The following is a 72,089-nucleotide window of genomic DNA, read 5'->3' on the forward strand; positions in this document are numbered from 1 at the left end:
AAAAATAAAATAATAAAATAAAGTAAAATAAAACAAAATAAAATTTAGTAATAGCTATAAGACTGAAAAGAAAAGAAAAGAAAAAAGTCAGTTAAAATCTTTTGCAAGAGTTCAAACAGAAGATAATGGAGCAGAATTCGTGGGGTTGAAGAGGGATTGATCAGAGACATCAAAAAGAATCTAAGAAGCTATTGACTTTCTGTATGTGCAATAGACATCAGGATTGAATTCTAGGGGCACTGGGGTGGCTCAGTCAGTTAAGCATCCGGCTCTTCATTTTGACTCAGGTCATCATCTCAGGGTTGTGAGATCGAGCCCTACACTGGGCTCTGTGCTGGGCGTGGAGACTGCTTAAGATTCTCTCACTCCTTCTCCCTCTGCCCCTCACCGCCTCTCTCTCTCTCTCTCTCTCTCTAAGAAAAAAGAACGGAGTCTAAAGATAATGCTCTTATTTTTTTCTGCACAAACAACTTAATGGTACAATTTTATTTATTTTAGCAACAAACATTTAAATTGAAAAGGAAATTTAGTAACATTGTGATACAGTTCTGTGTCCACTTAGCTAAGCTATAGTCCCCCAATTATTCACACTAATCTAGATATAGCTGTGAATGTATTTTGTAGATATAATAAACATATATAATCAGTTGACTTGAAGTAAAGAAGAGTATCCTAAATATGAGTGGGCATGACTGAGTCCACTGAAAGGTCATAAGAGCAGAACTGAGGTTTTTCTGAAGAAAATATTCCGCCTCGGAGCGCCTGGGTGGCTCAGTCGGTGAAGCGGCTGCCTTCGGCTCAGGTCATGATCCCAGGGTCCTGGGATCGAGCCCCGCATCGGGCTCCCTGCTCAACGGGGAGCCTGCTTCTCCCTCTCCCACTCCCCCTGCTTGTGTTCCCTCTCTCGCTGTCTCTCTCTGTCAAATAAATAAATAAAAATCTTAAAAAAAAAAAAAAAAGAAGATATTCCACCTCTGGTCTGCAACTTCAGCTGGTGCTGAAGAATTCCAGTCAGGCTGTCAGTCTGCCCTGTAGATTGCAGACTTCTTAGCCCTCACATTCATATATATATGGTTCCATTTCTCTAGTGGAACCCTGACTGATAAAAAATATTTCTAGAAATAGATCTGATGATAGATGCAAAAGACCTTTATACTGAAACTTGAATCGTATTTTGAGAAAAATTCTAAAGACATAAATGGCGAGATAGATGGTATGGATCAGAAATTATTGTTGGGATTAAATATTGTTAGGATGTAAAATCTCCCTAATTAATACACAGATTCAACACAATCTTAATGAAAATCCATTATGTTTTTAGAGAATTTACTAGGTGATCCTAAAATTCATAAGGAAAAACAAAAGACAGGAATAATGGAGATTTTGTAGAAGAGGAGCAAAGAAGATAAATTCACTACCAGATAAGAATACCTATTATAAAGGGATAGTAATTAAGAAGGTGTAAGTTTGGCAAAAGGATAAGCAAACTAATTAATGGAACAAAACCTAGAGTCCAGAATCAGACACACACATATATGATGATCTGATTTATGAAAAGAAGACTGATTCTGTAGTACGTCGGAGAAAGATTGGTCTGTTCAATAAATACTTCTAGGTCGGGTGACTATCCATATGAAAAAAATTAACTTTGAATAGACTTCCAGAATGATCATTTGATAAGCACAGAGGACACTATCCCAGCAAAGCAACCTTTTAACTAGTGGAAATTACTTTTGGAAAACAAAGCATTTAAAGTCTCTGCAAATTTCATAAGTGCCTAAAGCAAATGGTGAAACATCTAATCAAAAAAATCATCTAACTCTCAATAAGAACAATAAGAGTTTGTGGCATTTGAGCCTTGATATATTTATATCCCCAACACTACCAGCTCAGTGGGGTGGAAACTCTGCTCCAGGCATCTGCAGTCAAGAATATGGGCTCCCTCTCCACCTAACCCCCAGTGTAGGACCACAGTTTTATCTTGAGAGGCTCTGACAACCAGCATCACTTATCACCCCAAGCTCCATAGTGCAGAAATTCTATTCTAGGCAGTTACAGTAAACCAGTCTTCCTTCCCTCCACCAGTCTCTACTCATAGAAAGAAACTCTTTCCAAGCATGGCAGGCAGAGTATGTTTGACCCTGAACAAATGTGAACCAACTCTCTAGAAGGGCAGGGGTTACACACTAAAAGGGTCAAGAAGAAAGGATCAGGGCCCTCTCTACTTCATGCCCAGAGCTCTGTTCCTTGAGCTGGGGCGAAATCTAGGAGAAGCTCTTGTCTCTACCCCTTGCTCCTTTGCATTGGCACATAAGTTCTTCCCAGGGGGAAAAGGCAAACAGAAGAACAAAAAGCTACACAGATCAGACTAAGGGGACTAATTATTTTGAAAAGAGTGTAGGGAAGTTCAAGCACAATGACATTGTTGAAAACAATTCAAACTTTACTGGTGACCAATTAAAAGAAAACTGGTAGCTCCATGATACTTACAACAACAAGCTAAAATGTAGACCAACTAGAAGTTTATCAAAGAGAACCAGGAAAAGGTACAAGAAGAGTCCCCCTTTGGTCCTATATCAAATGAGGTTAGTTGTGGATTTTAATAGATGCCCTTTATCAGATTGAAGAATTCGCCTTCTATTCACTGTTTGTCGAGTGTTTTCTCATGAATGTTGGATTTTGTCAAATGTTTTTTCAGCAACTATGGACATGGTCAAGTGGTTTTATCCTTTATTCAATTCATATGCTGTATTATATTGATTGATTTTTGCATGTTAAACAAAGCTAGAATTCCTGGAATAGTTTCCACTTGGTCATAATGTATAATCTTTTTTATATGTTACTAGATTCACTTTGCTAACATTTTGTTGAGGATTGTTGGTCTATATTCACAAGGAATATTGGTCCATAGTTTTATTTTCTTATACTTTCTTTCTCTGGTTTTGGTATCAAGGTAATATTGGTTTCAAATAATTAGTTGGGAGTGTCCTCTTTCTATTTTTTGAAAGAGTTCATAAAGGATAATTTTTAAAATGTCCAGGTTTCAATAAAAAAATTGCAAAGTAGAAAAAGAAACAAGAAATTATGGCTTACTAAAAAGAATTAAGAGAAACTGTCCTTGAGGAAGCACAGACATAGAACTTCCTAGACAAATATTTTAAATCAAATGTCTTAAATATGTCACTTTTAACAATGACATATTTCATTCATTCAACAACAAATATCTAGAAAGATCAGTAAGGAAGTAGAGGATTTGAACAACATTATAAACTAATTAGATATCTATAGAACACTGCACCCATCAAAAACAGAATATGCAATCTTTTCAAGTGCACATGGAACATTTTATATGATAGAGCATATGTTAGGCCATAAAACCAGGCTCAAAAATTTTTAAAGCTTGAAATCTTACAGAGTATCTTCTCTGGAAACAATGGAATAAAGCTAGAAATCAGTAACAGAAGGAAGACTAGAAAATTCTCAAATACATGGAAGTGAAATAACACACTCTTAGTCAATTGGTCAAAGAAGAAATCAAAACAGGAATTAGAAAATACTTTGGGATAAATGAATATAACATACCATATACCATACACGACATACCAAAACTTATGCTAAGCAGTCTTAGAAGAAAGTGTTTAACTACAAACGCCTACATTTAAAAGAAGGAGCTCAAAAAACCTAACTTTCACTTTAAGGGACTAGAAAAGCTAATGCAAATTTTAAAAAAAGTTGGCAGAAGGAAATAATAAGTATTAAAGCAGAGATAAATTAAATAGAGAATATTAAAAAACAATAGGTAACACAACCAACAGCTAGTATTTTGAAAAGATCAACAAAATTGACAAAACTTTAGCTGGACTGAGGGAAAAAAGACACAAATAACTATAATCAGAAATGAAAGTGGGGCATTACTAATCATATTATAGAAATAAAAGATTATAAGAAAATAGTATGATCAACTGTAAACTAACAAATTTCCCCAAGAAGAAATCGAAAATCTGAACAAAGGAAACAATCAACAAAACTAAAAGGCAGCCTATGGAATGGGAGAAGATATTTGCAAATGACATATCTGATAAAGGGTTAGTATCAAAAATCTATAAAGAACTTATCAAACTCAACACCCAAAAAACCCCCAAATAATCCAGTTAAGAAATGAGCAGAAGACATAGACACTTTTCCAAAGAAGATATCCAGATGGCTAATAGACCATGGAAGGATGCTCAGCATTACTCATAATCAGGAAAATACACATCAAAACCACAATGAGATACTACCTCACACCTGTCAGGATGGCTAAATTTAACAACACAAGAAACAAGAAGTGTTGGTGAGGATGCAGAGAAAGGGGAACTGTCTTACACTGTTGGTGGGAATGCAAACTGGTGCAGCCACTGTGGAGAACAGTATGGAGGTTCCTCAAAAAGTTAAAAATAAAACTATCCTATGATCCAGCAATTGAAATACCCTATGATCCAGCAATTGCACTAAATTGTATTTATCCAAAGGATAAAAAAATACAGATTTGAAGGGGTACATGCACCCTGATGTTTATAGCAGCTTTATCAACAATAGCCATTGACTGATGAATGGATAAAGAAGATGTGGCATATATACAATGGAATATTACTCAGCCATCAAAAAGAATGAAATCTTGCCATTTGCAATGACATGGGTGGAGCTAGAGTGTATTATGTTGAGCAAAATAAGTCAGATAGAAAAAGACAATTACCATATGATTTCGCTCACATGTGGAATTTAAGAAACAAAACAGATGAATATAGGGGAAGGGGGAAAAAGAGAGAGGGAAACAAACCATAAGAGACTCATAAAGAGAGAGAACAAACTGAGGGTTGGTGGAGGGAGGTGGGCGGGGGGCTAGATGGGTGTTGAGTATTAAGGAGGGCGCTTGTTGTGATGAGCACTGGTTATTGTATGTAAGTGAAGAATCACTGAATTCTACTCCAGAAACCAATATTGCACTGTATGTTAATTAACTAAAATGTAAATAAAAATTTAAAAAGAAAAAAGAAAATCTGAACAGACCTGCAACAAGTAAGGAGATTGAGTCTTTTCCCTAAGAAAAGAAAACCCAGGACCAGGTGGCTTTACTGATGAATAGTATGGGTGTTCTGCCAATAAAAATAAAAATAGCATATGATCCAGTAATTCCACTACTGGGTATTTACCCAAAGTAAACAAAAACACTAACTCAAAAAGACATACGAACCCATAAGTTTATTGCGGCATTATTTATAATAGCCAAGATATGGAAACAACGGAAATGTCCACTGACAGATGAATGGATAAAGAAAATGTGATATATACATACAATGGAATATTACTCAGTTATATTATTTTTTATTTATATTATAAAAATGAAATCTTGCCATTTGCAACAACATAGATGGATTTAGAGGGCATTATGCTATGAAAATAAATCAGGCAAAGACATGTACCATATGATTTCACTTATATGTGGAATCTAAAAACCAAACAAAAGAACAAACAAATAAACCAATAGAGACAGAATCATAAATACAGGGAACAAACTGGTGGTTGCCAGAGGGGAAGGGGCTAGGGGATTATCAAAATAGGTGAAGAGGATTAAGAGGTACAAACTTCCAATTACAAAATAAATAAGTCACAGGGATGAAAAGAACAGTGTAGGGAATATGGTCAATAATATTGTAATAACATTGTATAGTGACAGATGGTAATTACACTTATCATGGTGAGCATAGCATAATGTATAAAACTGTCAAATCGCTATGTTACATACCTGAAACTAATATAACATTGTATATCAAGTATAATTCAATAAAAATTATTTATTTGAAAAAGTAATGTAGAATCAGTACCAATTTTTCTCAAACTATTCCAAAATATAGAATAGCAGGGCTCACTTCCTAACTTATTTTATAAGACCAGCATTATCCTGATACCAAATCCAGACAAAGACATCACAATATAATAAAACTACACACCAATACTCCTAATGAATATAGATGCGAAACTCAACAAAATACTAGTAAATTGAATCAGCCACATATTAAAAAGATTATACACCATGACAAAGTGGGATTTATCTGTAATGCAAGGGTGGTTCACATATGAAAAACAGCCAATGTAATACAGCACATTAATAGAATAAAGGGAGAAAAACATATTATTTCAATTGATGCAGAAAAGCATTTGACAAAATCCAACATAAAGGTTAGTAGACCCTACACTTTAGATTATAATGTAAAAAAAAATCACAAAAGACCATTACTCCCACCCTATGAATGAAACCAAGTTACATAACAAAAAAGTATGGTGTTTTTCCAATACTGTCAGAAAGTTGCGGCTGCAAAGTAACAAAAATGAACTATTTTCCAGAAAAAGAGAAGCCATTCCTGAGAGACCCATGGCCATTTCATCCCTAGAAAAATGTTGTGGATAAGGGTAAGAAGATATCTGCTAAACTTCTTAAAGAAACATTATTGATTGTGTCACATTTTAGATTCCCAAGGAATCTCATTCAATGAGTTAATTTGTACCTACGCATCAACTACTTCTCAAAGTCTTCCTAAGTGCATGGAGGTAATAGAGTAAAATCTGGTAACAGGGTTAAAGATGAAAGAGATATCCCACCCCAGTTGTGTTGTGCAGGAGAACTGAGAGAAACTGTTATGAGTCACTGCAGGTCTTGTAGGAGTAAAAGTCAGAGGCTGATGAAAGCTAATAATAGTTGAAAGACATATCTCCACAACACTCCAAATCTTGAACTAGTACAAGATAACAGCTAAAGTAGTCCTCTGAAGACTGGGGGCAGGGTATCAATGTGATGTAACATCTCCCAAAGCACAAAAAAATCAGAGGCAGGACTGGAGAACTAAGAAAACTAATCAAAGAACTAAAAAGTTGCCCAGGCTCTGAAACAGAAAGAAATCTTCCATAGTTCTTGAAACGGGCAGCAAGTTTTAGAGCACAAAAAAATATCTTCACAGTCCCATCTGTGCTGAGATCCTCAGCTCTGATATAGGGAAAACCTGCACACAAATGTTTATAGCAGCTTTGTCCATAATTGTCAAAACTTGGAAGCAACCAAGATGCCCTTCAAGAGGTGAATGAATAAACAAACTGTATTATATCCATACTATGGAATGTTAAACAGTGTTAAAAAGAAATGAGCTATCAAGCCACAAAAAGACATGGAGGAAACTTAAATGCACATAACTAAGTGAAAGAAACCAATCTGAAAAAGCTATATACTGTATGATTCCAAATATGTGACATTCTGAAAGGCAAATATATGGAGACAGTAAAAAGATCAGTAGTTGACAGGAGTTCTGTAGGAGGGAGGAAGGGATGAATAAGTGAAGCAGTACAACGGGATTTTTAGGGCAATAAAACTATTATTATGTATGATACTATAATGATGAATACATGTCTTTATATATGTTTGTCAAAATGCATATAATTTGTAACACAAAGAGTGAACTCTCATGTAAATTATGGACTTCATATAATAATAATGTATCAGTATTGGATCATCAATTGTAACAAATATATCACAGTAATGCAAAATATTAAATATAGGGGAGGGGCACTTGGGTGGCGCACTCAGTTGGGCCTCCCACTCTTGGTTTCAGCTAGGCTCCTGATCTCGGGGTTGTTGGGTCAAGCCCCAAGTTGGACTCCAAACTCAGCACAGAATCTGTTGGGGTTTCTCTCTCCCTCTGCCCCCCACCACATCCTGTACATTCTCTCTCTCTCTCTCTCACCTTCTCTCTCTTGTTCTCTCTGTCTCGCCCATGCTCACGCAAATAAATAAATAAATCTTAAAAATAAATATAGGGGAAATGGGTGGCTGGCTTGAGGAGTAAATGGAACCTCTGTACCTTTTACTCATTTTTTTTCCTGTAAACTTAAACTGCTAAAAAGAAAACATAAAGACTATCAATTAAAAATATTTAAAATGCAGTGAAAGTAGTTCTTAGAGGGAAATTGAGAGATGTAAAATGCACAATAAAAAAGAAGTAAAATCTCAAATGAACAATCTAAAGTTCCACCTTCAGACACTGAAAAAAGAAATAGAAGGACAAGATAAATAAGGATTAGAGCAGAAAGTAATAATTAATAGAAAAACAAAACCAAAATTTTATTCCCTGTAAAGATCAACAAAATTGACATTTAGCTAGAATGACCAAGAAAAAAAGAGAAGATTCAAATTACTAAAGAATAAGAGAGGGGATATTACTACCTACCTTACAGAAATTAAAAGGATTACTATGAGAAGAGAATACTATGAACAGTTGTATGCCAACAAACCAGATAAATAAGATAAAATAAACAAATACCTAGAAAAGCACAAACTATTGAAAATGACTCAATTAGAAAAATATGTATAGACCCATAAGAGTAAAGAGATTAAATTAGTAATCAATAACTCGTTATAAATCAAAGCCCAAGACCGAATGGTTTCACTGATGAATACCATCAAATTTCTTTAAAGTTAAAAAAGGTATTTTTTTTTAAGAGTCAACATCAATCCTTTCTAACTCTTCCAAAAAATGGAGGAGAATCGCTTCTTTCTAACTAAGACTGAGACCCGTATTACTCTCATGCCAAAACCGTAAAAACACAACATAAGAAAAGAAACTACAGACCAATATCTTTTATGAATGTAGGCAAAAATTCCTCAACAAAATCCTAGCAAACTGAATCCAGAAACATAAAAAAGAATATGCAACATTGTATATAAATTGGATTATCCTAGAATACAAGCTTAGTTCACATTCCAAAATTGAATCAATGCAATATACCATATTTACAGCATAAAAGACAAAAACCACATGGTCATCTCAATAGATGAACAAAAAGCATTTGACAAAATCCCACACTCATTCATGCTAACAGCACTCAAAAAAACTAGGAACAGAAAGGAACTTCCTCAACCAGATAAAGGGCATCTATGAAAAACCCCAACTAATACCTTACTTAATGGTGAAAGATTCATTTTAGTTTCATCCTAAGATCAGGAACAACACAGGATGTCCATTCCTACACACCTAAACAACATTGTACTAAGGTACAATCTAGGACAATTAGACAAGAAAATGAAATCAAATTCATCTAGATTGAGAAGTAAAGCTATATAGGGGGCGGAGCAAGATGGCGGAGGAGTAGGAGACCTGGATTTCGTCTCCTCTCAGGAATTCAGCTGGATAGGGATCAAACCAATCTGAACACCTACGAACTCAACAGGAGATCGAAGAAAAGAAGAGCAACAACTCTCTGAACAGAAAAGCGACCACTTTCTGGAAGGTAGGACGTGCGGAGAAGTGAATCCGAGGCGTTATTCGGGAGGATAGACGGCGGGGGAGGGGCCTCCGTCGGCCGCTTCTGGCAAGTGATAGAGCCGGGGAGCACAAAATCGGAACTTTTAGAAGTCGGCTCCGCTGAGGGACGTCGCTCCGGTGGCTAAGCGGGGGCTGGAACCCTCGTGGGACCGTGTGGTCTCAGGACCCTCGGGGTCACAGAAAGACCGGGGGTGCCTGAGTGCGGCAGAGCTCCCAGGTATCGGAGCGGGGAAGCCAGCTGCAGAGATGGAGCCCAGGCGCGGGCTCTCAGCTCGGGGTTGCCATAAACCGTGATCCGCGGCACAGTCGGGCCACTGCTCCTCCAGCAGGGACCCAACAAGCGGCAGATCCAGGGAGACTCACCTTCCTTCCCCCGGGAGGAGCGGCGCGGGAGCGCACCGCGGGGATCTGCTGGGTTTGGAGACTCCACACGGGGTCGGGTGCCAGAGATAGAAACGCGCGGTCACAGGCCGGGTGAGCACGGAGTGCGGCCGGAGACCGGGGACACGGGAGTGACTGACTGCTTTTCTCTGGGGGCTCACTGAGGAGCGGGACCCCGAGTTCTCAGCTCCTCCGGGGCGGAGATTGGGAGGCCGCCATTTTCACTCTCGTCCTCCAAGGCTGTACGGAAAGCTTGCAGGGAACAAAAGCTCCCGAGAGCAAACCCGAGCAGATTACTTAGCCCGGACGGGCAAGGGCGGGGCAATTCTGCCTCCGGCAAAGACATTTGGGAACCACGGCAACAGGCCCCTCCCCCAGAAGATCAGCGAGAACAGCCAGCCAAGACCAAGTTTACCGATCAATGAGAACGGCAGAACTCCAGCGCTAGGGGAATAATGCACATAGAATTCATGGCTTTTTTACCATGATTCTTTAGTCTTTCAAAGTTAATTTTTTTAACTGTCTTTTTTTTTTTTGAATTTTTCTTTTTCCCTTTTTCAACCAACATCTTATCAATCCCTTTTTTAAAAAAAAATTTTATTTTTCATTTTTAGAATAATATTCTATCCCTTCATAGTAGTTACCCATATTTTTGCCATATATATATAAGTTGTTCTCTCTTTAAAATTTTGAGATAGTTTCTTCTAACAGATCAAAATATACCCTAAATCTCTACTGTATGGTTTTTTTCTACTCCCCTGCCTGATCACATTCTCTCCCTTTTATTTTTTCTCTTTTTTTTTTAAATCCTCTTCTTTCTTTTTTCAAACAACTTCTTATCAATTCCTTTTATAAAATTTTTTATAATTTCCATCTTTACAGTCATATTCCATCCCTTCATCATATCAACCCTTATTTTTGTACATATATAAGTTTTTCTTTCTTTAAAATTTTGGGAGGCACTTTCTTCTAACAGACCAAATACACCCAAAATCTAGTGTGTGGCACTGATCTATATACCAGCCTGATCATATTTATTCACATTCTGGTTTTTTTGGTTTTGTTCTGTTTTTGTTTGTTTTTATCTTTATCTTTTTCTTTTCCTTTTTTTTTTCTTTTTTTTTTTTTTCTCTCTTTCCCTTGCTTTTCCCACTGCTTCAGGTCTTTTCTGATTTGTTTAGAATATATTTTCTGGGAACATTGTTATCCTTTTAGCATTTTGTTCTCTCATTAATCTATTCTCCTCTGGACAAAATGACAAGATGGAAAAATCACCTAAACAAAAAGAACAAGAGGTAGTACCGAATGCCAGGGCCCTACTCAATACGGACATTAGTACGATGTCAGATCTAGAGTTCAGAATCATCACTTTAAAGATACTAGCTGGGCTTGAAAAAAGCATGGAAGTTATTAGAGAAACCCTTTCTGGAGAAGTAAAAGAACTAAAATCTAACCAAGTAGAATTCAAAAAGGCTATTAATGAGGTGCAATCAAATATAGGGGCACTAACTGCTAGGATAAATGAGGTAGAAGAGAGAAGTAGTGATATAGAAGACCAAATGATGGAAAATAAAGAAGCTGAGAAAAAGAGAGATAAACAACTACTGGATCACGAGGGCAGAATTCGAGAGATAAGCGATACCATAAGACGAAACAACATTAGAATAATTGGGATCCCAGAAGAAGAAGAAAGAGAGAGAGGGGCAGAAGGTATAATGGAGCAAATTATAGCAGAGAACTTCCCCAATTTGGGGAAGGAAACAGGCGTCAAAATCCAGGAAGCAGAGAGAACCCCTCTCAAAATCAATAAAAATAGGTCAACACCCCGACATCTAATAGTAAAACTTACGAGTCTCAGAGACAAAGAGAAAATCCTGAAAGCAGCTCGGGAGAAGAGATCTGTAACCTACAATGGTAGAAACATTAGATTGGCAACAGACCTATCCACAGAGACCTGGCAGGCCAGAAAGGACTGGCAGGATATATTCAGAGCACTAAATGAGAAAAATATGCAGCCAAGAATACTATATCCAGCTAGGCTGTCATTGAAAATAGAAGGAGAGATAAAAAGCTTCCAGGACAAACAAAAACTAAAGGAATTTGCAAAGACGAAACCAGCCCTACAAGAAATCTTGAAAGAGGTCCTCTAAGCAAAGAGAGAGCCTGAAAGCAACATAGACCAGAAAGGAACAGAGACAATATACAGTAACAGTCACCTTACAGGCAATACAATGGCACTAAATTCCTATCTTTCAATAGTTACCCTGAATGTAAATGGGCTAAATGCCCCAATCAAAAGACACAGGCTATCAGATTGGATTAAAAAACAAGACCCATCGATATGCTGTCTGCAAGAGTCTCATTTTAGACCCAAAGACACCTCCAGATTGAAAGTGAGGGGGTGGAAAACGATTTACCATGCTAATGGACACCAAAAGAAAGCTAGGGTGGCAATCCTTATATCAGACAAATTAGATTTTAAACGAAAGACTGTAATAAGAGATGAGGAAGGACACTATATCCTACTTAAAGGATCTATCCAATAAGAAGATCTAACAATTGTAAATATCTATGCCCCTAACATGGGAGCAGCGAATTATATAAGCCAATTAATAACAAAAGCAAAGAAACACATCGACAACAATACAATAATAGTGGGGGACTTTAACACCCCCCTCACTGAAAAGGACAGATCATCTAAGCAAAAGATCAACAAGGAAAAAAAGACTTTAAATGACACACTGGACCAAATGGACTTCACAGACATATTCAGAACATTCCATCCCAAAGCAACAGAATACACATTCTTCTCTAGTGCCCATGGAACATTCTCCAGAATAGATCACATCCTAGGTCACAAATCAGGTCTCAACTGGTACCAAAAGATTGGGATCATTCCCTGCCTATTTTCGGACCACAATGCTTTGAAACTAGAACTCAATCACAAGAGGAAAGTCGGAAAGAACTCAAATACATGGAGGCTAGAGAGCATCCTACTAAAGAATGAATGGGTCAACCAGGAAATTAAAGAAGAATTAAAAGAATTCATGGAAACCAATGAAAATGAAAACACAACTATTCAAAATCTTTGGGATGCAGCAAAGGCAGTCCTAAGAGGAAAGTATATAGCAATACAAGCCTTTCTCAAGAAACAAGAAAGGTCTCAAGTACACAACCTAACCCTATACCTAAAGGAGCTGGAGAAAGAACAGCAAATAAAGCCTAAACCCAGCAGGAGAAGAGAAATAATAAAGATCAGAGCAGAAATCAATGAAATAGAAACTAAAAGAACAGTAGAACAGATCAACGAAACTAGGAGCTGGCTCTTTGAAAGAATTAACAAGATTGATAAACCCCTGGCCAGACTTATCAAAAAGAAAAGAGAAATGACCCAAATCAACAAAATCATGAATGAAAGAGGAGAGATCACAACCAACACCAAAGAAATACAAACAATTATAAGAACATATTATGAGCAACTCTATGCCAGCAAATTAGATAACCTGGAAGAAATGGATGCATTCCTAGAGATGTATCAACTACCAAAACTGAACCAGGAAGAAATAGAAAACCTGAACAGACCTATAACTACTAAGGAAATTGAAGCAGTCATCAAAAATCTCCCAAAAAACAAAAGCCCAGGGCCAGATGGCTTCCCAGGGGAATTCTACCAAACATTTAAAGAAGAATTAATACCTATTCTTCTGAAACTGTTCCAAAAAATAGAAATGGAAGGAAAACTTCCAAACTCATTTTATGAGGCCACCATTACCTTGATCCCAAAACCAGACAAAGACCCCATCAAAAAGGAGAATTACAGACCAATATCCCTGATGAACATGGATGCAAAAATTCTCACCAAAATACTAGCCAATAGGATCCAACAGTACATTAAAAGGATTATTCACCACGACCAAGTGGGATTTATCCCTGGGCTGCAAGGTTGGTTCAACATCCGCAAATCAATCAACGTGATACAATACATTAACAAAAGAAATAACAAGAATCATATGATCCTCTCAATAGATGCAGAAAAAGCATTTGACAAAGTACAGCATCCTTTCTTGATCAAAACTCTTCAGAGTATAGGCATAGAGGGTACATATCTCAATATCATAAAAGCCATCTATGAAAAACCTACAGCGAATATCATTCTCAATGGGGAAAAACTGAGAGCTTTCCCCCTAAGGTCAGGAACGCGGCAGGGATGTCCACTATCACCACTGCTATTCAACATAGTATTAGAAGTCCTAGCCATAGCAATCAGACAACAAAAAGAAATAAAAGGCATCCAAATCAGCAAAGAAGAAGTCAAACTCTCACTCTTTGCAGATGATATGATACTTTATGTGGAAAACCCCAAAGACCCCACCCCAAAACTGCTAGAACTCATACAGGAATTCAGTAAAGTGGCAGGATATAAAATCAATGCACAGAAGTCAGTGGCATTCCTATACACCAACAACAAGACAGAAGAAAGAGAAATTAAGGAGTCGATCCCATTTACAATTGCACCCAAAACCATAAGATACCTAGGCATAAATCTAACCAAAGAGGCAAAGGATCTGTAACTCAGAAAACTATAAAATACTCATGAAAGAAATTGAGGAAGACACAAAGAAATGGAAAAACGTTCCATACTCATGGATTGGAAGAACAAATATTGTGAAGATGTCAATGCTACCTAGAGCAATCTACACATTCAATGCAATCCCCATCAAAATACCATACACTTTTTTCAAAGAAATGGAACAAATAATCCTAAAATTTGTATGGAACCAGAAAAGACCCCGAATAGCCAGAGGAATGTTGAAAAAGAAAAGCAAAGCTGGCGGCATCACAATTCCGGACTTTCAGCTCTATTACAAAGCTGTCATCATCAAGACAGTATGGTACTGGCACAAAAACAGACACATAGATCAATGGAACAGAATAGAGAGCCCAGAAATGGACCCTCAACTCTATCGTCAACTAATCTTTGACAAAGCAGGAAAGAATGTCCAATGGAAAAAAGCCAGTCTCTTCAACAAATAGTGTTGGGAAAATTGGATAGCCACATGCAGAAGAATGAAACTGGACCATTTCCTTACACCACACACAAAAATAGACTCCAAATGGTTGAAAGACCTAAATGTGAGACAGGAGTCCATCAAAATCCTAAAGGAGAACACAGGCAGCAACCTCTTTGACCTTAGCCGCAGCAACTTCTTCCTAGAAGCATCGCCAAAGGCAAGGGAAGCAAGGGCAAAAAGGAACTATTGGGACTTCATCAAGATAAAAAGCTTTTGCAAAGCAAAGGAAACAGTCAACAAAACCAAAAGACAACCGACAGAATGGGAGAAGATATTTGCAAATGACATATCAGATAAAGGGCTAGTATCCAAAATCTATAAAGAACTTATCAAACTCAACACCCAAAGAACAAAGAATCCAATCAAGAAATGGGCAGAAGACATGAACAGACATTTTTCCAAAGAAGATATCCAAATGGCCAACAGACACATGAAAAAGAGCTCAATATCGCTTGGCATCAGGGAAATCCAAATCAAAACCTCAATGAGATACCACCTCACACCAGTCAGAATGGCTAAAATTAACAAGTCAGGAACTGACAGATGTTGGCGGGGATGCGGAGAAAGGGGAACCCTCCTACACTGTTGGTGGGAATGCAAGCTGGTGCAGCCACTCTGGAAAACAGTATGGAGGTTCCTCAAAAAGTTCAAAATAGAGCTACCATATGATCCAGCAATTGCACTACTGGGTATTTACCCCAAAGATACAAAAGTAGGGATCCGAAAGGGTGCATACACGTGCACCCCGATGTTTATAGCAGCAATGTCCACAATAGCCAAACTGTGGAAAGAGCCAAGATGTCCATCGACAGATGAATGGATAAAGAAGAAGTGGTATATATATACAATGGAATATTATGCAGCCATCAAAAGGAATGAGATCTTGCCATTTGCAACGATGTGGATGGAACTGGAGGGTATTATGCTGAGTGAAATAAGTCAAACAGAGAAAGACATGTATCATATGACCTCACTGATATGAGGAATTCTTAATCTCAGGAAACAAACTGAGGGTTGCTGGAGTGGGGGGTGGGGTGGGAGGGATGGGGTGACTGGGTGATAGACACTGGGGAGGGTATGTGCTCTGGTAAGCACTGTGAATTGTGCAAGACTGTTGAATCTCAGATCTGTACCTCTGAAACAAATAATGCAATATATGTTAAGGAAAAAAAAAAGAAGAAGAAGATAGCAGGAGGGGAAGAATGAAGGGGGGGAAATCGGAGGGGTAGATGAACCATGAGAGATGATGGACTCTGAAAAACAACCTGAGGGTTCTAGAGGGGAGGGGGGGTGGGAGGATGGGTTAGCCTGGTGATGGGTATTGAGGAGGGCACGTTCTGCATGGAGCACTGGGTGTTATGCACAAACAATGAATCATGGAACACTACATCTAAAACTAATGATGTAATGTATGGGGATTAACAGAACAATAAAAAAATAAAAAAGACAAAGGAATATACAATGAAAGGTGATATTCCTTCCAGCTGCAAACCTCAAGTTCTACTCCCGAGAAATAACTAGGCAATGGTTTCTTGCATGCTTTTGTGAAAGTTTCCATGAGAAACAAAAACTTGTACATAAGTCATAAAAAAAAAGAAGTAAAGCTATATATACTTGTAGATGACATAATATTATATATATAAAGTCCTACAAAATACACCAAAAACTCTTGAAACGAATAAATTAGTTGTCAGATCACAAGAAAAAAGATGATGATACAAATTTCAAAATTGTATTTGTACACACAAATAATGAAAAATCTGAAAATGAAATTAAGAAATCAGTTCCATCTACAATAGTGCGAAAAATAAGAAAATACATAGGAATAAATTTTAACCAAAGTTGTGCAAGATATATGCTTTGTAAACTAGAAAACATAGCTGAAAGAAATTAAAAGAGACTTAAATAAGTGGGAAGATGTTCCATGTTCATGGGTAGGAATACGTAACATTATTATCAATATACAAATTCAACACAATCCCCATCAAAATTCAACTGGCTGCTTTTTAGAATTTTACAATCTCATCATAAAATTTAAATGGAAATGCAAGGAATTCAATACAGCCAAAACAATTTTGACAAAGTAGAACTAAGTGGACAACTCAGAATTCCCATTTTCAAAACATACTACAGAGTTACACTTAATCAAAAGAGCATGATTCTTATATAAACACAGACATATAGATCAATGGAAAAAAATGAAAGTCAAGAAATAACTCTACATATATGGCCCAATGATTTTGTTGAGTATTCCAAGACAAAATAACAGGCCTAGAATAGTCTCTTCAACTAATGATACTGAGGGGCGCCTGAGTGGCTCAGTCGTTAAGTGTCTGCCTTCCGTTCAGGTCATGGTCCCAGTGTCCTGGGGTGGAGCCCCGCATGGAGCCCCGCATAGAGCCCCACATGGAGCCCCACATGGAGCCCCTCATCGGGCTCCCTGCTCCACAGGAAGCCTGCTTCTCCCTCTCCCACTCCCCCGCTTGTGTTCCCTCTCTCGCTGTCTCTCTCTCTCTCTCTCTCTCTTTCTGTCAAAAAATAAATAAATAAATCTAAAAAAAAAACAAATGCTATTGAGACAACCTAATATCCATGTACAAAAGAATGAAATTAGACCACTACCTCTCACCATACACAAAAATTAACTAAAATAGAACACATACATAAACATAAGTTAAAACTATGAAACTATTAGAAGAAAATTAAGGATTTAATTCTTATGATTTTGGTGTTAACAGGTGGTTTCTTTTTTCTGCTTTTTTAAAATTATTTTTTAATTTTCATTCCACTGTAGTTAACATACCATGTCATATTAGTTTCAGGTGTACAATATAGTGATTCAACAATTCTATACATTACTCAGTGCTCATTATGATAAATGTACTCTTAATCCCCATCAACAAGTGTTTTCTTTTTTTTTTTAAAGATTTTATTTATTTGACAGCGAGAGAGGGAACACAAGCAGGGGGAGTGGGAGAGGGAGAAGCAGGCTCCCCGCAGAGCAGGGAGCCGGATGCAGGGCTCGATACCAGGACTCTGGGATCATGACCTGAGCCGAAGGCAGACGCTTAACGACTGAGCCACCCAGGTGCCCCAACAAGTGTTTTCTTTAGAATAAGAGGTCTTCTAAAATACTTAGATGGGTTCAGCAGAAATTAAACTGAATATCTACTAATTTTTAATTCCAGTTTAATCACTTGCTAACCTTATGATTTTGAGCAAATTAGTTATCCTCCTGAATCTTGGTCCTTCATTTGTAGAAGGTATTTTTTTTATTAATGAGTTTTTAAAAAATTAAATTAGACCATATATGTAAAGTACATAGCAGAGCTCTTGGAAAGGGAATGAATACTTAATAAATGTAGTTTTCTATATTGTAAAAAAAATAATATGAAAATAAAGTGCAAGTGACAAAAGATAAAACAAATAAAATAGACTTCATCAAAACTAAAAACTTTTGTAGTGTGAAGTATATTATCATAGAAGTGAAAAGATAACCCACAGGTTGGGAAAAACACATGAAACTTATATTTTTTATAAGATATCTACATCTGGTATTTATAATGAATACTTATATCTCAATAATAAAGAGGGAAATAAAATAATATAAAAATATTCCACTGCACATATATACAACAGTATATACATTTGGGCTATTGTAGATAATGCTACTATAAACATGGGGATGCATGTGCCCCTTTGAACCAGTACTTTTTGTTTCCTTTGGGTAAATACCTAGTAGTGCAATTGCTGGGTCCTAGGGTAGTTCTATTTTTAATTTTTGAGGAACCTCCATACTGTTCTCCAGTGACTGCATCGGCTTGCATTCCCACTAACAGTGCAAGAGGACTCCCTTTTCTCCGCATCTTTGCCAACATCTGTTGTTTCCTATGTTGTTAAATTTAGCCATTCTTACAGGTGTGAAGTATCTCACTGTAGTTTTGGTTTGTATTTCCCTGATGATGAATGATGTTGAGCATCTTTTCATGGTCTGTTAGCCATCTGAATGTCTTCCTTGGAAAAATGTCTGTTCATGTCTTCTGCCCATTTCTTAACTGGATTATTTATTTTTGGGTGTTGAGTTTGATAATTTCTTTATAGATTTTGGATACTAACCCTTTATCAGATATGTCATTTGCAAATATCTTCTCCTATTCCAAAGGTTGCCTTTTAGTTTTGTGGATTGTTTCCCTCTCTGGGCAGAAGCTTTTTGCCTTAATGAGGTCCCAATAGTTCATTTTTGCTTTTGTCTCCCTTGCCTCTGGCAACATGTTTAGTAAAAAGTTGCTACAGTCGAGGTCAAAGAGGTTGCTGCCTGTGTGCTCTAGAATTTGGTAGTTTCCTGTCTTATATTTAGTTTTTTTAATCCATTTTGAATTTATTTTTGTGTATGGTGTAAGAAAGTGGTCCAGTTTCATTCTTCTGTATGTGTTGTCCGGTTTTACCAACACCATTTGAATGAGATCTTGCCATTTACAACAATGTGGATGGAAGTAGAGTGTGTATTATGTTAAATGAAATAAGTCAATGAGAGAAAGACAAATACCATATGATTTCACTGATATGTGGAATTTAAGAAACAAAACAGTTGAACATAGGAAAAAGGAAAAAAAAGAGAGAGAGAGAGGCAAACAATAAAATAGACTCTTAGCTATAGAGAACAAACTGAAGGTTGTGGCTGTGGTGGGCTAAATGGGTGATGGGTATTAAGGAGGGCATTTGTTGTGATGAGCACTGGATGTTGTATGTAAGTGATGAATCCCTAAATTCTACCCCTGAAACTAATATTGCACTGTATGTTGACTAGCTAGAATTTATTTATTTATTTATTTTTATTTATTTATTTGAGAGAGAGGACACAAGAAGGGGGAGGGTCAGAGGGAGAAGCAGACTCCCCACTGAGCAGGGAGACGGACATGGGACTCCATCCTGGGACTCCAGGATCATGACCTGAGCCGAAGGCAGTTGCTTAAACAACTGAGCCACCCAGGTGCCCCTGACTAGCTAGAATTTAAATAAAAACTTGAAACAAAAAAATATATTTATATATAAATAGGCAGACTTTAAAAAGACATTTCTTTAAAGAATATACATAAATGGCAAATAAACACATGAAAAGATGCTCAGTATCACGAGTCATTAAGGAAATGTAAGTCAAAAGCACAATGAAATGTCATTTCATACCTACCAGGATGGTTGTAATTTAAAAAGACAATATTGGCAAAAATATGAAGGAACTGGAAACCTCATACATTGCTGGTGGGATGGGAAAATGATGCAGCTACTTTGGAAAACAGTGTGACATTTCCTCAAAGTATTAAACATAGAGTTTCTATTTGACCCCCAAATTCCTCTATGTATGTATCTACCCCAGAGAAATAAAAACATATGTCCACACAAAAATTTTTACTAAAATGTTCATAATAGCATTACTCACAGCAGTCAAAAGTGGAAACAACCCAAACGCCCATAAGCTAATGAAGGTATAAAGAAAGAGTAGTATGTCCATGATATAGAATACTTATTGCCAATAAAAAATGAATCTAGTACTTATATATAATCCAATATGGGTCAACCTTGAAAACATTACGTGAAGTAAAAGAATGCAACCACAAAGGACACATACTGTGAAGTTCCTTATATAGAAAATGTTTGCAATAGGTAAATTTATAGAGACAGAGCTTATATTAGTAATTGCCTAGGGCTGAGGGCTAAAGAGAAATGGGGAGTGACTATAAATGTGTATAATTTTTCTTTTAGCGGGGAGATAAATGTTCTAAATGTAAAATGCTTACAGATAAATCTGACAGAAAGGCAAGACTACTGAAAACTAAAAATATATCTATAATACATATATAATACATAAAAAACTAAAAATATATATTATATATATTATATATTACATATATATAATTCAGCCATAAGAAAAGAAGGTAATCCTGTCCATTTGCTACAACACGGATGCACCTTGAAGGCATTATGCTAAGTGAAATAAGGAAACAGAGAAAGACAAATATGGTATGATCTCACTTATATGTAGAATCCAGAAACATCAACTCATAGAAACAGAGAATAGAATCATGGTTGCAGGAGCTAAGGGGTTGGAAATAGGGAGGTATTGGTCAAAGGGTAGAAACTTCCAATTATAAAATGACTAAGTTCCAGGGATCTAATGTACAGCATGATGGCAACAGTTTATAATACTGTATTGTATACTTGAAAGTTGCTATGAGAGTAGAGTTTTAATGTTTCACCACCACAACCACCACCACACAACAACGAAATGGTAATTATGTGATGTTAAGGATAACCTTATTGCACTAAATACTTTGCACTATATATGTATCAAATTATCACATTGTACTCCTTAAACTTACACAATATTATAAGTCAGTTATATCTCAATAAAGCTGGGGGAAAATTCTATAGCAGTCAAGAGAGATGATACTGACATAAAAGAAAACAAATAGAACCATCAGACACAGAAAAAATGCAGAAATATACACAAAATGAATGGAGAAATTATTATTATTATTATAGTCTTTTCAATAAATGGTGCTAGAAAATGTGGATACATGTGGAAGAGAAAAAATTGAACTTCAATCCATACCTCTCACTATATACAAAATCAACTCAAAATAAATTGTAGACAGATAAAGAAAAACTAAAAATAAAATTTTTATTTTTATTTTCCTAATATGATGCATTACATTGATTAGCATCACTAGACTTTGGCGAAATGCAAATCAAAACCACAATGAGAAATGATTCACACCAATAGGAGGGCTGTGATCAAAAAGACATAATAAAGATAAAAAATAAAATAAAAATGGCTGGCAAGGATGTAAAGAAATTGGAAATCTTATGCATCACTGGTAGGAATGTAAAATGGTGTAGTCACTTTAAAAAAAACTGTTTGATCCACATATGAGTGAAACCATATGATAATTGTCTTTCTCTGCTTATTTCACCTAGCATAATAAATTCTACTTAGAATACTAGCTGTATGTTCACAGCTGAGAAATTACACATTAAAATAAATGTTTGCTATGTCTGAAAAAAAAAAAAAACCGTTTGACAGTTTCTCAAAAATGTTAAAAATAGAGTTGCCATATGACCCAGAAACTCCATTCCTAGGTACAATACCTAAGAGAAATAAAACCATATCTTCGCACAAAAACTTGTACATTTCATAGCAGCATTATTTATGATAAGAAAAAGGGGAAACAACCCATGTGGCTTTCAACTGATGATTGGATGAATAAAACTATAAAACTTCTTGGAATAAACGTAACAGAAAACAGTGGGGGGCCTAGGGTGCAAAATTTAAGGACCTCCTCACTCTCTGGGACTTGCACAACTTTTCAAGTGAGAACCTCCTTAAATTTTGTGCCCTAGGGTCCTCATCTCCTCACTGTAGTGTAGACTTTGGGAGAAATGCTTAATGATTTGGGGATAAGCAAACATTCTTACAAATGACATCAATAGTATGATCCTAAAATTTTTTAACATGATGATCAGAACTTCATTAAAATAAAAAACTTTTGCTCTTTGAAAGATTCTGTTAAGAGAATGAAAGACAAGTCACAGACTGGAAAAAAAAATAATCCAGAATGTATAAAGAATTTTCAAATCTCTATTAAAATCTCAGTTAAAAATAGGCGGGAGATTTGGACAGATACATAACCAAAGGATGGGGCAAAATATGAAAAATGCTCATCATCATTATTTAGTAGATACATGCAAATGAAATGTGATACATCCATATAATAAAATGTTATTTGCTATTAAAAAGGAATGAAGTACTGATGCATGCTCTCATTTGGATGAAACTTGAAAATGATATGCTACATGAAAGAAGCCAATCACAATATATCACACATTCTATGATTCCATTTACATGGAATATCCAGAATAGGAAAAGTCTGCAGAGATAGAAAGTAGTTTAATAGTTGCCTAGGAGAAGGGGAGGATAGAGAGTGACTGTCAATTGGTATGTGGTTGCTTTTTGGAGTGTTGAAAATAGGATTAAATAAATTATGGCAATGGTTGCAAACTCTGTGAATACACTTAAAACATTGAATTGTAAACTCTAAATTATAGATTGTATAACATGGCAATTATATCTAAATACATTTTTAAAAAAATATCCAAGAGACTTCTGCTCAGGACAAGATCACATGGACCTTTTTGCCCAAGCTCCTTCCTACTAAGTACAACTATAAACTCTGGAAATAACTTCAGAGCAAACTGAAGGAGAATTCTGAAAGATGAAAGAGGAAGGTGTACTGTACTGGTTTGGGATCCCAGGACTGGAGAAACAGGACAGTATCAAGACATCCTATGTCCTCTCACCCAACAGAAAAAGGTGACCCAGGCCTGACAATTCCTGAATGCCAGCTTCATTTTAGCAACAGAAGGTAACCCAGGAAAGCTCATCCTTCCTCTAGATCAAATGGAAGTCCCACCTACAACAGGTGAGCCAGGCAGCACTACATATCAATAGCAGAAAGATAACAGAAAACTTTTAAAACACTTGGAAACGAAACTAACCTTCTAAATAATCCATGGGTCAAGGAGAAAGTCTCAAGGGGAATTAAAAAAATATATTGAACAGAATGAAAATACAACATATCAAAACTTGTGGTACACTGTGAAAGTACCGAGTGCTTACATTACTAAGTTCCTACCTCAAGAAACCAGAAATGAAGAGGAAAGAAAACCAGAAAAAAGCAGAAGAGAGGATGTATTTGAGGTGAGTTAGAGTGGAAAGGGCTGTTATTTAGTGGGAATAATGTAGAAATGGAATATGAATGAGCGGAGAATTAGAGAAGGAGATGACCTGGGGCATGTGAAAGGATTGCTGAGTGGCCTGGGGAACAAGCTCAGGTTGGAAATCTTAACTATTAGATGCACCAATATGTGGAGTGCTACTCCCTTCTCTCACAGTGGTCATTATGAGATTGGGGAGATCAGATTTTTGGAGGACCTCAAACCTGAGACTAGCACAGATGTGGTATTGGAGGGCAGGGGGTTGAAGCTGCGGTCAGTTCTAAATCAATATACCGTGACATCTGGCTGGATAAGAAAAGAAATAAAGAGGAAAGGAAGGGCTCGAGGTATTAGGCACCTCAGTGAGGCCAAATAGCAGATGACGTGGCACCCAGCCACTGTTAGGAGATTCGAGTCACAGTGGTATATTGAACTTGAGTCTTCAGAAGTCCAGTCATGCCCAGCGATGCCAAGTGGCTGGGGGTGGTTGAAGTGCTAAGAAGCGAAAGGGCAGGGTGGTGAAGCCAGAGTGTATGGAATGGGTCTTCCATGTGGTTATTGTTGAGGTCCACCTAGGATGAGGACAGGACTTGGAGTGTTGAGGAAGCCTATTGAAATCGCCCTTAGAGTACGGGAAAGAGTGAGGGTAATACCCACATCTACTCACTACTCTCAGCTCAAACCCTCTGGTTAGCAGTCAGCACTGGGGAGGAAAGTAAGAAAAACAATAAGATCAGGAAAAAACCTGGTTTCAGGGGAAGCCAGGAAGTAAAAGGAATGTTTTGAAACTACCTTTCAGCTTATCTGGCTTGTGTGTTGGTTTTTAAGCTGAGCGGGGAAAGCACAGGCAAACTCTTCTGGGGACACATTTTACTATTTTAATCCCGTAAAGTTCTGAGAATGGCAGTCAGAAGGTTTGTCTGAATATTAATCCAGATCTCTGACTTCAAGCAAGTTGTTTCCCAATAGAAGCCCTTGTGTGACCATTTATATAACAAAAGAGTTGGAACGGATGAGCTCTGTATTTCCCAATGGCTTTAATATCTATGGGCCCTAGATACAAATGCTAGGGTCCACCTGATATAGCAGTTACTGTCTAACACCTTGTCCTATCTAGAGAGAAAGGACCTAGGAGGAAGGAACATGAGACTTGCTTGTTGAAGTGCAAATCCCATCCAAAAAACTGCCCAAAGATATCACCATGCATCTTCTTGTCAGAGGAAGAATTCTAAAATGGATGGCCCAGCACAATCTAGTGGTTTAATACTCCAGCTTTGGAGACTGGCTGTTTTCCACTAACCAGATGTGTCATTTGGGCAGATTATTTGACCTCTCTGTATCTCATTTTCTTCAAGACAAAAATGAGGATTACAGTAGCCTGTATCTCATAGAGTGGCGAATATTAAATAAAATGTTGTATGTAAAGCTTCAAACCCAGTGGCAGATACTTTGGAAGAACTCAGTATGTGTCAACTGTCATCATAATAATGATTATAATTATTATGGGAGGGAGCCAATATTACATTTCTGCTCTCTGTAAAACTCTATGCAAGGATATATCCTAAAGCAAAATGTGCAAAAATAAATAATACACATTTCACTTTCTGGGGCCCTGTCCCTAATATGGGAAATTTCCAAGCATGTCATGAAGTCTTAAGTTTTCAAGAAAGGTTGGAGGTCCCATCAATCAAACCGCTACATGTTCTTCTCTTACCCCTAAAAATCATAGATTTCTAGATGTTTTCAGGTTTTCATTTTTCACTCATCTAAGGGGAATTTCTCAGTTGAGAACATCTAGCTATCTCTCCCTTTATTCCCCTCCTTTCCCCCTTTAGAGGCCTTCCTTTTAAGCTTCATTCTTTCCCCTACTTCTCCTTCATCCCTCCTTAACCATTTATTCTACTTTAACTCTTCAACTACAGTTCTTCCCCTGTCTTCCATTTTACTCCCCCTTCCTCTTTATCCCATATCCCTCCTCCCCTTTATTCCATGTCACCCCTCCATCCCCTTTATTCCCCATCACCCCTCCATTTTACCTTAAGTCCCTCCCCTTTATTCCAGGTCACCTGCCCATTACCTCTGCCTCTTTATTCCCCATCACCCCTGCTTTTTATTCCCCATAAATCCCCTTTTGTCCCCATCACTTCCATCCCTTTATCTCACAACACCCTTCCCCTTCATACCGCATCACCTCCTCCTCTTTGTTTCCCATCACCCCTCCCTTTTATCCCATATCCCCCCTCCTTTTTATCCCATATCCTCTCTCCCCTTTATTCCATGTCACCCACCCCTCCCCTTTTTTCCTCATCACTGCCTCTTTATTCCCCACCACCCCTGCTTTTTATTCCCCATAACCCCCCTTTTGTCCTCATCACAACCACCCCTTTATCCCACAACACCCTTCCCCTTTATACCCCATCACCTCTGCTCCTTTATTCCCCATCACCCCTCCCTTTTATCTCATGTATTCTACTTTAACTCTTCCATTCTCTTTATTCAACCACAGCTCTTCCCATCTTCCATTTTACTCCTTTTTACTCCCCATTACCCTCTTCTTCTTTATCTCATACCCCTCTCCCCTTTGTTCCATGTCACCCACCCCCCTTTATTCTCCATCACCATCTCTTTATTCTGCATCACCCCTGCTTTTTATCCCCCATAACTTCCCTTTGTCCCCATCACCTCCATCCCTTTATCCCACATCACCCTTCTCCTTCATACCCCATCACCTCCTCTTTATTCCCCACCACCCTTCCCCTTTTGTCCCTATCACCTCCACTCTTTTATTCCACATCATCCTTCCCCTTTATTCATTACCCCCTCCCCTTTATTCCATGTCATCTCACCCAGTTATTCCCATCACCCCTCCCCTTTATTCCACATCTCCCCCTCTGCTTTATTCCATTCCTCTCCATCCCATTATTCCATGTGACCCCCTCTCCTTTATTCCTCTTCCCTACCTCTCTTTCCCCTTCAGCTCCAATCAGAGCTTCCCAACTCACCAACACAATTTTCAAACTAAACACACACACACACACACACACACACACACACACACACACACACACACACACAGAGTAAGCCATGAATACGCTGCTGTCACAATACAGATGTTTATTAATGATTAAATGCCAGAGAAGTTTTAACAATCACAAATCTTCGAGCTCTGCGGTTGTTATCCATTGTGTGATCAATTTCTATCCCTCAATACAATACATTCTTCATTCTATGGACCTTAGCAGTTGTTACCCATCAATATCAGCTATAATTTTGGATGTCATACATAACCCATATCTGTGTGTTACCAGAGCATGTCCCGCAAATTTGTACCGTCCTGCATAGAGGAACTACAGAGACGATAGTTAAGAACATTTGTAATCAGGTGACTTTAGCTACTTGGAACTATGTGTTTCTACCTAACTAGCTGTTTTGCTGACAACAGGATGTGAACTCCAGCTGTCTGTAAAACAGATCTAGGTAATAAAATCAAATTTTTCCTCTAACTTTTGATCCCAGAAGGCTAGTTAGGCTTACATTTGAGGTTTCCCTGTTAGTGTGACCTGAGCCAAACTGCACAGAATTTTGAGAGTGGCTGTCGGATGAGCCATTGGTCTAAATAATTTGGGGGGGGGGGAATCCTGAGGTGGTGGAGTTGCTGCGGGGACATGGCTATGAGTTGGTGTGACATGGTTTAGCATTAATTATTTGTCAGCTGTCAGTAGGCTGACCTAACGTCCTAACATGCCTCTTGAGGGCCTTTCCAATTGAGCTCTCGGGAGGAGGGAAGGAAAGTCAGGAAAAACATGCAATTCCCTTTTGGGGGGAGGGAAAGCACCTCGAGATTTGTGAGCTTCTCTGGGACAAGTTATTTACCACAAATGTCACATCAATTAAAGGAAGGGCTGCAGTGTGGGAAGGCCAAGATCAGGGGTAAAAGAGAAAGGCAAGGTAGCACCAGGGAGCCTGGGCATGACACAGAAACATCTCTGCTTTTACTAGCTAAAGGGACCAAACATCCCCAGTGAAGGGGCTGGCAGTGTGTTTGGAATTCTCAGCCTGATCCGAGCATCAGGTGGAAATCCTTCTTACCCTCAGATCTTTACCTTCAAAATTCTCCTCAATGTTTCCTGTGACATCCCAGGTCTACCCCCACCCTTTTCCCCTGTCCGGCACCTTATAGAAGGAAAAAACATCTAAGGAAAGAAGTAGCCGATGCCAGTTTTGGCCTCCTTCTCCCGAGGCACACGGAGCAATGGGCGGTCTTGCTCTGGAATGGGGGGGTTACCCGCTCCTTCCTCATCGTCATGGGAACGGGCAATGCCGGAAGGCACAGCTGGCTCCTCAGAGGAACCTGGAAAATAGTAACAATGTTAACTCCTTATGGTTCTAGACTTCATACTTTGCACAGCACCCAAGGGAGTAAGACCTAATTGTGCCCTTCAAATACAATACGAGGTAAGAAGTTAGGAATGAGTATCCCCATTTGACATGTTAAGAAAACCACAACCTAACAGTAGAATGTAGATCGCTAAATCTAGGCCCACTGTGGAAGGTTTTGGGGGTAGGGCTGAGTTAGAGAACAGAAAGAGTGAGACAGATACCCCGTGCTCAGAGCAAATGGACAATACCACCAGGAAAGTGAGGAAGAGGGCGGCCTCCTAACAACCACCACCACCCTACAAGCAGCCTAATTTCACTAAGCAAATGAGTAACAAAGCTGGAGCCGGAAGCTTACAGCACTTCATGGAGGGAAGAAAGCAGGTGTTGGTCATCAGTGACTCTGGGGAGGACTTGTGGTTCATGACTTGGCCAGGCCGAGACTTGTTTTTAAGGAGTGTGGTATCTACAGGAAACATAACATATGCATCTTCTTTATGGATTGCCTTTGGACTCCAAACTTCTTTGGAGTCAAGATCGTTAGGTATTGGGACAGCTTCCACATTCATGAGTTCTTCAAGACTGGCAGCCAAGTCTGGCTGAAGGTCTGGAATTGTGTTGAGAATGGAGATTTCTTCAGGCTCTGGATCCAAATTGCTACCTTCGTCCTCTTCAAAACTGTTGGCTTGGTCTTTCTGAGAACTGGGAATTTCATTGTGAACTTGAGCATCCTCAGGCTCTGGAACCACATTAAGAACTGAGTCTTTTTCAAGATTGAGGTTTTCTTTAGAGTCTTGGATTCCACTGACATCAGAGGCTTCTTCATGTCCTGGGATTTCTTCAGCATCTGGGGCTTCTTCACTGTTTGGGATTCCACTCACATCTGAGGATTCTTCCTGGTCTTGCATTTCATCAAAATCAGACACATCTTCAGGGCTTGTTACCACATGGAGAGCTGGGACCTATTCAGGGTTGGAGTCTTCTTCAGAGCCTGCAATTCCATTGACTTCTGGAGTTTCTTCCTGATCTGGAATTTCTTCAGTATCTGAGGTTTCTTCATCATTTGGGACTCCATCAAGAGTTGGCACCTCTTCAAGGTGGGGATCTTCTTCAGAGTCTGAGAGTCCATTAACCTCTGGGGATTCTTCATGATTTAGGATTTCATGACTCCCAGGGGCTTCTTCAGGGCTTGGCACCACATGAAGAGCTGGGACTTCTTCAAAATCAAGGTCTTCATCAGAATCTGAAATCCCATTGACCTCTGGGGTTTCTTCATGGTCTGGACTTTCTTCAGCATTTGAGGATTCATCATTTGGGATTTCACCAAGAGCTGGGACCTCTTCAAGGCTGGGATCTTCTTCAGAATCTGGGTTTTCATCATTACCTGAAGCATCTGCATGGTCTGGGATTTTGTCTGCTTCTGGGGCTTCTTCATTGTTCGGGATTACATGGAGATAGGGAATTTCTGTGAGGTCAAGATTTTGGTTGTCTTCAAAATCTGGTCCTTCTTCAAGGTCAGGGCTTGGGTTTTCTCCAAGATTTGGGATTTCTTGCACACCTGGGTCTCCTTCAGGGTCTGGGACCATATCAAAATATGGTATTTCTTCAAAGTCTGGGATTTCAGTGAGTTCAGGAACTTCATCATCAGGGTCTAGAATATCTTCAAGGGGAGGAAGATCATCAAAATTCAGGGTATCATCATCATCGTCATCATTGTCGTCATCATCATTGTCATCATCATCTTCATCAAGCTCTGGGATGCCTTCAAGATGTGGTCCTTGAATCTCAAGATCATTTGGGATCTCGACACCTTGAACTTCCCCAAGGACTACTCCTTGATTGAGATACTCAAATACTGGCTCTTCATGGACTGACACATCTTCCTCAGAGGATTCATCTTCCTCAAGGGGCTCATCTTCAGCAAGGACCTGGCCTTCAGGAAGGGCCTGACCTTCACCAAGGGACTGAACTTCAGCAAGGGCCTGACCTTCACCAAGGGCCTGATCTCCAGCAGGGAACTGACCTTCATCAAAGGGCTTGCTCTGAGCAAGGACAGCAGCCCGGGCTTCAGCAGAATTTTCCACTGGATCAGAAAGTAAAGCATCCTCTTCCATCTTTATGCGTGCACTCCTGGATTGGAATGAATTTGAAAAAGCAAGTCAGTTTTTATACTTAGGTTGTCTAACATGATGGTGGTCTGGGATTAGAAGCCCCCACAGGCAATGCTGCTTCAGACTAAGCTTAAACAAACCAAGAAAACACTCACTGGATCTTCCTCAAATTCCTGCGTCTGATAAAATCCAGGGCTTCAGGACTGGATTTCCACACACGCTTAGCAACCTGCTTCTGAATATGGGGAGGCACCTGAGGGTAAAATGAGCAATGTTAGCCTTTATTGCATGACATTTTTAAATTTAGACTCATCTCTAGCAGGTACCCAGAACTGAAGGCACCATCACCAGCTAATGCAGGAGGAATTTCTGGGAGATTTTGTGGCTGCCTGCTTTGGCTACTCTCAGGGTTGCATGTACCTCTCCCTTGCCTTGTTAATAGGAGAGAAAAAGCTGTGAAGTAAGTTTGTCCAGAGGTTCCATTTACCTGGAAGAGGATATCCCAGTTATCAATCATGGCACGGACCACATTGACAGAAGCAACATAGTGGTCAATCCCCAGTCTTGTCTTCCTGGACTCCCTCTTGGCAAATCTCCCCTTCTTCAGGAGAGCAGATCCAAACACCAGAGCCAAATTGGTGGAAGTCATACGGTTGCCTGAAACCTATGAAAAGGAAAACAGAAAGTGATTGACTCTGAGGTGGTGATGGAAATGACACAAATAAATGTGTCTCTTTTTGTTCTTGTTTCCCTCTCCTACTGTGTGTCTCTCTCTCATATACTCCCACACATGTCCCCTACTACTCTCATTACCCTTTTCCAGAGTTTTGTTTTGTTCTGTTTGTTTGTTTGTTTGTTTTACCAATTGTCCATCAATGCCAATGGAGTCCTCGCAGTTCTCAGTGATTTTATGCAGGGCCTTCAGCAGACGCTCCAGGGTGTCACTATGGCAGGGTGGCATCAGGTAAACCAGCAGCTGCAGGGCAGAAAGCTGATCCTGCGGCTTCAGAGCTAGAAGAAGGAAAACAGGGGCTGGCTCAGGGGGCTAGCCTTGGCAGCAGCCTGATACCAAGAGATGTGATGATGCTTGAAAACTGAGGAAGGCTATGGAGAAAGTACCCAGGCATTTTGTCTTTGCTCATTCCCAAAGCATTTGAGCTCAGGAACCCTAAAAGCAAGAAAGTGCTCCCATCAAAATCAGACCCCTTCTATAGAACCTAGGTTCTTCTTTGCCCTGAGAGGGCACACACAGCTTCAAGAAGCTCTAGAGAAATTTCCAAACAATAGACTTATAATGTAATATGAAGAGATGCAAGGAAAGTAATCTGGATTCTGGTGCTTATTCTGTTTTAGTTCCTTGGGGTCCTGCAGCCAGAGCTCTGTCCTGAGACCCCCACACCCCATATTCCTTTCTTTGCCTGAGAAGGGAGAGCATAAGACTCACTTGCTGTCAGAAGGAAGGACATATACAGATCATCTGGCAGCAGAGAGTCCTTCATGTCCCGGAAAAACTCCTTGAGGAGCGCAGCCACATCATGCACATTCTGAGTGTCATCCAGCACGACGTCCAGACCCTGATCAAATTCTTCACGGAGCTAGGAAAAAGGGAGAGAATACATGGACCCTCTGCCCTGCCCACCACAGGCCACCTCCTGTCTTATGCTTCAGTGGAGGTAGCTGGCAATACGGTGTGCCTGAGGGGTTAGAAAGAATACCTTGATTCCCCACACACACACCAGGCATGAAACTCCCCTCAGGTCTGTGGGGAAGACCCCCCCCCACACACACACACCTGCTTTTCCTCACTCAAGGAACATAAGTATAAACATAACCAATTTACCTCACGCACTCTCTCCTCCGAGTATTCCAGGGTGAAAATCCCCACAGTGCTTAAGCCTGGAAGAAAAGACCAAGGGATGCTAAGCATCTCTGGTCCCCTTCCCCACCGCATTTCCCCTCTCCCCAGCTGAATCCCAACCCCAGCTGGTGGCAGGGGAATGTTCCCATCCTCAAACCTGTGACCTCTTTTCTCTCCCCATTTCTAGAACACCATTCTTTCCCTTTAATTGCCTCCTACCTTGATTTAACAATCATTTTCAGGTCCCCTTACCATGTTTTTCAATGAAGCTGCAGCAAGCCTCAACAACCTGGGGGATTTGTTTAGCAATCGGATTGAGGCTCATCTTCCTTTTGGATCCCAGAAGTCGCTGGCCAATTGGAAAGGAAATCTTGGAAAGTTGCAGGGTCTGCAGCAGCAGGGCCCCGTCCTCCAGTTCGGCCAGGCTGTCCACAGATACTGCACCCTGTGGAGAAACCCAGACTATCTTAAAAATGGGGGCGGGGGGCGCAGGAAGGTCTCTTCAGACCTTCCTGAGGATTGCGTCACATTCATAACAGGAGACAGTCTCTTCGTGGCAAGCCAATTACAGGCCTCCAACGTGTTCTGTTCACCTCCCCCTTCCTCTGAGGACACAGGTCTTGACCCTCCCCCCGTCCCCCGCATCCCTGGATGCCTCAGTTAGGGCCACTGCCTGAAACCTGGAGGGTTGTTTAACTCACTCGACGCCCACGGCGAGTAAACTCCCGGGGCAAGGAGGGCTCATCCCGCCTGCGACTGAAAAAGCGCCTGATGCGGCCAAACATCCTTTGCACCACGTTTCCCCGACGACGGCCCACAGCCTGACCCGTGGATTCTTCAATCTGCATCGCGGCTGTTAGTTCAAGATGCTTGCGGCGGGTAAGCTCATTCACGAGCACCTCTTCCAGACGAATGCCAAATGTCTTGAGTGATACGACTTGGGAGCCAGGGAGAGAAAGAATGAGAAACGTCCACGCTCCGCAGCGCTGAAATCAGGAGGAACTGCAGGGGCTGTGGCACTCCTCTCAGCAACCGCCCGCAGCCAACCCCACCCCTCCAGACCCGCAGCCTCCCTCCTGGAGGAGTGAGCCAAAAAGACCCTGCAGTGGTTTGGCGGAAGGACTCAGCTCCACTCAAACTACCGCGACGGAGCTAAAGGTCCCTGCCTTAAGTCCTGCCAGGGGGGGTGACAGCCTCGAAGCAATGAGGGCAATTTCTTCTGGGCGATCCGTGTGGGGTGCGTGCACCGGGAAGGCTTAGGCAGATCAGCTAGGACCGCCCCGTGCCTGCAGCTAGTGCGCCATTTCCTGAAATCATCCCCTACAGGGTTTGGGGGGGGGAGTAGTGCCCCCAGAAGCAGTGGGCCCCGCCCAGCCTCCAGTAGCCAGGGACACAATATGGGAGGTTGGGGGGTGGGCAGCATCCCATTTAGTTCCTAAGAAAAGTAAGAGAGCCCCTCACCCCTCTGCTGTCCTCTCAGAATCAGAAACCACTTCTCAAAGGTGTTTGGACGGTCAATAGGTAGAGCTATGGGAAGAGAAAAAGAAAAGACACGCACGCTCACACAAAAAGGATTTAATAAATGTCGAAAACATTGCAATGCATTGACCCGCAGGGAGCGGGGTGGCAAACAGCTGGGTCCAGCACCCTGAAAGTGTTGTGCTTTCTCCCAGCCTCAGTTTCCCCGTTTGACAACGGGACCAAGCCTATCCACCACACCTGAGTCTCAAAGAATTTAACCAGATCAGACGATTGGAGGCGCCGCGTGCGCACCGCACACCGTGTCACGCACGGCAGTAGCTCCACACAAGGCTTCCAGCCTCAGTGGCGGGCTCGGAGGCGCCGGCACAGTGCAACAGGCTAGGGGAGGGGCTCCGCCTGCGGCGCCGCGGCAAGTAGGGGGCTCCAAGTTCCTGCCGGCGCGCTCGCGCCCCGGCTGCCGTCGGCTCCCCTCGCCACAGCCCGGGAAGCGGCGATTGGCGCCGTCCCGACGCTCAGACCCCCGCAGCGGGGTCTCCTCGACCCTCGCATGAAGCCCTCAAGCCGCTGCCGCTGCGCGCGCCTGGCGAGCCCGCCGCCCCCCGCACTTTTCACTGTCGCAGGCGCGCCCCTCGGCCCGCCTCCCCTGGGCCGCCGAGTCCTCTAGCACCCCCGGCCCCCCACACGCTCGGACCCCATCCAGGGCTTTGTCCCGCTCGCTCACCCGCAGCGGGCTGAGGTGGGCAGCTCTCGCAGCGCACCTCCAGCCGACGCTCCCGCTCCCGCGCCCGCACAGCCCTCCCGCCCGGAGCCCGGATTGGCGCGTGTCTCTCCCACTGCCTCGCTATCTCCCTGGACTCGCCGTCTCTCGAGCGCGCCGTCTCTGTGCGTTCCAATCCCTTCTCAGAGTGTCCCTCTGAGCCTCCGCCTCGCTCTGACTCGTACGCGCACCGCACCTGGTGCGTCAGTCTCTTCACCTGCCCTCTGTCCACCTGTCTGTCCCTGCCATCCGCCCGCCTGTCTGACCGCCCCTCAAGCCCCCCAGTCTTCGACCCAACTCAACTAATCTTGACCTCTCCCACAATTCAAACACCCTTCAACTCCCGCTTCCTCAGTTGTCGGGGCGCCCGGGGACCGGAGCGGGAGCCCCTCCCACCCTCCTGGACCCCAGACTCGGCCCTTCCCGCCCGGGGGTCCGCTCGCCGGAAGGCGGGGACGCCACGCTCCGGGCGGCTCACCTCTGTCAGGTTTGAATTCAGAGAGGAAATGTCTGGCCACGAGTTCGTGGTAAGCAGTCTCTTGCAGCTTCAGACGCTCCAGCTCCGACAGACTGTGTATTGATATCATCTTCGTCCTGCGGTCCGGATTGTGTCCTGGGGCTCCTCCCAGGACGTTCACTAAAAAAATGAAGGCGGACAACAACAGCAAAGGGGGCATGATTCTGGGGCACAGTGTCCTTGCTGCCTTCAGAAAAGGAATGCAGCCACCCATTCTGGAATCGGATGATTATCAAGGCTGCATCATCCAATTGTCACTGGACCTGGTGGAAGGAGCTATGGGGGGTGGGGAGGGTGACAAAGGGGGAGGGAAAACTGGGAGGCGGCTTCACCCTCAAGGAGAGCTGCCTCTGGTTGCTTATTTAAAAAAAAAAAAAAAAAAAAAAAACTTAAAAAAAAAAAAATCAGCCCTGAACCGACAATCCAGAAAAGAGAAAACCCAATTAGGAAAAAAAAAAAAAAAAAAGACAGAAAACAAAACAAAAAAGAAAGAAGGGAAAAAAGATTAAAAAGAAAATCAACCAACCTTATTCACAATTTAAAAATGTACACTGAGACAAGAATAAGGTAATATTGTCCATCAATTAATTAGAACAGTGATGGAGTTCATTTTTATTTTTTAATCATACTACTCTATGCTGTCCAGGTTGGATGAAATTTAGGCACATCCATCTAGGTTAGGAGCACTGAAAATTTGTACAACTCTTCCAGAAAGCAAACTGAACACCTAAGTATGGAGCCAAATATCATCCCCAGGCCCTTTGACCCAGTAATTCCCTTCTAGGAATCTATCCTAATGAAATCTTCCTTTGGACAGGAAAAACCATATTTACATGAGCCATAACAGGAAAACATGTAAGGGGGAAAAGGTAGCCCAGCAACAAGACTAGTTATATAAATTATGGAATGACCACAGTCTGGAAAATTATGTAATCATTAAAGTGATGTTTACAAAGAGCTTTTAAACAGCAAATAGAAGATATAGAATTGTATTAATTATGATTACAACCATGTGAAGAAAACATGCATAAAAATAAAAGACTGAAAAAATGCACCCCAATACGAACAGCATCTGTATTAAGTGGTAGGATTTGGTTTGCCTTTTGCCTTTCTCTATTTACCAAAAATTGTGCAACTTGATTATACGATTCTTTTTTCATGAACAGAATATCAGTTTGTACCAAAACAAACAAACATCATTTCGAGGCCATTTCTAGTGAGACTCCCTACTACAGGATTGGATGATCAGAGTGAAGTTTGTCTTAGTGTATTGGCAAACCTGTTTTATATGTCCCTTCTCCATGGTACCCACTATCTCAGACTGCTCCTGGGCTACATAGGAGCCCTCAGTGGGGATCTCCCTGAACCCCATACAGCATTCTTTCCTGCACATCCTGGCCTCTGTTACTCATTTATTCTTTCATTCATTCATTTTTTAAAAATCTATATGAACTACCCACTTTGTGCCAGGCACTAAAGATTCAAATATGAACAAGATAATACTACTCTTTTCATAAAGGATCTAACAGTGCAGTGAAGGAGACATACAGGGCGGCAACAATTTACAAAACCTTGTGATAAGTCAATGGCCAAGATATAATCAAAGTACTGTGAGAGCAGAAAGGAGGAAACATCTAAGTCTGCCTGGAGACAGCGGTTGGGGGGGGGGGGAGTCCAGAAAGAGAACAGCTTGTGCAAAGGCAGAGAGATGGGAGAGAGGTTGTTATATTCTTAAAGCTGTCTAAAGGGGATGGAAGGAGACAAATCTGCATAGGCAAAGATGAGCTCAGGAATGGCCCTGAAAGCCATGTTATGGAGCTGGACCCTTCTCCTGAAGGCAGTAGGGAACTACTGCAGGGTTTTCAGTGGGAAGTGACAGTCAGAGCTACAGCTGGAAAAAGCACAGGGAGCAGTGAAAAGCCTGGTTTGGGTAGAGAGTCTGAAGTAGGTAGATCAGCCAAGAGGCAAAGAGATGTTGATACAAGCCAGTGTCACTGGGGCTAGGGCAGGGGATAGATTTTATGGGTAGAATTGATGGAACTTAGGGGAATCATAATAAAAAGGAAAGAATTTAGGACAGCTCCAAAGGTTATGGTTTGGGTGAGTGAATGGATGCTGGTTCTTGACAGAGAAGATAATTTGGGGGAACTAAACCTTTGACAAGAAGGGAAGTGGTCATATGCCATTTTTTTTTCTGAGCCCCCGTTTGCCATGGAGTTTTATGGTAATATTCTATATATTATAATTGAGTTGGGGGGGCTTAAATTCCAAAGATCAGGTAATGTGGCTTTAACAGAGGAAAAGTAGGAAGGAGTTTATCATTCAATAATCTAATAAACGAGCTCTGTCCAAAAGAAACACACAAACAAACGCACAGACCCACAAAAATCCCACCCCTCTTCTGTTTCCAAAATTCACTTTTGCCCACTTTCCTTAATGGCCAAAAGTCATGCATGTCAATAATAAATTCCTGCCAGATAACTGAAGTGCAGTATGAGAAAAGACGAGGAATCTTTCTATGGCTTCGGAACTGAGCTAGGAGGAAAATCTTTAGCATGGATTTTTTTAAAGCTATTTCAACTGCAAAGCACCATCCCCTGGACCCAAGGTGAATGCCCAAGCCCAACCACCAAACTGCATCCACAAAAATATCATTTTAACCAAAGATATATGCACAGCACCCACCTCAGTCCCAGACTAAGTCTCTAGCAAGACCCCATTCACAATAGCAGGTCCAGAACCTATTAGCCCAGGGTCTCATCCTGACATATGCAGCCTAGCTCTGGCTGAATTTTTCTGACATTACTCCCTCTTTCCTCCCTTTCTCCCTTTTTTTCCCCTTTCCCCCCTTCACCCCCCTTTCCCCCTTTCCCCCTTGCCCCGATTCAGACATTTTTGTACCTGTTTTGCAGCTGCAGCTACTTCTTCCAAGGCTTCCCAGACCTGGTCATCCAGAGTAGGCTGGTTCTTTAACCCAAAAATCAAGATGAAAATCAATCCCTCTCTCCCCCCAAAATAAGGTAAGAACAAACAAGAAAACCTCAAAACAACACCAGCCAAAAGAGAGAGAGAGAGAGAAAAGCCTTTGAGAGATGAGTCAGCCTCGATGCTTACAATTACGAAGGAAATCAAAGGCCTTAGAATAAACCGTTTGTCATTGCCTCCTGCTCAAAGATAGAGGGCTAAACTTAAGAGCAATCATATGCTGCAGTTGTGCCAGTAAAACTGACACTGTCTTGCTTGCCTTCAAGTCTCTCAAGGCACCAGGAGAATACAAGACAGAAGCAGAGTTAGGGAGGCCAGTGTGCCCAGACAGGAAGCAGATGGAAAGCGTGGGGAGGGGGGACAAGTAAGCAGGCTTCAACACCACCAAGAGAGAGAGGCACAGTAGCAGGTTCTTGAGATCTGAATACTTGTCCTTAGGCCTGGTTTTCCAAGCTCCTCACAGGGAACAAGGTGCCAAGAGATCTCTCTGGCTCCAAAGTGTCTTCCCCTTCCCCCTTCAGCATGCCATGGGGTTGGCCTGAAGTGACCATGACATCAAAAAATACAGGAGAAGGAAGGGGAAAGGGGGCCTCTCAGTTTTCAGCCTTGAATTCAAGACATTCGCAAAAACAATATCCTCTGACAAATACCTTTGGTGGCCCTGGAGTTAAAGCTAAGTAGAACTAAGTGCAAAGCAGAGCTTTATAATCTCTTAGCTGTGTGGCCTTAAGAAAATCAGTTGAATTCTCTGAGCCTCAGTGACTTCCTCTATAAAATGGGGAAATGATACAATACCCATTTCAGCAGTTGTGTGAGAATTAAATGAATAAAGTATGTGTGCTATTTAGCATTGGTTTTTAATAAACACGTTGATCTTGAAGTTTCTTTGCAAAGGGCCTGAGTTTACCAGAAAATATCAGGTTTCAAAAGTAATTACATAAAATTAGAATTTGCATCAATGCATACAACATCTTACTCTGTTCAAGCTCTTTTACTAAATTTGAATTAAATTAAAACAGGTAAAGAGATCTTGGGAGACTGTTGGGAATAGATCTTTCTTCTTCAATCTCCAATGGCATCAGGGGCAAGTCAAAAAAAAAAAAAAAACTTACAAAATTTAGGAAAACTAACCGTATAGGTCCATTTTTCAAATGCTATTATTCAGGTTAGTAAAATGCCTATATGTCTCAAAATTTATTTTTCTTTCAAACATCCAATTTTACATTGTCACTGGTGAAAGAACGCGTAATGGTATTTAGATCAGTCAAAGGGCTAGGATATTAGCAGATGCCAAAAGAGAGAGTTTGAACAAAGAGCAGAGGGACACCCAGAGCAAGTCTCTGGTAATATCAAAAAGGGAAACACACATAAGTGGCATCAAGCTTGTTCCTCACGTCCTCCCGAAACGCATGGCACAGATGGAGAAACAAATTAACGTCTGAAAGGTCACCCGCTTTGACATTGTGAGGACAGAAATGCTTTCAGCGAGGCATAAATCCACAGCCCTCACATTTTGGAGGACTAATTTACTCCATTGCCCCCATCAAATAGTTTGGGATTGCGCAGTGCTCACTAGTAAACACCTGTCAGAATAAAAGTGGGGACTGCACTGATGCCATCATTTGAATCCTTATAAACTAGGCACTTTATGGCACCATCAGAATTTTGCTCCAAGCCTCTGATTGCTCCTCAGAGTTTGAGGAACCGATAGTGGATGAGGCAGGCATTGCGTCCAGGTTATTCAAATGTCTACAGCCAGTGACAATGGATAAAGACATCCCCAGTAATATATCATGACATAGGAAAGAGATACAGGTCTCTAGATAAAAACATTTGGGCACCAGTTTGGTCTGCTGGCACAATACCTCAACCATCCCTGAGCATTAATGAGTTAGCCTTTAAGTTGTTACCCTGTAACCTCCATTTCAGCAAAGGCTGCAGTCATGATGAACAAAATGGCTCATTTTATCCTATGCAGTGATAGTGCCCCAAGATAATTAAATTTGGGGACAGTGTTCTTCAATACGTGAAGTCAGCCCATCACGCCGTAGCCGAAACTCATAAACTGGGGGTAGTACTGTTAAAATATATTGAGAAAGGGTGGGGAGGGGGGACAGCTTCTGGCTTCAGAAAAAAAAAAAAAAAAAGAATGTTTCAGGAACTGCTTAGTATATTAGAATGGATCAGAGAGAGAAGGGACCTTAGCCATCACCTAGTCCATAGCTTCCATTCCACAGTTCAGAAAACTGAGGCTCAGAGAGGGACAGGAGTTTGCCCAAAGCCACACAGCAATTTGACAGCAGAATCTAGACAAGAACCCAGTTCTTCTCAGTTCTAGGGCTCTTCCTACTGCCCCATCCACCTTTACTCTTAATAGCTGCCAAATAACACATGGCTAACTACCAAAATCAAAAGAATGGACACATAATCAAAGTTTGATTCCATAAGCCAGGGGAAGTCACATCTGAAGGCAGGCAACCACCATGAATTACAATCTCTCTGTAAAATAAGTACAGTCATCATTCTATAGAATGTGGGATGCCCTTTTTTAAATGTTATTAACTACAGAAACTACTGGAGCCCAGGATGGTGAAAGGCAATGTTTATGCTACAAACATCCCAAAAGATAGTGTAAACAAGGTGATGTGACACCAAATACAAGGAGCTATAGATATTCTCACTAGCATCTGTGGGATGTGTCAGAGTGCACAACAGTGCTGGCATCACAAGCCGTGTCACCCTTTATCTGTTTTCCCCTTTTGGTTGCTGCTTCTAGTATGTCATGGCCAAAAAAGTAAATAAGATGTTCCATCAGTAGGAGGTAACCTGCTTTTGAATGTCTAATTTGTCCCGTGCTTCTCATTTTCTCAAAAGCTTTCAATATGCCCATTATCTCTGGGCCTTAACACACAGTAGGTGTGCAATAAGTGTTCCTTAGGTGAATCATGGGATTTTAAACTTTGAGGGTTTTGAGAGAACATAAAGGTCTTGTAATTAAAACAGAAACAGTTATTCGTGATTCATGGATAAATGAATCATGCTATTTTATTCTCACAATAACCCCTGGGAAGGAGGGGGGTGGGGTATTATGTTTCCCCATTTTACAGATAACAACAACCTAGGGCTCAGGAGAGGTTGTGACTTACCTGAAGTTGCACAAAAAAGGCCATGGAGGAATCTGATCTGGGAACCAGCTGTCCCTACCTATCCTCAGGCCAGGCCTTGCCTTTCCCACCAAATCATGGTATTTCTTGTTTGTTCATCTGCTGCCCGGAACTGGGACAGTCTGAACTGTGACTGCATTCTTTCCTAAGAAGGCAGCTGGATTTCTGAGGTCTTATTTATACACACTATTCTTGGGAAATGGGAATAGAGGTAGATTAGATAGGTCAATTGATCGATTGATTGTTGGCTATGAGAAGTAAAGAAGAAGATGATGATGATGATGATGATGAGAGAGAGCTGGCTCAGAAAGACTATTATGAAAGATAGAGGAGAGGAGTAGATAGAAGAAAAAGGCACCAAAAGCCCTGTGTGTTCCTCCCACCACATCCCTCACCCTGGCCTACCCCCAAGCTGACAGGAGGTCAACCTGGAAAAGTCCTGAGATATGGACTGGAACTTGGGTTCAAATCCCAGCCTCTCCACATGTAAGATCACACACTCACCAACCAAGTGACCTGTAGCAAATTATCTCATGCTTCTGAGCCTCAAGTTCCATCACCTTACAAAATAAGAATCATGATACCTATTAGGTGTGACTGTGGTAAAGATTAAATAAAAGACAGGGCAGAATGAAATAATCCTCCAAAGGACACAGTGCTGTACCAAGGTGAGGAATTGCCCCCCATAATATCTGAAAGTGAAGTCCGAGCAGAAGTGCCACTATCTGGAATGAGGCAGACAGTTTCCCCCCTGGAGAGTGCCTTTGCCCCATCCTTTGAAGGCAAAAATGGGTACTTAGCCCCAGTCAGCAGGAAGCACACTTTCAGAGGGGATGAGTTCAACTCTTTCTTCACTGTCTTTCAGTGATCAGAGATGCAAGACAACTAACTGTGTGTGGAGGGCGGACGGGGGTTAGTCTAGGCTGTGAAATGTAGACAAAAATGAACTGGCCCACAAAAGGGATTTAGTCCCCACCTTTGTCTTCCACAGCACACTGTGCAAGCCATCTATGCTAGGGATGGGGGAGGAAAGTGGGGAGCCATCTGGAGTGGAAAACCCCAATTTCTGCCCTTGGGATCTTGCAGCCTAGTTGGAGGTCACATAAATGTCAAGAGCCTGAAGACCTGTCAAGAAAGGCCCATGGGTCTAATATCATTCTTCCCTGCACTAATTTAAATACATTTCCTCTCCTTTTTTCCTTTAAGGAATATTAAGAATTGACTATTTCCTCAGGTCCACTAGCACTAGGAAGACCCTTACTCAGCTGTATGTTTTCAGTAACCTTTGATTTATTTTTCCCATCTTCTCAACCCCCCTGTCACCCCAAGCCCCCCTCTTTAAGACACACTCCCTTTCAAACACAAGCATTCATTCTCATTGACATCCATGCACACACACACTCTCAAGCTCTTTCACATATGTATTTTTACACACACACACACACACACACACACACAGAATGTATTTGCTACAACAGAGAGAAGGAGAGAAATAAGACCCTGCCTTCAAGCATTTGTACCTGCGGACCGCAGCTGGGGCTTCTACAGAGTGGGCATAAGACAGAAAAGACCAATGGAGACATTCCCCCAAACTGTCTGGACAGACCCCTAGGAAGGAAACCTCTAGAATAAAGTTGTTCTCAGAATCTATGCTGAGAGCTACCTCTTCCTCATCTTTGTTTCCCCACCCCCACCTGCTTCTCTTCTCCTTTGATTGTATCTTCTCCCCAACAAGCATCCAATTTGCTGCCAGTTTTCTTTTTCAAAATCCTGTCTGAGTGGCTGTCATAGAGAATTGGGGCTGTGGGAGATGTTTTCCCCGGTAGTTGTCATGCTAAGAATGGTATTTTAAAACTACATTAAAATAACCATATTTATGTGGCTCAGTCGGTTAAGCGTCTGCCTTGGGCTCAGGTCATGATCCCGCGGTCCTAGGATCAAGCCCCACATCGGGCTCCCTGCTCGGTGGGAAGCCTGCTTCTCCCTCTCCCACTCCCCCTGCTTGTGTTCCTGCTCTCACTGTCTCTCTCTCTCTCTGTCAATTAGATAAATAAATAAAATCTTTTAAAAATATTTAAAAAATAACCATATTTTTAAAAATATCAGTGTCTAACTACCTATCTATCCCCTCTTCAAAATTAGGCCACCGTCTCCGCTATGATGCAGTGAAAAAAACCCTAGACCAGGAATCAGGAGGCCTGCCTAGTTACTAAGCAGCTGAGTGGCCTTGGGAAGGTCGGTGAGCATCTCCAAGCCGAAACACAACTGGGGTAATTTATTATCATCCTGTCTATCTAAGAGCACGGCAGAAACACAGATCTCAAGTCTGCGGAGTCCTTGGTACTTCCACAGGACTTCCCCAACTCCAGGACACGGGGCCACACTGCCACTGTCCACAGCTGGGAAGAAAGGGCGCCCCTCGCCCCTCCGCAGGCCTAAGGGCGCCAGAGAGCGGAGGGGTCTAAGCGGGTCTCCCTGTCTCTCCCTCCTGGCGCCGCAGCTCTGCTGTCTGCCCTTGACTCTCTTCCCCTCTCCCCCCCCCACCCCCCGCTAGGTGACGGCGGAGGGAGAGGGGAGGGGGACAGGGACGAGAACCCGCCAGGCGCGAACTTTGCGCCCTCTGCCTCGGAGGCTGGTCCTGGGCCTCCGGCTGCCACCCTGCCCCAGAGCGCGGCCTTCTGGCTGGGGTGCGCCTCGCGCGTCCCGCCCCGGTGTGGCTCGAGAGAGCGCAGAAGCTGCAAAGTTAAACAAAGCCCCGCGGCGCGCAAAGACCCCTCTCAGCTCCCACTCCCTGCCGAGAATAAGAAAAATTAAAATCTTGCTCGCGAGCTCGAGGTTTGAACATTGAACGCGAAACCCTGTAACTTGAGCAGCACTCGCGGGCTTCTTCTCCCTCCCTCACGTCGGGTCCTCCCTTGGGGACCCTCACCTCCCACTCTAGCCCCTCAGTGAGCTGCACTCAGGTCCCTGGAGCCCTGCCCCTGCACTACCTCTTGGCGACTCTCCTGGTCCGGCCAGGGAATAAGTGGCTGCGTGACCCGCTGGTCAGTCGTGCAGCTCAGCCGCGGCCCGTCCCGGGACGACCTGCAGGCTCAGCGAGCGCTTAGCTCTGCCGCTCAGATTCCCCCACTCTCTGTAAAACCTTCCGCGGTGGGGCAGGGGCTGCTGATTCATAGCAATTTTCCACGCAGCAGCCAGCTGAGTGCCTTACGCATACCTGTTTGCTAAATTCCCTGGGTTACTCCCACTGTTTCTCGCTGTACCCCACAATCTTCGCTCCCTTTAGTCAAAGCTGATCTCTCCTTCAAGATTCAGCCCAAGGGTCCCTTCCTCTGAGTGCTCCAAATTTCCCCTCCTCTGGCCATACTACACAATCTCACATTACAGGCGAAGGAAAGGCAGAAGTGGAGGTTTAGATGGCTAAGAAACTTACCAAAGGGCACAGAGATAATCAGTGGCAGAGTCAAGAGGAAGACCCAGAACTCCTGGACCGAAGCTCAGTGCACTTTTTGCTACCTTTCATTGCTTCCCCTCTGCCCTTATTTGTATGGCACTGGAGGGCAGGGAACATCTCTTGTTGGCCCTTTGCACTCAGGGACTGCACCAGAAATAACCCCCTCCCCTCCTTGCCTCATGCTTCCAGCTCCTTGTTTCCCATCTTGTCCAGGGCCTCTGCTCTTGCAAACTCAGAGACAAAAAGGTCATTTTGTTCAAAGTCCAGTGCAAGAGCAAACAGAAGCTGACTTCACAAAGTCCTCTACCCACCTGGATGAGAATGGTCTCAGTAACCCCACCCCCCCACCCCCGCAACACACAGACTATAGTCTTCATCTTTCTTTTTGTACCTTCTTGGCACCTTGCGAAATCAGAAGGCACTCACACCTGCCCAAACCATCTTACCTTCTAATACCTCTTCCAAAAAATGCTGCCCTTCCAATCTGCAGCCCAGCACTGATGTGTACAAATCACTGTTCAGCCAAGCAAAAATATATTATGCACAAGTACTAAATATTTTCATCTGATGCAACAAGGGTAATACAGGGTTATAAACGCAAGCTCTCAAGTGGGGAGAATTTCAAATATGCAATTACACCCCCTCCCAACTGGATTTTCTCCTCTCCTGGACAAAGTAAATGGACAAAGGGAGGGTGTTGTTGATGCAGAGGGACAGAAATGGAAAAAGAAAGAGGAGAGTCAAGAATGCCAGAGACTATGGGTGACCCTGGCAAGAGGGAAGGAGCGGGAAGCAGAGCCTGGGCAAAGGAGAGAAGGAATGAGAGGGAGGGGGGAGGGAAGTGGGCAGATGCTGACTCCAGGTGTACACAGATACTGGGGCAGCCCAGGGAGACATGGACTGACTCTCCAAAGGCTCAGGGAGGTGGCTCTCAGGGACCTGGATTGGAAGTGAGATCCAGAAGCCCGGTGGCAAGTCTCTCTTATTCCCTAGCAAAGGGAGAGAGCTTTTGGCTCCAGCAGCAGAATGGGTGGCGCTCTTTACACTTGAAGTACCACCTCACCATCATCAGGACCAGGAAGATGCCCTCTTCTCCTCCTCCCTCCCACCCCTCCCCCCCACAGTAATTCAATAAATCTTACCCAACACAGGAATGTAATTTGAATGCTCAGGGCAGTTTTCCTTTCCATTGAAGAAGAGGATCTCTCCCTCTCCTCCTGCTGAAAATGGGTTGGGTGCTGCCCCTTTATACATTCTAGAGCACCAAATCAGGAGAGGGGGAGAAAGGGAGGGAGCTGCAGTTTGAGGCTGGTCCAAATTGTCCCTGGCATCTCTCTCTCTCTCTCTTTCTCTCCCTCTCTCTCTCTCTCTCTCCCTTGTTGGATTTTTCTGTAGCCCCTCCTTCTGGCCCTGGCAACTCTGCTCCCCTTCCTCACTGCAGCATCCTGAGCCACTTCCCCCACCTTTGTGATATGGGACTGATATTGGGGAGCATCTTTCTGGTGATGCTTGCTTTCTAATGTGGGATCTTAGACTGATATACCAGGGAAAGATTTTAGTTGGGAGTGGGTGGGTGTCACAGAAGAAGAAAAGAGAAACCCATTCGGGTAGCCAACTGCCTTGTCAGGAAAGCAACACAAGTCAGCGTTGGGGGCCGTTGGGAGTCATGATTTGAACCTGAGTGCATGCGGAGCCAATTTACGCAGAAGAGCGACAGGTTGTTGGCTTGGGTTACAGTGATCGCCTTGGTAACATAAATACATAAATACTGCACAATATATTAGTGAAAAGGTAGATCACTGAAGATCACTCAGTCTGTTTTCTCAACTGCAAAATAGGGGAGTAAATGCTCACCCTATAGCACCATGGAGAAGAGTGTGTGAAATAGCATCAGTAAAGTACTTAGCACATGGCCTGGCACAGAGCCCCTTGCCCCCTGAACTTCCTTCTTGTGTTGGCCACAGGAGGGAAAAGAGCTTTCCCAGGGTTACATAGCAAGTAGCAGAGTCAGGATTGGAACTCAGGTATCCCAAACACCCCCCCCCCCAAGAAGGGTGCTTTCCACTTCACTTCCTCCTCTAAGAAGGCTCAGGGCTCTCCTTGGGGACCCGGCTGGAGTGGAAGTGGGGAGGTGGGTTAGGAGCCGATTCTATGCATCTGTATATAGAGATTCTATCACTTAGCACCAGCCCTAGGGGCTCAGGCATCTGCTTCATCCCCATGCTCATCATCACTCAGGTAATCTCCCCATGCCATCTTGGACTGATTCATTGCCACTTTAGCACCACCCCTGCTGCTCAGCTCTGAGACTGTGAGTCACCCTCTAGCTGGCCAGGGCCTCTGCCCTCCAGGAAAGAGGCTTTCTTCTTAATTGACTGCAGAAGCCTCAGCCGCAGTGGAACAACGCCCTTCCAGGCAGCCTGAGAGATGGACAGCTTTGAGGAGGAAAGGAATAGCCCCCTACCCCAAAGCCTTCGTCCTCTTCATCCCCACAGTGCCTGGGGTGCCACTACTGGAGTCCTCTCTCTGGATTCCTTATGATAACTCCTTTGGTGCCCTCAAGTCTCAGCGTTTCCAAAAGATTTTACCTAGGACATGTCTTTGCCGCATGTACACCGCCACAGTGCTGTGTCTGCCGCTGTGCTAGGCACCCGCGAGACATAAGGTAAGAGATGTCCCTGGCACCCAATGAGTGTTCACGACAAATTTTTTAAAAAGATTAACGTGGCAACTTGGAAAGGAGGAGAAGAACACAGGGAGAAATAAAATAGGAAGTACCTGTGAAGAGTGGAGGTGATGGAGAGAAGGGCCTCGCCGCAGCCCCAAGGACTGGGGCTGTGACCTGGAATGTCTTGTGACTATCAAGTGGCATCACTAAAATCACTGGTGCAAGCATTTCCCTTAAACACAGAACATCGCTTAAGTAATTGAATGCTAACTGAACCCCTGTCCGTCCTCTGCCTTTCTGGCCTGGCTTGGGGGCATCATCTGGTGGCCATATATCCCTCCCTCTGATTCCCCGGTGCCCCAAACTTTCAAATCTTTATCTTTGATTAGGGTTGGGGAGAGGAGGAGGGACTGGAGAGGAACGGAGGTCTTCCAGATCTTAACTGGGATAAGCACTTTGCATGTGTTTCCTCCTCCCAACTTCACAACCACCTCGCCGACCTAAGTCAGTGACTTGCTAAGCTAGTCTGCTAAGCCTGCAGAGTCGGGATTCGAACTCCAAGGACTCTCGGAAGCCTCTGGCACCGAGCTTTACAAAATGCGCCGCAGGGGGCAGATGTCCTCTTCCTCCACCTCTCCTACACCCGCTGTCCATCTCAACGGAAAGGATGAAAGCAGGCGACGAGAGCCAGATGGTGATCTGGCCGCGGAGCCTTCTGGAGTGAGCCCTGTATCCTGTAGCCTGTACCTCAGAGTTTCCTGCCGGGGCTACTTCGCCAGGAGTGCAAAGCACCTTTGGCGACTCTACCGCCCCCTGCCGCCGGTGGCTCCCCGGCCCTGGCCGCCATTCTCAGGAGGGCTTGTGCGCTAAGGGGAAAAAACAAAACAAAACAAAAACAAAAACAAAAACCTCACCGGTAGCCCAAGAGCTGTCACAGGCTGTTGCGGGCTGCAGATAGCTCTACCAGATTTGGTGACATAAGCGGGAGGGAGGAACATTTATGACGCCCTACTATGTGTCCAGCGCGGGGTCAGTGATTTTTATGCAGAAAATGATTTGCTTTGCAAAATAGTGAGTTCTCCATTAAGAAAAGTCTTCAAGCTAGGTTAGGACAGGTTTCGCAAAAAGCTTCTCTGCAGATCTAAACTCCTTACTTCTTGAAACCAATAAAGCCCTCCACCCTTAACAGTTGTCCACTCTTTCAGGGAGAGGAGGAAAAAGCACCCCCTGTGGCGCAAAGGTCAAGGCGGTGTAAGGGTCTGGGGGAGAGTTCAGGAGGAGGAGCCTCCCGGGGGGTCGATTATACGAGGAAGCAGGGTCCCCGCCGAGCCTTCACGCTCACCACACGCCGGCGGATTCCCCCGACCTTCCAGTTTTCCTGCGTTGCGACTGGATCCCGCCTGGACCCAACTCAATCCCTTTGCTTGGGACGGGGGAACAGGCGCTTTAAGGGGGCAACGCCTCAGGTCAAAGGGAAAAGAGCCTCTGTGCCTGCTCCGCCTCGCCGGCCCATCCCCCCTCCTTCCTTCCCCTCCTCCCCTCCTCGCCCCCTTCTCTTCCGCCCGGAGGGAAGGAGGGGGCGGGCTGTGTGTGTATGTATGTATGCATGTACGCGTGGGTGCGCGCGCGCGCGGGTGCAGTTCGTCTGTGTGTGCGTTCGGTGTGTGGCTGGGTGTGGGGTGTGTGTGCGCGGCGCACGTTTTAGCCCGAGTGCTTGGTGTGGAGTGTATTTGGTTTGCGCTCGGACATGGAGCATGTGTTTTGTGCGGTGTTTGTGTGTGCACGCTTCTAGGTTGTACGTTTCTGCCCGATTATAGTATGACTATGTGGGTGCGATCCGATGTGGGTGTGTTCGATGTATGGTTTCTGCCGGGGTTTGTGGCCGTGCTGTGGTGAGTGTGTAAATGTGTGCAGTGTGCATGTGTGTGTGCCTGTTGAACCTCATGTGCATATGTGTGTTTGGTGTGTGTTTACCCTTAGATGTGTTGTGCCAATGTGAGTTTACGGGTGGTGTTTGTTGGGGTGTATAGTGTGTGAGTGAGTTCATGAGCGAGATGTCTTTATGTGAGCCTACTTAAGGTGTGTGTTCAAAGGTTCATGTGCATGAAGGTGTGGGGTGTGTGTGTCTTTGGGTGTGATGTGCTCATGTGTGTGGCGGGGATGCATGTGGCTAGTGTATGTGCTCAGATGGAGGGTTGGAGACCGTGTGTATTTTGGAGTGGGGTTGCAGCCTGAGTGTATGGGTATGGTGTGTGAGAGAACAGGGCTGTCTAGTGAATCCAAGTGACTGTGTGCTTGGTGGGTTTTTTTTGGTTTTTTTTATTTTATTTTATTTTATTTAGTTGGGGGTGGGGGCGTTGCGCCAGGACTGGGACGAGGAAGGAGGTAGGGGTCCGCGATTCGGGCAGGGTCCCCCGCAGGCCTGCCCTGTCCCGTCTGGGTCCGCCTGCCCCTGGCTGGTGCGAGCAAGGCCCGCTGGGGCAGGGCGTGAGCTTACCTGGCTGCTTAGAGGAAAGAAGAGGAGGGCGCGGCACGTGATTGGCCAGGTAGGGCGCCCAGGGGCGCGGTGCAGGGGCTGGTGGGAGTAAACTGGAGAGATTCTTGGTCATTCGCTCGACACCCCTCCCCCCCCCCCCCCCCCCCCCCCCCCCCGCCCAGGATATCCCAGTCCTTGCTTAGCTGAGCCCAACTATTTGCTCAGGCCATTGCTGTTTCACACCTCCTTGGCTTTGTGTGGGCAGATCCAGTTGCCTGGAATCCCTTTCCCCCTGGGCCTCGTGACAAACTCCTACTTATTTTTTGTAAGACCTAACTTAGGAGTCACAAAACTTTCTCTGCCTTTCTGTACCCCTCCCTCCCAGTTGAGTGCTCCCTCCTTTGAGCCACCATAGTTACACTCTTCATACTTCTCATGACATGATCATACATAACTGCAATTATTGGTCTCTCCTTTTAAACTCTGAGCTCCTGTAGAGAATGCATGGTATAGTAAGAATAATGGTAGTGATCATCATAATAACGTTACCATTTATTAAGCACTTACTGTGCACCAGGCATTAGGCTAAGCGCTCTTACATGCATTACCTCCTTGAGACCTCACAATGACTGTGAGGTAGGTGGAGCTAGGATTATTGCTATTTTACACACCAAACATCAAGCTCAGAGAAGTAACTTCCCCAAGATCACACAGCCAGAGGGAGGTGGACCTTGTACTTAAATACAGGTTTGCTACGTTCCCCAAACCTTTCTTCTATATCAGGCAGCCTCACCAAGAGTCTCCTGATTCCTGCTAGGCATTGAAGTCTCTATCAAACAGTATCATTTCCCAACAAATCTTTCTTTTGAGTTTACTGACAGCACCAAGAGTGCTCAGCATAATTACTTTCTTTGTCTCTCAGACAGTTGATACCTTCTCCCCCTAATTACCTGCTTTGTTGACACCTCAAAATCTTTAATTACTCTAGGCTCATAAGCACCTCACCAGCTCCAGTTCTGGGAGCTCTCCTTAGGCTGGTGCTGAAAGAAAGATCAGAGAATGAGCATTTTCTAGCCATAGGGTCAGGGGAATTGGGTATGGAGAAGGATGGAGTGAGGGAAGGATTTCACAGCTCTCCCAGACCCGTTTTTACAACATTACCACCAGAAGTTGGTATGCAGTAGATTTCAAACAGGACAGGCATCTCCATATCAAGCTGCACATAGAAAAACAAGCAGACCCCTCCCCAGAAAATATTCCTGAATGGCCCCATTTTGTATTATTCATGTTGGGTGGGGAGCACTGTGCTTGCCTAATGGAGCTCATGCTGCTCTAATGCCTTCCAAGCAGCCTCATATGAGAAATCCAAATTAAAACAATACATTGCATTTGGGGGAACACATTTATGGGGGGTGTCAGGCCAGTCACGGCTTCCAGCTCAGCCCCCGGGGAACCAGCCTAGACTGCTGCAAAGAGGTCAGGGGGTGGATAGAGAGGGACAATTGAACTGTGGTGAGTCACTTCACCACTTTTCAGGGGGGAAAGCGAGAAGCACGATTTAAATTGCTACTGTTATTATTGTGCCCTTTCAACTGGCACAAATGAGCCTGGTGTGCGGCGGAAAAGCAGCTGGAACATCCATAAAGCTTCCCCCAAGCTGGGCCTGGGTCAGCACCCCATCCTGGGTGGGCAGGAAAAGCATTGCCTAAACTAATATGTAACCAGAAAGTCTCCTTTTGAAAAAAAAAGGGGGGGGGGGGAATAGAGAGGCCAATCTAAGTCACTCAAGGCCCATACGAGGAGTTCATGCAAACTCTGGTGTCTCCCAGCATCTAGTCTCATGCATTTGGCTTTCCTGCTGCTGTGGGCCAGTCTGACACCTCCTCTGAATATACCAGCTTCACGTGCACTTCTCAAAGTCACTCCTGTGAGGCCTCTCCCTCTTTTAAGGTTCTCTTCCTGCCTCCCATCCCAACACACACACACACACACACTACTTGGAGCTTAAAATCCTCACTATACGTCTCTCTCTCTTTGGAGTTCGGAACATGAGGATTATATGGGGAATTGTAAAGGTGGAAAAATGCTTTAATAACCCCCATTACTCTCAAATGTAAACAACCTGTAGGGGCAAGGCACAAGTGTGAATTTTATTGAGGGCGGGGGGGGGGGGTCTTGGTTTCCCCATGAGAGTAAAGCCCTTTACAGATGAGAATCTTTGTCTTTTCCATGGGGGCAGAGGAGCTTTGGAGTGCGACAGGGTTGAGTTTATATCCCAGCTCCATCGCTTACTTGTTGTGTGATCTTGGGAAGGTTACTTCATCTCTCTGAATCTGTTTTTTCATCTGTAAATTGGAGATATTAACACCTGCCTTAGAAATGCTCAGATGACTGAAAGGGGTAGAGTATGGAAAGCGCCAGCCAAATGCCTAACATGCACAGTAAACGTTCAAGAAAAGGTTAATTCCCTCTCTCGCTGTACTCCCCCCCATCATATACCCCAGAGTGTCTCAACCACTTTGTTCAGAGACTGAAGCCGCCTGACTGAGCTGCCAATTTTCCTCATTACTGATGTGTCTGACACTCTTGAAATAGTCCCTCTTCTTTTAGGACAATGTTTTGATCAGCCTAATGCAGCCCGGGAAGAACTGGACCCTTAGTCCAATTCTCACTCTGCAGTTTCTCCTGGCAGTGTTAATGAGACCAAGGTTTCAGTGGCAATACTCCATGTAGGAAAGTTTCAAACTACCTGCCCAGTGTCTAGACTCCCCCCCCCCCCCAGTTATGGCCTGAACTCTTCAACCCTCACTGCAGACCCAGTCCCCACTCTGTCTCCTAAATATGTGCCATGGTACTCAAGGGAATGACAGCATGACTCTTTCCTGGCTAAACTGCCCTCCAGGACTCCTGTTTTGTTTATCCACCACTACCCCAGAAATTAAAAAGCATTTCAAAGGCCACCCTTTCTCTAGCAGCCACCAAGGTTGGGAAGTAGATGGGGTGATAAGGAGAGATATGATGGGTATTTTTCTGAGATATACTTTGCAGCACATAAAATACAGTTCCAATTAGTTGTTTATCTGTTCTCAGTTAAAGGAAAGTAAAATCTACCCTTTGCGGAAAATGGTAAAGGGAGAGAAGACCCCAATCTGTGCCCTTTCCTCCCTGGTTCTGTTGCCTCCCTCTAGAGACAAAAGCAAGTCACTACAAGCTAAAGCGGCATTTAAGCAGGAAGTGGTAGGGGAAGATTAAAAAAGTTGAATGTAGGGGATCGATATAATCCCAGAGAAGGATAAAGGGGCTACGGAGTAGAGAAGTATTGAGATTTGAGGCCGGAAAAAGCTCTGAGAGGCTGGGCTCCGGGCGTTCCCAGTCTCTGGAAGCTGCCATCACCTTCTCCCTTCCCCTCACCCCTCTTATCCATCCTGCATGCTACCCCTCACTGACCCCCAGACTCCAGCATGCAACATTATCTCTTCGTGAGTCCCTCTGAGGATTTAGGAATTTAGAAAAACTTCTCCAGCGCCTACCTATCTCTGCCTCTGAGGAGGCCCTGTAACCTCTGCGTGGAGGAGGGGAAGGGGAGGGGTAGCAATGAAGGGTCAGCCATATCATACATCTGGTGAAGCAGGGGTTTAGAATAGGCCCCGGCCATTTAAGAAGCTTCCCTGAGTGCAGGGACCTACCGGTGGCTGGGTATTGGGTGCCCATCCCGAGGAAGCCGCGTGGTTTCTCAAGAGATGTATCTGAGACGTGACAGTAGCTGCCAAGGCTCATCAAACATGCCATCTACCTACTTCTGCTGATACATGCGAGAACAAATGATACTGCCAGAAGGAAACAGAAAGCATTTCCTAGTGACTCAGAGCCCCAGCGATGAGGACACAGGTGGTATTTGCACTGCATCTTCCAGTTGAAATGTGCACTTCTTCACAGAAAGGGATCTATAAGTAATCAAATAGATCAAAGACCAGAATTTGGACTCTGGGCAAGGGAACAGCATCATCATACTGACCACCCAGCAAGTGTCTGCTGTGTATCAGCACAGGGCTGGGAACTTTGCAAGTGTTCTCTCTTTTAATCTCACTCAAGCTTTGAACTCACACCAAACGGGGTCCGAATCCTTGCTCAGCCACTGTGCGGCAGTGGACAAGTTACTTAACTTCTCTGAGCTTTCGTCCTTTTTTTTTTTTAAGTTCGTTTTTGAGCTTTTGTCTTCAAAATAATGATAATAATACTTACCTCAGAGACTTGTAATGAATGTTAAATGAGATCATTTATGTAAAATGACTGGTCTGTAGTAAATATTTGGAGAAGGAACAAAGCACATCTTTTGATACCTGAGCCATAGAGGGTATTTAGTGTAATTGATATTACCATATGAATATGATTATTCTTATTTATAACCTGGAAATGTAGGCTTTATTATATCATTTGAAGAGAGGTTAAATAACTTGCTCACAGCAACACTACAAAAGCAGGCTTGGGACTCAAACCAGTTTTGCTTCTTCCCACCCACTTTTAGAGGACACTTCATGGTCATTAGGGAGACCACGTTTGGCTGACCTGATCTAGACATTACATTTAAACTGAAATTTGAAGGAAAAAAAAAGCCCTTAGATTAAACACTGCATAGTGGGATTCTAGGTCATAATCTGGACTATTTGCATATCATAGGCCCTGTATTAACCTTTTTAAAACATTTTTATATTACAAGAGTAATGTAAAAACAAACTTGATAAAGGTTTTAAGAAACAGAAATAACTATTATGGCACCCACTTAATAGAATCTCATACTTTACCTTGTTGCTGAATTTTCTTCCAGTCTTTCAAAAATGCATACTTGACACAATTGTAATCATACTGTTTCCCAAATTGCTACATAGTCTTCATGAACACCATCTCTATGGCTGTAGACTAGTCTAACAAGTGGTACGTCATAGAGTCTGTTTAACTGTTCCGCTAGTGTGGGATGTTTAGGTTATCTTAGTAGATAAGTGTGAAGAAAGGAACAACGTTGCTTTCACCGTTGCCATACTCACCCTCAGGGACCTGATGTCCTACTCTATCAACACCCAGAACGCTTTTTGTCATTTGATATTTAAGCTTAATGAATGTCAACTCTACTGCTAGAGCCTGAGGTACTTTTTGCAAGAGTATTATTTTCAGCCAGTCTTCATCACACAGATTCTGTATTTTAGCCTCATGGTGGGTAAAGTGTGGGCTAACCCAGGAACCTAAGCTCTGAAAAATAATCCTGTTACAGCTCAACCAGGCCTGGTCTTAGCAAATTGGTTGGGTCCTGTCTCCAAGAAAAGATCAAATTTGTATGTAAAGTGGGCCCCAGGGTCCCTTCAGCTTTAGAGTTTTGGCCGCTTTACAGAAGTCCAACTGTCTGAGGCTAAATCCAATGCCAAAAACAAACTGGAAGAGAGAATTTCAAGTGGGTCAATCGTGCTGTCCCTTTCCCTGGGAAAGAAGGCCTTTCTGGGCCACCACTCTTCCCAGATCTCAGTGATGCCTCGGCCAGATGTCTTCATATGGTTGTCCGTTGTCCACTGCTACTCTGACACACCAACTATCTCCTGGGAAAGCGGGGGTTGGTGGGTTAAAGAACATTTAGAGTACTTCCCCCACTCTTTCCATTCAATGGCCAGCTACTCCCCCCCACTTCTGACTCCAGAGGATTTCTGGAAGACATCCGAAGGGAGGCACCCAGGGCAATTATAACCCTACGGAGTACCAACAGTTACACTTCGTGTTGCATGGCATTTGTCAGGAGGAATGCAATGAATGGGTTCTTACCTGGTCAAAAAACTGTACCCAGAGACTGATTACGAATCGCAGAGTGATGTGTGACTTAAATGAGATCATACACGTACAAGACTGAGGCTAGCGCCCAGCATCTGGGAAGCGTGTCACAGATACCGGCTGCTCTTGGGTGAGTAATAGAGCTGGTGTAGACAGTGCTGTGCCGGTGGCATATATGGGGGGACAGGTCCTACCAGACTGGAAATTCAGTAGCAAATCTAAAATCTTGCACTTGGGTTCAAACACCAACTAAATACAGAATGGAGCCTCTGAAAAGAACTTGGGTTTACTTTTTGTTTTTTTAAAGGAAGCTTCAGTCGAAAGTACTTCCAATATAAATAAACTACTTGTGTGAACTGTGTGGCATGTACGTGGGATTTGTGTGTAGGATGTGCCTGTGTGGTGTGGGCATATTGTACCGTGTGTGAAAAGTACGCGATGCGTGTGAAGCATGTGTGTTTGTGCATTCGTGATTTGTATGTGGGCATGTGTGGGTGTGGGAATGTGTACGTATGTGCGTATTTATGGCTACGTATCTGTATACCATGAGTGTAATGTACGCTTCCAAAAGAGGGAAAGTCAGCCATCCAGGACTATATTTACGGGGGCACAGCTGGAAATCCTCTTTTGGCTAGGTCACTAAGCATTCACAACTTGGAGTGTGTTCAAAGAAGAGCAGCTAGATGCGGGTAGGAGCCTTGCGGCCATGTCACATGTTAAACAGATGAAGGAACTGGGGGGGCTGGGCCTGGATAAGAACGGGGTGAGTGGGGGTGGGGGAATGGGGAGGGCTGGTGCTATTCCCTTGGAAGGATCATGAAGGTCAGTGCTGCGGCCAGAAGGACATAGATTTGGGTTCGGTTTAAGGAAAAGCCTTCAAATTCTAATAGACAAGGGTGTCATTAGATGGGGATGGGCTTCCTTGTGTGATATTAACCCCCTCCCAATGGGGTTTTTCATAAAGGAACCATCTTATCCTTGATCTCACTGGAGTCACAGGACAACCTTGTAGGCCAGGTAAGCGTGGAACGGTTCCCCCTACCCCTTTTTGAGGATGGGGTGCCTGAGCCATAAGGCCTTAAAAGGCATTTATATAAAACTCCCTCCCCCCCCTTTTTTTTGATTTACCAGGATCACATAAGCCTGAAAGAACGTACAGAACAAAAAGTTAAACTTTCTGTGTGTATGCAGATCTCTTTCCTTCTCAGAGATCTTGTGGCTTGCCAGAGATTGTACTTGAATTTGCTAAGCAAGCTGTGGCCCCTTAGCAATACCTTGGACTCCTGGGATGGTTCTCAGCAGGGTGCTGAGGCTGACAAGAACTAAAAACAAGTTTTTGCTGAAATAAGTTGCTGAGGCCCACCTTCTCCCTGCCTTTCCTCTCCCCGCCTATGAGGGGGCAGAGGAAAGAGGAGACAGCCCCAGGTTTGGTCTATGGCTGGTGACCAATGACGCACTCTCACCAATATAGATTTTGGAGGTGGAGACTATGGAAAAACAGGTGGCAGTGGGGGCAGGTGGCAGCCTGGAAGGGGTGGGGCCTACCAAGGGGGAGTGAAGGACAGTGTGGGTGGGGGTCCTGGGAAATCTCAAAAAGAAAAAAAATCAGTCTCCTGAAACTTTAAGGAGGAGTAAAAATAATCGGTTTCCAAAATGTGCTTCATAGAAGCAGTTCCACAAAAGGGGTGAAATGCCACCCATATTTTGATCCGTGCTGTGATCTTTGCACACCTATGGCCTCAACTCCACAGGGAAAGAGGAACCGAGCATTGATTTCAAGCACCCAAGGAAAGACCCAGACTAAAGACCCCAGGTCTCCGCCCCTGGGCAGTTTGGGGCAGTGGGCAGTTGGCAGGGCTTCAGCAGAACCAGATTTGCTGCCAACTCCTTGTATGACCTTGGGCAGGCCTTTGCCATCTCTGGGCTTCAATGTCGCCATCTCTGGGCTTCAATGTCGCCGTCTCTTAAATGAAGGGGTTGAATTCGACGACTCTAAGGGCCCCACGGTGATATTCTGTAGTTAAGATTGGGATGCGAGGGACAAGCTTCGGGCAAAAGGACACCCCCCCCCCCAATCTTCAGAGTCCCTGGGCGCTGGCCGCCCTGCCAGGGACGTTCCCCCTCGGGACTTTAGGGCCCTTGGGCTGCGGGAGGGCGCGTCGGGGCCCAGGGCTCCGCCGTCTCCCAGCGCGGCCAAGCCAGCGACTCCGCCCCCGCGCTCTCCCCGCGTCCTGCCGGGCCATTAGCGCGATTGCTCGCCGTTCCCGGCAAAGCTGGTGATTTATGCGGGGCCTCGACGGGGCAGTCCCTGGAGCCAGGAACAATTAGCTAAAAGCCAGCGGGAAGGGAGGCGAGGCGGCGGCGCGCCAAGCCCCAGGGCGCCCTGCCGGGGCTGCAGCCGCCGGCCGCCCCGGGCCGAGCACCCCAGCCCCCCGACTTGGTGGGCCCCACTCACCACGGCGGGGGCGGGGCTCAAAGGCCGAGGCGAAAAGGCAGTCCAGGATCCACGCCATGACCCGCGCCGAGTGCCCGCCGCCTCGCAGCTGGCTTCCGCGCTGTCCCCGCACAGGGCCGCCCTAAGTAGCCCCCGGTGACCACGCCCTGAGCCGCACCCTGCACCCAGCTCGGAGTGTCTTGGTCACCGGACACCTCGGGCTTGTCACGAAGGGGGCAGGGCCTCAGGGGAGCCCCCCCCTCCTCCCGCGGGAGGAGAGGCCGCGGATCCCGCAGCCCCTTCCCCCACCCGGAGGGAGGCCAGGATGCAGCTCCTGTCCCAGGGAGCTCACTCTGAGGGCGGGACCCTGCCCCTACCCCGGGGAACCCCGAGTCTGAGGGGAGACGCCACCTCAGCCCCGGTGAGCCCCGAATCTGAGTGGGAGGGGAGGTCTCTGCCCCCAGGAGCCCTTGATCGGGTGCATAAAAGCGGGCCTGCCCCCAGGAGCTGGAATTTGCAGGCGAGATGATGCACCTGTCCCAGGGAGGCTCAGATCTGAGGGGGGGGCTGTATCCCAGCCCTACAAACCCCCACGTTTGCGGGGACACATCGTCTCAGTCCTCGGGAGACCCAGTCTAGGGGGGAAGCGGTGTCTGCCTCAGGAGCCATGAATCGGAAGGGGAGGGACTGCCTCAGCCCTGGGGAACCTTCTGTTTTAGGGGAGGGATCACCTCAGCCCTGGGTAACTCCAAATCTGATTTTAAGTCACTGTTCCATTCTACAGAACCAAGAATGTGAGTAGGAGAAAAGAGCTTTGCCCCCCAAGGAGCCCCAAAGGTGAGAGTATTTTACTGCCCCTGTCCTGCGGTTCCCTCCGGGAAGAGGGAGATTCTATGCTTCCTGGGAACCTTCGTTTTTGGGGAGTTGATCTCCAAGAGAGATGAAAGAACGCAGTGTCAAGTATGTATAAGTATGGGGTGCTCCCAGTTGCCGCTGACTTCCAGATTCCGCCGCCTATACTTTTTGCTCAGGGCACTGCCATAGGAGGGGCACCAACATTTATTTTTAGAAAGAATTTGATATTTGATATTTCAATGGGGAGGTGGTACTGTGTTGGACTTTATTGCACTTCTTCTGTGACTTTGTATTTTTAAATTTTAAATACATATGGGGGCAAGTACCATAATGGGTTCAGTGTTTAGGGCATCTGGTAGTAGTAGACCAGCCCTGAGCCGCTTTAGTCCAGAGGCCCAAATTAATTTCTCCCCCAATCCTCCATTGGTAGTTGTAGGGACGTGACTCTGTGCCTTGTTTTTCTCCACTGGGAAAATGGGGCTCTGTCGATCAAAATTCTAGTGAGGAGGTAGCAAGAAATATGAAAAATCCTCTTCCAACAGCTCGATTGCAGGCCTGAGGAGTGGAAACTGCAATCACGGGTCCTTTGGGGAGAGCAGTTATTACATTTGCTTTGTTAACCACCGATATTAGCATTAATGCAGCAGAAGGGGTGCGTAACAGGGAAGAATCACCTGTACTTTGTCATGCAATTTTTAGCAAAGTTGAGCTCTAGTCAGAGTTTAAAGGGCTTCCTTCCACTCATTTGCCTGCCTTTCTGGGAAACATGGTACCTCTCTGCCTTTGCACCAATTTTAAAATCATTTCCAATTTTCTCTGTTTTCTAAAAGCAATCAAAGACAACAAACATTCACCAGACCTGTTCTTTTACCAATTTCTGCTGTACAAATACCCAGTCATCCAAGCCAAACAAGTCTGACATCTAGAAATGTCCGGTTTCAGGCCTTGGATATTGAAATCTCGGCCTTACCTCTTCCCATGAGCTTATCCACCACCAGCTTTTGTCATGGCGTCAATGGGTTTCTTTTTTTTTTTTTTTCCCCCTAGCTGAATGAGCTTTTTTTTTTTTTTTTTTGGCTCCCTCCTGGGGAGGCTGCCTGCCCAGTCCCATCGAATGGGCCTCAGTAACTGAAGTTTCTCTGCTTCCAGAATAGCTCTACTAGAGGCACAAACTCATGACAACTATCCTCCTTTGTTGCCTCTTTCTGCAAGAGATGTGATGTGGTAAAGGGACAAAGCTAAGGATGCCCATAGACCTAGACTGGAAGCCCAATTCTGCTATGTACTAACGATGTAATCTTAGGAAAATTATTTAGGAAGCCTTTCTGAGGCTTGGTTTTCCTCATCTGTAAAATGGAGATATTAATAGTTGTGAACAAGCTCCAGACAAACCAAGGCCAACTCTTTGGGAAAAAAAGAGGGAGAAATATAAGTTCAGAAATCTCAAGAAAATGTACTTAACAGTTGAATTAGAAATTCTCCCCCCCCTTTTCTTTGACCCACCTCCTCTGCCACTTAATTACTTAGTGTTCAGTTTCCTCTGAAAATCTTTACCCTTAACTAAATGTCACATAAAAGGGGAATGCATCCATTCATTCGACAAATATTTATCAAATGTTCTCTGTATGCAAGATATTGAGCTATGTATATAATGTCGGTTCACTCAGTGATTGATTGCACAATTTTTTCAAGTGTATAAGTTGAAAGCCTATATGATAACCTGAAAATACACTTGTGATTATTTTAAATGATAAATAATCAAAATGCAAAATGTGTGCACATTATTATATAAGCAGTACAAAGAAATAATAAGCCTATACATAGGGGGAAAAAAAGCTAACAGGAAACACACCAGAATCTTAATATTGATCGTATTTAAACAATGCAATTATGGGCAATTTTAACTGTTTTATTATTTCCATATTTTAGTATTTTCCAAACTTTCTTTAATAAACATATATTATTTCTGGAGTTAAAAAGTACTACTTATGGAAAAGAAAATCTGTAACCTTGTCTCTGCTGAAGAAAGGATAGGGGAGTGACTGGTGCCTTTCAGCTGGGGTCGTGCTATTGGTGCAGGGCACTGGGGCTGGCTTTGGTGACCCAGAAAGAGCTGGAGGTTGGTCTGTGAGTAAAAGGCAGGACTTCTTTCCTGTGCGGAGGCACATAACCAGTTATGACCCCTTGTTCCCAAGAATGCAGAGGCCCTTAGCACCCACCTCACGCTGTCGGAAGCCGGCTAGCCTGAACTTGCAACCTCTCGCCGTAAGGTGTGTGCTCACAAGGGGCATGTTGGGTCTATCTGCCCTCACCCTGACATCCTAGAGCTGGACAGCTTGTTGCCTCTGCAGGAGCTTTCGTTGCAATTCCAGTTAAGAGCCAAGCACCCTGCTCCTTACTTAGGTCACTGTCTACCATGAGGTCTTTAGCAGGAAGAAAACATATTTTAACTGAGAAGGAGGCACGATGATGAAATCAAGCTAGGGGCTTGTCGACTGTGAGAAGGAAGGCTTCAGACCTTCCCATCTTTTTTCCCTGAAGCTCAAAAGTACTTGTCACCCAGGCAAACAGTTGCTAATTGAGATTTCAAGAATGAAAGCTTGTCATGAATCGGGGTTTCACAAAATATGGCCCATCACACCGGATGTGTCGGAATCACTTTGGATGTGCTATAATAATGCCGATTCCCTGCCCCCACTCGAGACCTACTGAATGAGAATTTCTGGGCATGGAGACCAGAAAACAGCATTTTTAGCAACCTCCCCACAGGGGCTTTTATATCCAATAAAGTTAAAGAAACTCTAGTATAGTGGAAAGATCTCTTTCCCTGAGAACCCTTGAACACCATGTTTCCTCATTGCACTCCAGCTACAAGGAGTACTAGGGCAGCCATTTGGAGAACTTGATCGCTTGAACCCCACTCTACTTCCTTTTGGGGTGTGGGTAAATAAGTAGCAGAAAAAATGGAACAAACCTCAAAACTCGATGGGGTCTAGTGGTATTCAAAATGAGCATACTCATAAAAGTCATCCATTTGGATTTAGTGAGAACCCTGGTGTATGTCTATATAGCATTTTTCATTTTTTTTAATTTTTTTAAATCTTATTTTATTATGTTATGTTCATCACCATACATTACATTATTAGTTTTTGATGTAGTGTTCCATGATTCATTGTTTGCATATAACACCCAGTGCTCCATTCAATACGTGCCCTCTTTAATACCCATCACCAGACTAACCCATCCCCCCTCCCCTTTAGAACCCTCAGTTTGTTTCTCAGAGTCCATCGTCTCTCATGGTTTGTCTCCACCCCCCCTTTATTTTTCCCTTCCTGCTATCTTCTTTTTTTTAAACATACAATGTATTATTTGTTTCAGAGGTACAGGTCTGTGATTCATCAGTCTTATACAATTCACAGCGCTCATATAGCATTTTTCAGTCTGGTTATCTCATTTGGACTCCCTACTTGTTGGGTTCCTTGAGTCGCACAAAGGCAGCTGAAGTACAGTGGAAAGAGCATGGCATTTAAAGTTAAAATATCAGGGGGGAGGCTGGGCGTGCTGACCGACTGGCTGGATGAGTACAATAGGTCTGCTACCCAACCTGAGTGCCAGGCTCCTCCTCTATTAATGGGGATCCCCATCCCCTTGCCCCCTCCCTCAACAGGTTGTTATGAAGGTCTCTGCGATTTCAGGGGTGAGATGACAAAGGACTCTGCCTTCAGGGCCCTGGATGGAATTGGTAGATTAGCAACCCTCTTTCCCAGTACCTCCTTTTGAGGAGTCCCATTAGGTTTACATGGTGTGCACAGGGATCATATGTGATCTTGAAAAAGGGCTGTTAGCCTTAGGACCTCAGGAATTTGCCTCTCTGCTTTTCTGTTTGGGAAAGGTTTATCTGGGCTCATGGTAAATATAGCGAAATTATGGGGGTGGGGTGAGCTCCTTCATTTCTCAAATGGGGATATACAAGGAAAACTTGAAGTTCCTTTCTAGCTACTTAGCATTCCTAGGATACACTGCTTCCAAAGCACATTTTTCCTTCCAGAACTCTATTGCTTCCAAAGATTTTCATATAACCAAAGCGTGACAAGGTCCTGGCACTATCTTTGCGAGGCAGAAATGGGAGAGAATTATCTCCATTTTTTCAGTTAGAAAAGCTGAGGCAAAAGACAGTAAGTGACTAGCCCAAAGCCAGCCAGAGGAGGAGAGATGAGCCAAGAGCAGCCTCCGGATCTTGTTCCCCCCTCCCGTTGCCACCCCGTTCTTTTCCAGTACCCCTCACTAGATCCCAGGAGCTGTCTGTCAGTGTGCTGACACCACTCAGGAAAATGCAAGTTTCATCCTGACACCAGGAAGACAGAGCTACGATTACGCTTCAGTCCCCAGGGAGGCAGAGGAATTGCTTTTAGTTGACAAGTGCATCTCCCACACACATACCCCCTCTGGTTGAATGAAAAGATAAAATCAAGTTAAAAATCCCAAATGCTCACTTAATTTTGTAAAGCATTTTGCTCTTTGAGCTAGGGGTAGGCAGGATGAGAGAATTTTCTAACTCTAGAAGTTTCAACAAGATTGGGGGGAATAGTAGAAAATAAAGGGGAGCACAGAAAGAAATGCCAGAAAGAAGAAAAAGTAGAGAAGTGATCTTTCAGTTTTGTGCCATAATCAATAAGAGAAAACGGGGTTATCAGGGAAAAAAAACTAGAAAAAAACTGGGGTGTGTGTTTAGGTCCTTGAAAAACATCAAGAGATGTGAGCCAAGGAGATTTCCATTAGAGATGAAAATTCTGGGGCTTCCAGTAACAAGAGTTTGGGGGCTGAGCAAGGGGACTATCCACTTCCATGTGTTAACAGAGACTTCCAGTCCTGGGCCCAGGGAAGTATCGCTCCTGAGCTTTACTTGCTCGGAAGGTCATCTCTGCAAATCACTTGCCCTTACCTGTTTAAGTGTGGCAGCTCCCAGTGTGCTATCATAATCTATTTTCACATCTAAACCTCATACGGCTTTGGAAGGTTGGCAAGACAGAGACTAGCACAATCCCCATTTTATAGATGAAGAAACCAAAGCTCAAGGAAAGGAAGTGACTCGCCCAAGGTCATTCTGCTTTTTCCTCTTTTTTTTTTTTTTTTAATTTGGAAACTGTACTTGAACCATTGTTTGTACCTCCTTCTCTTGTGCTTGGCTCCTTCTCACACCACCCACATCCAGACTGAAATCTGGTCTTTAGACCTCATATACTTTCTGTCCCCCTTTGCACTCCAGAGACTGGAGATATCCCCCTAGGTGAGAATTCAGAGCCCTTAAAAAAAGCTTCCTGGCTAAGAACATCCTTATTCTTAGGAGATATGTGCTGAGGTATTTAAGAGGGAAGTGTCATGATATCTGCAATATACTTTCAGAGGGAGAGCGTGAGTGAGAGCAAGCGGGGGAGAGGGAGGGGAGAGAGAGAAAGCATGCAAACATGGCAAATTGTTAATGAGAGTATGTACAAGTATTTATGTACCATTCTTTCAATTTTATTATATGTTTAAAAGTTTGAAAATATAAACTTGGGGGAAATCTCTCCATCTAGGTAGCCACCCTAACTGCCTATGCTAAAATCTGGGGATCAATGGCATATCCCCTCCCACAGGGTCCCACCTCAGGACTCCATGAAGATGGCCCAGCGTCCAGCACAGAACTAGCTCAGCAAGAAAGGCAGGCAGGACCCGTGAATGGTTTTAATGTCTTAGATGGAGCGTGGGTGCTGGAAAATGGCCGTGTGTGCTGAGGGGGAGTTTAGGGTGATGGATTTGGTGGCAAAGCAGCTAAACGGAAGCCCTAGAGAAGGAATCCCCCAAAAATTTGAATAGGAATTTTTCCAAAAATAGATTTTTTTTAAATTTCAGGGTTTGCTTATCAGGGTTGGAAGTGTTAGTAGAGATAACCTAGTCCAACCTCCTCACATCCAAGGGGAACGCTGAGATTCAGGGAAGGAAAGTGACTTACCCAACATCGTCCAGCAAGTTAGTAGCTGAAATGGGACTAGAAGCCAAGTGTCCGGCCCTCTAGTCCAGGGCTCGGTCCATTATATCACTCTGTCATCCCACCTTGGGTTCTTGGGCTCTTGAAAAGTCATCTGCTCATCCTAGGGCTTGCTCTCTTCAGACCAGCATGGCACTTGGGGGATTTGCAGTCAGCAACAGTCCCTGCCGCTGGGAGCAGAACCAGACGCCTGAAGATGGCACCTGTCACATCCCATTGGAATGAATGACCTCCCTCTGAAACTGAGATGGGCCAGGCAGAATCTGGAAGCGGTACCTTGAGAGCAGAGTCAGTCCAGGCCTGTGTGGCTGGTGCGCCATGGACATTTGAGGCAGAGGAGGTCACAGAAAATGTCCTGAGCACTGTTTGCTGAGGAGTTTCCCATCTTTCTTGGACCCCAAGTGATTTATTAATCATTCGCAGGGCAGCCACTCTGGTTCATTGGTTTAGCTGCCATTACCCATGAGGGGGCGGGGTGGGGGGTCTGCCTGCCACTTCCCCTGGTCTGTCTGCTCACAGGATTGGTTCATGGGACAGCTTAGCCGGACCCTCGTGAGCCTGTCGGGATTAATGGCATTTGACTGTAGATCATGAGAAATCACATCAGTAGCTGTGGGTGGGGGTGGATGGAGCAAGCAGGAGGAGGGCAGAGGAAAGGAAGGGAGAAGAGCAAAAGGGGAGGGAGAAAAAGAGGAGGGAGAAGGGGAGAGGAAAATGCAAGAAGGAATTCTCTGACATTTCTGAGCCTGTAGCTTCTCTCACTTTTAATCACCTCCTTTGTTAATTGCCATTTGTCAATGCACTAAGTCTTTCTCCACTATAACTCAATCCTGGAACAACTCAAGTCTAAAAAGGGGACTCAGGTCTAGCCCCAGAGCCCTAATTTTCCCTAGCTAGTGAGTTCTTTGTCCTTCTCCCCTGCATTCCTACCTCCTGGGCACTGTGGAGGCATATATGAGCACAAGAACTGGCCCCAGGACAAAAGATGCTAAGGGCTGGCTTTATTTGCCAAGCTGCTTTGGGTCTGGCACCAGCCCAAGGCCCCCCTCTCCTGCCTTCCAGGGCCCAGAACCCTCTTCTACTTTCAACCATCCATGGCTTATAACTGCCCTGCTGTTCCACCCTCCAAATCCCAAGAGACTTGTCCAACTGTAAGCTAAGGGGCAAGGCAAGGAGGGGCCACAAGAACTGTATCTGCCTAGGACCAGAGAGCAGCCACACTTGAGAGGAAGAGCCAGAGCTAGGGCCAGAGCAAATGGCGGTAAGGCCAATATGACGCATTCAACAGGCTGTGTGTGCAAGTCCAAAAGCTGAAGACCAGGCTATATTCAGAAAGTCCTTTTCCTGTCCTCAAAGGAAGAAACATTTGGCCAGGTCACAGGACCCTGGGCCCCCAGTGCCTTAGCAAATAACAGCAAAACTTAAGCAAGCCTCTGAGTGACCATGGCCTTGACTTTGTTTCCAAGAGGGGCTCTGATTTCAGGAAGAAAACTGGGGAGGAAGAGACTATGTCGCATGGATACAGGTCCTAGATGGCAGGCTCTCCCGGCTGGGCCATGTTTGGGGCCCAGTTTCCTGGGAATGGGGCCATAGCTTCCTTCCACTTCCCCAGGGAGAGAGCCAGTATATCCACCCAAATCACACATCTTGCTGTTGTCAGAGATTGCCCCTTAAATCTACTCAGTGATAATGAGAAGCCCTGAAAGTTATGGGGTCAGGATTGGTGGTATTAGCAACCAAAGCCAGGTTCAAGGACTGAATGCGGAACCTTGGCCTCTCTGTTCTTTTGTCTTTCCCTCCTGCCTCCAAAAAAGAAAGGACCCTCTCTGGGTCCCTCCTTAGAGATGCTCAGCCCCTCTTACTGCTGCCACTTCAGCTGCCAAGGAGCCTCTCACTCCCTTGTCCCTCTACTTGTCTTTCCTTCAGCCTTTCTCTACCTGCTCTTGGGTCTGCAAAGCTTCTCAAATGGTTGGTCTCTGCTACCCACTCACTATTTTACTTCTTGCGACTCCACACCCACTACTGAAAGCCCTCATTGCCTCCTACTTCTACACATGGTGGCCCCTCGGCAGTGCTCAGTCCTCTTGACCAAATGGCAAATCCCTCTTCCCGGAGCTGCATCTCCCAGGACTCACCTCTCAGACTTCTTCTGCTTGTTCAGTATCCCTCTCTGTCACCAGCTTATTCATCTTCTTTTTCCCCGTGGGCTTCTTCTTCCCCATAGCCCACACAGACATTCAAACTCTCCTGTATGGCTTTGAGGATACTGTGCTAGACTAGTGTTCTTACCAATGATTCCTCCTTATCTCTCTGCATTCTCCTCTGGCACCCTAAATGGGAGCATCCCTCAAGGTCCCGTCCTTAATGTTCTGTTCTTATGTGGAGGAGCTCATCCATTCCCATGGCCCTGACCTCTCTGGATTACTCATAACACCTAAAACAGTGACCTGTGTATAGGAGACACTTAATTAATGTTTACCTAATTGATTAACATTTGTTAACTGCACAGTGCCTTGTACATAATGAATGTTCCTTAAAGCTGGTGTTGGGAGTCTTACAGTTTACAAACATTCCCTGTATATTCACCTGGCTTCCTCCTTACAATAACCCAGTGAGGTTGATTCTTTATTATCCCCATTTTTATAGAAGAGAGCAGGGGAATGGAGCTAACATTTGTTTTCTGCCTGTTCTGTACCAAATGCCTTCTACACATTTTCATTTAATTTCCACGACAGCCCTGTGAAGTACCTGTTCTTAGCCACATTTTGCAGATGGGAAAACTGAAGCTCAGAGAGATGCCTAAGATCCCAAGGAGTATATAATTTACCTCATCTGCTATTTCATTGTTCTGAAAATTTGATCATACCAAATTTAGTGAGCAATACTGGAGAGGCATATAAAAGGTATCACAGAGCGATATCATAATTATTGTTTACATATAAGTATTTTTTTGAGTTTGCATTCCTATGAAATGTAATGTCAGGCATATAAAGAGCTGAAAAAGAAAATAAAACCCTTCTATTTCCAAACATTCCCTGCCTTTCCCCCTGCATATTATAATAATAGGAGCTGATTATTGCATGATTACCATGTGCCAGGCATTACATTCAGTGTTTTACACACGTGCTTTCAATTAGTCCTCACCACCACTCTGTGTGGTAGGGGCTCCTATTATATGCCCCAATTTATACATAAGGTAATTGTGCTTCATAGGAGTTAAGTAACTGGTTCAAGGGCCCCTAGTTAGTTTGTAAAGTAATTGAAATTTTAAGTCAGGTTGGTCTGACTCCAAAGTTAATGTTCTTTCAATGCCACTAGGCTGCCTTTCTGAGAGGATAGGGAAACCAAGGCTCCAAGAAATTAAGTGACGTCAAGTCTCCTGACTCTGTATCTTATATTTTTTTCACTTCGTTCCAGCTTCTTGTATCTCTTTGTTGAAGGGATCTCTTTGTATTGTCAATGATCTTTATATGTCTGTGGTCTGTCTCCTCAACCACATTGTCAGCTCTGCCAAACCTCTTTAGATCCCCCGCACAGGGTTCTCACTAAATACTTGTCAATTGATAAGCACGGGGCTCTCTTCAGTTGAGAGAATTATTAATAAACTATCAGGCTTTGACAAAGCCCTTCTCGTCTTCCAAGGAGTTGAGCCCTTGGTGCTTAGGAGATGTATCAATTCCTCGCCTTCCCTCAGCTTGAAGTCAGAAGCCCACACTCCCCGCCTCCGCACAGCATCTATTCTCCAGGGAGCCTCAATAGCGTCAGAGTCATTCCACTGAAGGCTGAATTATGTGTGTGACTCTGGGAGGATGAGGTCCCAGTAAAGCTGGAGAAGAATGCGGGCTGTGATTCTGCATGCAGGTGGACCCTGGGGATGTTTCTTGCCATCTGAGATGATGTGTCAACCTCTAGAAGCCACACTCCATAGAAAGAGCTCTAAAGATTGATTGTTAATGTTATCATTGAGAATATTAATAATCATTCTTACATTTATTTGTACAGCGAACTTCCATTTATGCAAAAGCCTTCTGCACAAGATTTCATTAGTTTTAGTTTGTGCTGGCTTTCTGCAAAATCTTTTTGGCTTCAATATTCCCCAGAGGGGGGAAAGAAATCCTCTGTCCAGCTTTTGAGGAAGGGAATTACCCCAAGGAAACTGACAGCTGAGACCCCGAGAGGGGAAACACTAGCTGGCTGGAATTGAAGGACAGCAACTGATTCTGCTGAGCAACATGCTGCTGAGACATGTCTAGGGACTGAACACAGATCACCAACCTCCTCCTCCTTCTTCTTCTTCTTCTTTTTTTTTTTGCCTGTTCCCAGTACCCCAGAACCGGCACGGTCCTCCCAGCCCAAGCAGATCCTTAGCTCCTTCTGCCATTAGAATTCACCCCTCCAAGTCCCTTCCCCCATTGATGGCCTCAGGGACACCTCTGTGGAAGCTGGCTCATCGATTATCTCTTCCCCTCCCCCAGACCAATTTTCTCATGCATTTGTATGAGTACGCTCAGCATCCTACAAAGAGACAGGCAGTAGTAATAATCATAGCTAACACTCATGGAGCTTTTACTATGAGCCAGGCACTTTATTAAGCACTTTACATGCATAATCTCTCTTCATCTTCATAACATTCCTATGAGAAAGCCTTATTAGGATTCCCATTTTATAGAGGAGGAAATTGAGGTTCTAAGCGAGTAAACAACCTGCCCAAGGCCACAAAGCTGTCTAATGCAGAACCAGAATTCAAACCCAGGATTCAAACTCCCTGACAATGAACCTCTTCAGTGGACTGTCTCTCAGAATTGGCTTCCACTTTCCAGATAAGAACAGTGAGACCCAGAGATCAGAAGACCACCTAGCATTCAGAGGAAAGAGTCTCAGGAAGCCAGAAAAATAGCGTTTTCCTCCCTTTACTGCCAGTAACAGGCTAGATGACTCTGGGTGAGTCACTTAAAAGCCCCTGCTTCTGAATATGCAAGCAGGGTCCACAGTGTGTGGGATTCAAAAGTGATGAGCCAAGGAAGGTTAATCTCCTACAAATTTATAAAGTTTAAAAGCACCATGCAAATGCAAAGTGTTCCTGATCATAATCCTTAACATTATTATTCCAGCTTATTCATCTACCAATGAACCTGGGATAGAGTTCTGGCTCTGCCCCTGGATTCTGGTGCCATTTAAGTGCCAAGACAAATGGTCTCAGAGAGTCGGGGTGATCCATTATCTGGATATGGATTATTTCTCAGGAGTAAATCGTTAGCCCTGTCGGGCGGCTGATGAATTCTCCCACCACACCTGGGGGCTCATTGCTCTACATGGGACGTGCGGGGAATGCAAGCAGCGGCTGGAGTCACAGTGTGATTCTGCAGACAGTGTCCTGGGTGGGGGGCAGGGAACAAGGATGTTTGGGTTAGATTCCAGGGAGCAGTGAGGACCTCACCCATGCATAAGTGAGAAGACAGATAATGAACCGCACCCACAGCCCAGCCCAGGGCAGAAAAGGACCACTTCTCTCTCCTGATGTTTGCAGCATCCTTGGGGACAACAAAGCACAAAAGATAAGCAGAGAAAGAAAGAAAAGTTTTGTTTTTTTTTTAAAGGAAAAATATATGGGGAAGGGTAAATCTAGAGAGAAAACAAACAGAAGAAGAGAAATAAAATAGAAAAATAAGAAAGGGCTCTAAAAAAATAGAAAATGAGACATTAAGAGATAAAGAGAGTGAAAGAAAAAGGGATGGGGGCGGGAGGGAAAAAAACAAATGAAGAAAGTAGAGAAACATGAAAAATGAGACCGAGGTCTTTAGAGCACCAGAAATGGTTTCTTGTTTTTCTTTTTCCTGTTTGTGTCTTTTTGTTTTTGCTATGTGGTACAGATGATTTCAATGTGATGCCTCAGGGCTGGTCTTAAGAATGGTCAGATTCACCAGGCTTTCCTCCTAGCTCTGAAAGCTCCCTTCCTCCCACTTTCACCGTTCACCATTCTTGTAAGGCAAAGCATTGAAGGCAGAACCAGAAAGGCAGGGATAATTATCTACTGAAATAAAAGCCACGGATACAGAGTGCTGAGCACATAGAAGAACACATACACACACACACACACATGTGCATGCACGCATGTGGTCAAAATTAGACGACAAAGAGAAAACGTTCTGAGGCAAATAGGCATGCAGGTGCTGAAAGACTTGAAACATAGGCAGGGACAGACCTATAACAGACAGGTATCAGCAAATCCAGCCTGAACATAAGGATGGGCATGGGCAGAAACTGATAAGGAACTAGATACACTGCTGCAGAAGATGACACCGAGGCACAGGAAAAGATGGACGCATGACCAGACAGGTGCAGAAGCAGACACACCAGCCAGGGTGGGAGGAGGAGGTTCTACCCTAACTCTGCTCTTCCTCTGTCTCTCCTCTTTGCCTTCCTGAAGTACTCTAATAAAGAGAATTTACCTCCCTGTGTCTCTTGCCCTCAGGATTTCCCTCTGGGCTCTGTGACAGTTGGTAGCAATGTGTTTTATTTAAATAAAATCACTTCTGCTAATGAGTCTGTTAGTTACTGTATCATCCTTCCCAGGGAACAGATGTCACTAACCAGTTTAAATGGCCATATCCAAAAGGTCCCCTCAGGCATGAGTTTCAGTGGTAGATTATCACCTTTGGCTAGGACTGACTTGAGGCCTGCCTTGACTCTTTCTCCAAGACTAGGACTTCCCACCCCCCCCCACCCCGCCCAGTATTCCATGATCCTTTGTAACTTTATTAGACTTTCCTCTTCTCCTCTGCAGTTTGAAGTAGAGGCCAAGCAGGAAGTGTCCTTGACTCCCACTTGAATGAGAGGAGCACCATAAGATTTCACTGGATAAAAGTGTTTCTTGCAAAAGAAAAGTTTGAAAACCTCAGGGTTACACGGGGCCAGATGAGATACAAGGGTCTTTCCAGCTCTGACATTCTAGGATTCTATGACTAAGAGCTAATTCGTTCAAATCTAAACCCTCAGTAATTGGACAAACCTTGATTGAATTTGCCGAGCAAACATGGCGTCACTGTCTGCCCCAATAAATATTTAGCTGTGGCCCCAGTTTATTGATTTTGTGCAGTATCAATATTTCTTGCCACAGTTTCTGACACTGACTGGTAAACCCATGATGATGTGACACATGCAGGCTCAAGATGCCCTCCTGGGAAAGCCACAGATGGTTGGTTGTTGGTGTGTTCATCTGGCTTGGGCTGACACACAGACTGAACCACCACCCCCCCCAGCCTGTGTTGGACACATGGAGGGGTTAGATAACTGCCTTTGGAAGGGACATAATGCTTGGGTGGGTGGATCAAGTTGGCTTAGAAGCTCAGGGATAGGGATGCCTGGCTGGCTCAGTCAGTGGAGCATGCGACTCTTGATCTCAGGGCTGTGGGTATGAGCCCCATGTGGGGTGTAAAGACTACTTTTAAAAAATCTTTAAAAAAAAAAGACGTTCAGGGATACTGTTGCCAACTGATCACAAAGAGAACCTAAGTGAATGGGGCTTGCTCTGTGCAGC

The 72,089-nt window shown here is 43.9% G+C and overlaps 1 protein-coding gene and 1 long non-coding RNA gene across 2 annotated transcripts; both read right to left on the bottom strand.

Moving 5' to 3' along the window:
• Nucleotides 1-10,823: 10,823 nt before the first annotated feature.
• On the bottom strand, nt 10,824-49,600 carry LOC144380587 (uncharacterized). Its single transcript, XR_013444792.1, has 2 exons — nt 49,569-49,600; nt 10,824-10,870 (listed from the first exon to the last, which is right to left on the bottom strand). It is a non-coding gene; the product is annotated as an uncharacterized LOC144380587 (long non-coding RNA).
• ARHGAP36 (Rho GTPase activating protein 36) lies at nt 26,684-34,899 on the bottom strand. Its single transcript, XM_036086946.2, has 11 exons — nt 34,639-34,899; nt 33,383-33,448; nt 32,623-32,858; nt 32,174-32,366; nt 31,904-31,959; nt 31,508-31,658; nt 30,926-31,074; nt 30,551-30,727; nt 30,219-30,316; nt 29,976-30,082; nt 26,684-27,926 (listed from the first exon to the last, which is right to left on the bottom strand). The coding sequence occupies exons 1-11, from the start codon at nt 34,889-34,891 to the stop codon at nt 27,769-27,771; spliced, it is 1,644 nt and encodes a 547-aa protein (XP_035942839.1). The 5' UTR covers nt 34,892-34,899; the 3' UTR covers nt 26,684-27,768.
• Nucleotides 49,601-72,089: the final 22,489 nt, after the last annotated feature.

The sequence above is a fragment of the Halichoerus grypus genome, chromosome X (assembly GCF_964656455.1).
Source record: "Halichoerus grypus chromosome X, mHalGry1.hap1.1, whole genome shotgun sequence".
Taxonomy (NCBI): Eukaryota; Metazoa; Chordata; class Mammalia; order Carnivora; family Phocidae; genus Halichoerus; species Halichoerus grypus.

Bases quoted from the DNA above. Each gene is read 5' to 3' on its own strand.
- ARHGAP36 (XM_036086946.2), bottom strand. From the start codon at position 34,891: ATGGGTGGCTGCATTCCTTTTCTGAAGGCAGCAAGGACACTGTGCCCC. The intron at 32,367-32,622 runs GTGAGTTAAACA...GTTTCTCCACAG, and splicing joins TTACTCGCCGTGGGCGTCGA to GGTGCAGTATCTGTGGACAG. The intron at 30,728-30,925 runs GTAAAACAAACA...TCCTTTTCATAG, and splicing joins TTGGCATTGATGGACAATTG to GTTTCAGGCAACCGTATGAC.